The sequence below is a fragment of the Pleurodeles waltl genome, chromosome 7 (assembly GCF_031143425.1).
Source record: "Pleurodeles waltl isolate 20211129_DDA chromosome 7, aPleWal1.hap1.20221129, whole genome shotgun sequence".
NCBI lineage: Eukaryota > Metazoa > Chordata > Amphibia > Caudata > Salamandridae > Pleurodeles > Pleurodeles waltl.
The window spans coordinates 1496945997-1497018085 of record NC_090446.1 but is presented as its reverse complement, the minus strand read 5'-3'; the positions used below and the strand labels follow the sequence as shown (position 1 = coordinate 1497018085).

The window sequence follows — 72089 nt, the reverse complement described above, 5'->3', positions numbered from 1 at the left end:
ACATTGGAAGATTGGAGACAAGCTTCTGCTACATAACAGGATTATGGACTTTATGACCTTGGCTTGTGAGAAGAGCTTTGACTGTATTTTGGTTATAAGTACCACTGTTTTTGACTTTATTAAGTATATCAGAAGTTACAAATTCATATAATATGAACATACATAGACCTCTTTTGGAGGGCTCTAATATGGGAACTAGGAATACAATATTTCAGTAAGGACCGCATTGCCAATTCAAGGGCTCCGTTTATTTAGCATCATTTGATAGCAAATACCCACATACACTGTGAACTAAGTATATGTCCACGTCTACCACATGATGGGACTTTTCATAAGAGTTTTCAAGCCAAAAATATCTTTAACAATTAACCGGCCTTAGGGTAACTATTAGCTGTCACAAACATATTGTTAAGCTTGGATGAAATCACAGTCGGTAATTAATACAGACAAAACCTTAAGATGCATTCATGAAAATGGTTCAGTATAGAATCATAACCTGGATTTCCGTAGAGGGTTATGTTCTATCACTAAATAATTTTAGTTTTGCCTCCACTGTCTTTTTGGCCCAAGTAATAGAATTCTTATTTTGTTTTTTGTAGACTAGAAATAGAATAGCCATTATAACACTAGACTTTCCTTATTTAATAGAGGAATGATCTACTTTTTGGCCACTAGATGGCAGCAGAGGATATCCTCGTGCATGTTAGGTAAGGCTGGCTTCCTCATCTATAAATAGAACGAGGCAGCAGGCTCTAATGGATTCATTGTGCTGCTGAACTACCAGCCAATTAAGTAGATGGAATCAAAAGGACTGCTGCAATTTTTAGCTGTCAGAGACTCATTTAGCTGACTTTATTATATTTTGTTTACTTTCTTCCCAAAACTAGAGCATTTAACCTGATTAAATCAGGGCTGTAGATCCTTAACTTTAACATAGGACCACGCAAACACGTTTTAAAAAAGACTTTAAACACTTGGCTCATGTTCATTGAACGATCTAAGGCCTTCATGAAGCCATTAGGTAACTATGCAGCAATTTTCAGGTTTATTTTCAAACCCTATACAGTAGCCTCGACCTTGGAAACAACAATAAGACAATTAATTTTATAAATATATATAGTTTTTCTCTAGATGGCAAAGTAAAAAAGTGGTATTATTAACCGCTTCTGTGCCGCGCACGTAATGATTACATCCCGCTGCACAGTCCTCATGTGCTGAGGACGTAACCATTACGTCCTCGGCACTGAGCTCAGAGGGAGCGCTAATTTCTTGGTCTCCTTCATGGGAACCCACAAAGTCTGGGTACCTCTAGAATCCCTAGGATGTTGGAAAAAAAGGGCGCAAATTTGGCATGGGTAGCTTATGTGAACAAAAAGTTATGAGGGCCTAAGCGCGAACTGCCCCAAATAACCAAAAAAAGGCTCGGCAGAGGAGGGGAAAAGGCCTCGCAGCGAAGGGGTTAACAACACACCAGGGCTACACGAAATGGAAGGCAAATTGGTATAGTTTTATTGTTAACACAACTAGGATGTGTCTGAGTACAATCAAAAAGGGGTGAGTATGTGTACAAATTGGTTTATTTTCTAAATTAATTAGGTACATTTTGTTTATATCTCTTAAGTGGTCGACTAACTATCACATAAAGAAGTAGTGACCTCATGTTAAATATGGATTGGATAATATAACCATGCAATATGTTGTACTGTTGAATTAATAGACGCTGACCAGATGGATGGCAAAGTACTGATACATGCTTTCTGTATTGTATTCTAGGTGCTTCCTATTTCAATATTCTGTCCTGATGATGACCCACCTGAATTAATTTCTTTGATTGTGGTCGAAACGTCGACATTGTATTCGAAATTATGGATTGACTTTTGAAAAATTCAGCAAGCTCACAGTACCTATGGTTATAGGTGCTTATTTGAGACCTCATGCTTTTAACCACAGTTTGGTTTTAGTTTTCATGTAAAGAGCATTGCAACACTCATACTAACACATAATTAATTCACACTGCACCGTTATACAGAAGCACCTTGATTACTTTACTTTAAATTGTTGAATTTATGTTTCTAATAGAGGTGATATATTACTCACAAACCTCATCGGTACAGAACGTTCTTTTTGGTACAACCACTGTCGTGGAGGTTAATTCATATCCTTCCCCCAGAGGGACCAAAACATTTTTTGTTATATTATACAGAACTAACCCTGTTGACTATTCTTTGCCACAACTCCATTTTCCTGTCAATAGATGTTTGTTGGACCTGTGCTCTGAACAGGTGTGGTTCTGCCCTTACAATTTAATTAACCATTGACCCTCGTCATAAGTGAAACGTGGGTGTTTTTGTGGGGACATGTTAGTGGTTGTGTAGACGGTGTGTGGGGGTGTTGTGGGTGACAGGGTGCAGTGTTTGGTAAATGGTAAGGTGTAGGTGCTGTGATGTGAGTAGGAGATGGTTGTAGCAGATTTTGTGTGCTAGTGATGTGTGTATTGTGATTGTTGTGCTAATGTAGGATGTGTGCTGAGTGAAATGGATATGTGTGCCTACAGTATACAAGAGCTAAATCCAATATATTTGGCCTCTCGGTGTATGTGTATGGGAGTTCTGTATGCAAAGGATTGTGTAGGGGTGTGTTTTACAGTGCAGTGAGTAGGTGTGTCAGGTGTGTGAATGTGTGTCAGGTGTAGGTTTTTTCAAACTATCCAATATGGTGTTGTGTTCTGACAGAAGTGAGTTGAGACCGCCGCGTTTCAGTCCGCCAATAGTTTGCTGCCATGGAAGAACTGCTGTCATGATTTGTGGATCGTAATTTTATGGGTGGAATTTTGTCAGGCTGGCGGAGCTGGTGGTGGAACCGCCTCTTTTCCGTCCTACAGTGTCCTGGTGGTTTCAGATATTTGGCTGTTTTTTGGCAGCATTCTTAGTGTTACTCATAATACGGCGGTCTTATGACTGCCAACTTGACGATCTTTTCGTGGCCACCACTGCGGCGGTCTTCCTAAATGACCGCCAAAGTCGTAATGATGCCCATAGTTGTTCACGTTGCACATTTTATCAGCCCATCTGTAGGAAGCTGGCCTTGTGTGTGGTGGTTACCTAAGGTACTTACACCTTATACCAGGTCCAGGTATCCCCAATTAATGTGGTGTAGGCAGTGTCTAGAAGCCAGGCTCTCTAGAGGTAGCTGTGGATGAGCAGCCAAGGCTTATCTATGAGACATGCAAAGCTCATGCAATACCACTATAGTCAAATAACACTTACACACATGAAAGAAAACATACAATAATTAAAGTACTTTATTTAGTGACAAATACAAAAAAAGTACTAGGGAGGCAACCCTCCAATAGGAGGTAAGTAGCACACTAGATATGCACACTAGTTATCAGCAATAGCCCTAGAAAGTGATAGAAAACAGTGCAAATGCAGATAGACAATAGAGACCGTAGGGGAAGTCCAAACCATATACTAAAAAAATGGAATGCGAACACAGGACCTCCACCTACGCAAGTGGTATGTATAGAGGGGAGCTGGGGGGTACTTAGAAACCCCAAAGGTAAGTACCACAGTGCCCCCTAGCAACTAGGAAGAAAGGAGTAAGGATTTTCCCCCAAACCACTCAGAACGAAGAAAATGAAGAAAATGCAACACCCAAAAAAGACTGCAAGAAACCAGCGATGGATTCCTGAAGAGGAGGACCTGTGGAAGAAGGGGACCAAGTCCAGAAGTCACAGATGAGGCCAGGAGGAGTAGGAGCTACTACCCACCCAGCTGTGGATTCAGGAGTTGGTCGATAGTAGGACGAAGGGTCCCACGCAGCAGGAGAAGCATGCAGAGGTCTGTGCATCGCAGGAATGAGGGAATGAGTGCTGGGGGTTGGGGCTACACAGAGTCTAAAGATCCCTTGGAGGAGATGCAAGCAAGCCTTGGTAGCTGCAAGAGACCTTGTGCACAGGGGTACTTTCCTGCATGGGAAGGCAAGGGCTTACCTACACCAAAGTTGGACATCTGGCAGAGAGGAACAAGGGGACTACTCTGGACCACCACCCGTGATGCAGGATCCACGCATTTCAGGATGAGAGGAGATCCACGCAGCCGGTCGTCATTGCAATTGGTGCCTGAGGATGCAGGGAAGTCACTTCTTCACTCCAAGGGAGATTCCTTCTTCCTTCTCACGCAGACTGAAAACTTGCCACCATCAGAGGATGCACAGCCAGGGAAATGTTGCAGAAGCTAGAAGTAGCCGTGGAAACAATGTTGCAAGCAGGGTCTTCATCGTGGATGCAGATTGTCGGTTTCTGGAGTGTCCAGTCGTGGTTCCAGTGGCTAGAAGCCGAAGTAGAGGGTGCAGAGGAGTCCTGCTGGAATCTTGCAAGCTGAATCTGAGGACCCACCCAAGAGAGAGAGCTGGAGTTTGTGGGGGCACTTCTGCTAGTGTAGGGGTGCCCTCACACACAGGTACTTGCACCCTACCCTCTGGGCTAGGAGGGCCTGCCATAGGGGTGACTTACAGTGACCTGGCACAGTGATCTGTAGTGAAAAAGACTGCATGCACCCTTTCACACAGGCTGCAATGGCAGGCCTGCAGAACACTTTGCATGGGCTCCCCATGGGTGGCACAATACATGCTGCAGCCCATAGGGATCCCCTGATATCCCAAGGCCCTCTATACCTAGGTACCATATACTAGGGACTTACAAGCAGGCACCAGTATGCCAAACGTGGGGTGAAAATGGTTCAAGTAACCATGTTAGAAGGGAGAGAGCATAATCACTGGGGTCCTCGTTAGCAGGGTCCCAGTGAACGCAATCAAACACTCTGACAACAGGCAGAAAATGGGGTAACCATGCCAAGAAAGAGGGTACTTTCCTACACCTTTGTACAACCTTTCACTTTGTGCCCTGTTCAAGGCTGTCATGTTTGGTACATGATATTCTAACTTGTATTGCCACTACAGGAGTCCAGGAGTAAGTCCCCAATTCCTAGACAAATTAGGCCCTGATTTATACTTTTTGATGCTAAATTGCGCTAAAGCAGTTTAGCGTAAAAAAGTATACCGCCGACTAGCGCCATTCCAAGACGCTTGCTGGGCGTCTTATTTATGGAACTGCGCAATCCGGCGCAAAGGGTGGGCTAACGTCATGGAGAATGATGTTAGCCGGATGGGGGTGGCGGTATGGGAGTAGTGGGTTTAGCGTTAAAAAATGACAGGCTGGTTAGAGTAAAAAAAGATGACTCTAACCAGCCTAGCGTCATTTATTGACGCTAAACCTACCAAACCACATGACTCCTGTCTTATAAAAGACAGGAGTCATGCCCACCACCCCAATGGCCATCACAGTTGACAAGGGTCCCCTGGGCATGGCAATTGCACCCAGTTCCATGTAGGGGGGTGCATTTCTGCCCCCCCTATGGCACTTTAAGAAAAAAAGGTAAATACTTACCTTTACTTACCTGTACTTACCTGGGATGCCCCCCCGATCTTCAGCTGTCCCATTGGTGTGGGTGGGGGTGTCCCTGGGGAGGGCACCTGTGGGCTTATTCCATGGTGGTCCACTATGGAAATGGGCCCACAGGTCCCCTAACGCCTGCCCTGACCCAGACGTTAAGTAATGGCACTAAGCAAGCTTAGCAACATTATTTAGGCCCTCCTCCCTCCCATGCACCATTTTTGCATGGGAGGATAAATAAGGTGCTAGGCCTTTGAGTAATTTTTTGCCCTGGAACGCCTACCTTGCATCTCATTGATGCAAGGTAGTTTTCCGCAGGCAAAAAATTACTTTAACTCCAATATTTTGGTGCTAGACATGTCTAGCGCCAAAATAGAAATATGGAGGTAAATTTGCACTTAATTAGCGTTTTAAAAAAATTACGCTAATCCGGCACAAACAGAGTATAAATATGCCCCTTAGTACGTCAGGCCTGTTCTTAGAACACTACAGGATTTAATATATAAACACCACATAGGCCTAAAGCGGGCAGAGGGCATTCCATTCATGACTCCTGCGATGCACATCATTCCATTCACAGCTAAGCTGAGCATGGCGCTAACTCTTCAGCTACCCTCGAGGCTTGCCATCCAGACAACAGGCAGTCCCTTGCCTCTTTTTACAGGTATGAGGTGTAGGTCCTTCACTTAGCTCGGGACAGGCAGAAGGGTTACCACCGCTATGCGCTGATTTTAGACATAGGGCGTAGGTAGGAATCTTTAAGCTCTTAGGATCACACAAAGATGGTGGTGTTATTTATCGTTTTCACTCTAATTGTAATGATGATCACTGTTCTGTGTTTCATTTGCCTAATTATTGCAGCTCATACTTTTATAATAGGAGGCAATTGCTTCAATAAATGCATTGAATTCCATTTTGCATCTCTTGTTCTGTTTTAGCATGTGTGAGTCTATGACTAACTGAACGAAAGGGGTATGATTTGTTCACCACAACTTCCCTGAGGAGTTTGAGTGTCAGGTTTAGGTTGCCACAAATCACCTCTTTTCTAGGCTGGGGTGAGGCACTGCAGGCTAGCCCGGAGTCAGGCTGACAGCTTCCAGATGGTTTAGGACCGACTCACGTCACCCACACTCGGTGGTACTGCTGTCCTAAAATATGCAGTCTTACTACCAAAATAAGAACAACATGACATCCACATCACCCCCTACCTCAAGGATACTCCACTGGCACCGCAGTTAATACCATGGGCCTGCGGGACGAGGATGTAGAAATAAGCATCCTGCGTGTCCAACACCAACACCATCAAGTCTGCTGGGTCTAGGGGGGACAGGACCTGAGGGAGGTATGGAGAGGCCAAAGATTTAAAATAGGACAAAGGCCTCCATCCTTCTTCAGCACTAGGAAGTAGTGGGAGTAACACCCATTTCCTACTTCTGGGGCTGGAACTCTCTCTACGGCCCCTTTGTCCAAAAGGAGCCGCACTTCCTGCTGCAAGATAGACAAGTGGTCCTCTGCCCTGATGGTGGTGAAAGGTGCGGTTGAGTGGAGACAAATGGGAGGGTGTAGCCCGATGTACAATTTGGAGGACCAATTTGTCTGAAGTGATGGCTTGGCACCCTTGAAGGAAATATCGAATCCTGCCTCTGATAAGGTGGCTGTGTCCCACCAAGGACACACTAAAATGGTTTTACAGGTGTGGATGCTGGAGGGGCGGTGGAGTGAGATGCCTGTTGTCCATGCTGTCCTGCAGTTTTTGTAAGCTGTGGACTTGGTCACAAGAAGAACGAAAAGCCTGCTGGGACTGTGCGACAACATATGTAGCTGCATTTTTAGTAACTTTTTATACTTGTGAGCTAGAAACAAAACTTTTTTGTTAAAATCTGCAAATTATGCAGTAGATGATAGACTATGTGGCAAATCCATAATTATGAGAAAAACGCAGCAGGCCCAGGATAGCATAATTCCGGTGGCCCTGCCCACAGGGCATGGGAATAGCGGCCTAGATGGCAACTGGCATTCAGTGAACGCAGAGCAAGGCTTCTGGAATAAAAAGTAAGTTTGCCAAAAAGTATATTATTTAAGACTCTCAATCAGGTGGGATGGTGGGGAAGGTGCTGGGGTTTATTTTACTGGTGGATGCCTGCAACTCCAAACTCTCTGGCGTAGGATGTTGTGGAAAAAAGCAGGGTTGCTTGGTACTGGACGATGTTGCAGAGGCTATTAACTGGTGGTACTGAACATGGTTTCACCCAAGTGTCAAAGATGTTATTCGAAAAGGCATTCATTGAACAGCAACAAAGGTTCTGTAGGTGCTTGACTGGGTTTCCAAAACATTGGTTTTCACCTGCATACTGCGGAATTGAAGGTCCAGTGTGTCTGCTGCCCTTCACATCACAACAATAAAGGAGGTACTTTCCTCAGTGTCAGGGCAAGGAGGTGAAACAAGGCCAGTGTCTGGAGAACTATCCAGGAGTTCTTCATACTACTTTCCTTCTTCCCATTGGAGGACAAACCATCCCCCTCATCAAGACTGTGATTGGTTAAACAGTGCTGGAAAGATTGTGCAAAGTTTGGGCCCTACAGTGTGGTAAAGGGAAAGTATCAGATTCAGATGATTCTCCCCTGGCGGCGCTCTGGTAGGAGCTTGGCGCGGCCTTGGTTGAGGTCGTGGTGGATTCTACTCATACATGGAAAGGACAAAGGGCTGTTAACCCTCCTCCGGCAATGGCACCAGCATTTATGCAAAGTGAACCAGCATAGCGGGTGGCACTGGAACCGAAGTTAGTACTGGAGCTGGTGCGGTCCCTGATGCTGGTCCGTAGGGGCACATATGGTTCCAAGGGTGGGCTTTCCAGTGGAAGCCCTAATCAAGGCACCTGCGGATCCTTGGGGCCAGGAGGCACTCGAAGGAACCTGTAAACTGCCAAAAATACATAGCATTGCCTTCCTAAATGCCTCACTTGGCGCGATATTGCTGATGGACTTGGAGACTCAGGGCACATCAGGACTAGACTCTGAATCGATCCTAGTGGACATCAGGAGCAAGACCGGCAGGCTCTTTGACATCCTTGCACCGTATCTGGAGTTCTCAAGTGGAGGGACGGGGATGAATCCTGCTTCAATTTCTTATGCTTCTTTTTTAACTTATCCAAAGACCTCAACCGCGCTGATGATATGTTGCTGGAATGACTTCAAGAGCAAGAGCGGGACCTTCCTTTCAACTATGCCTAGTCATGTTGTGAAATCTTCCGATAACTGGCAATGTACAGCTTCGCTCATGTTTCCGTTTGGCCTTCAGATTCATCTGAGTGCTGAATCATTCTCCGGCCTGAGGCATTATAAACATACTTCATGAGGCTCCATCACAGATAACTGTTTGTGAAAGTCCCTACACAGCTTTAACCCTGTTGTTTTTTGGGTGGGGTGCGTGATAGCATTTTCCCTTATACACTGTGTATGGATTTTTTAAAAAGGGGTAAAAAAAAGACGGCGCAGAAAGAAAGGAAATGACGTCAGCATGCATGGCACCACTTATATGTGGCTCAGCTTGTCACTTCTGGAGTGAAACAACATCTGTGCAGAACCACACAACCCCTCCTACCAGCACACGGAGTACCGCTGTAGGGTTTCTGGATCCAGTTTGAAGCATAGGGAATAGTCACAAGGTGAGAAATCTGCAGTTAGAAGTATCCATCAGAAACCAGGATTGGGTGAGCTCACATGCCAACAGCTGTGCTCCAAAGAGTGACTCAGGGCTGAAACTATAGGGAGTAAATTAAGCAAGATCAAAAAAGCCAAACCTTCAACTTTTTCTTAAATGACAGTTCAAAAGTTTCAAGACACAGATCAAGTGGTAGCATGTTTCAGGCAATGGGTGCCAGAAAGAGAAAGAGCGACTGCCTTACCTTGAACGATTAATTCTATACACCACCGCCAAAGCTAACTCAAAGGAGCGAAGCTCCCTAGTGGGCGAGTAAAACTGTACTCTAACTTCAAGATATTGCGGGCCTACATGATGTAAGGCTCTATGGGTACAAACAAAATCCCTAAATAAGATCTGTTTCCTGACAGGAAAGCTAACACAATTCCCCAAAAAAAGACATAAGACAGTCACAGAGGAGTAACAAGAGAAATAAACTAGAATGGTCACCAATATATATCAAGAGTGTTCATACAGTCATATTGTAATAAGGATGTTAAGTTGGCCTTAATTGTGGTCATAATTGTAGTAAAGAGAGATTATTAAAACATATACAGTTATCATATAAAAAAACTTGCGAAATAAACTTTTGCCAATAGACTGTAATGCTCAAAACAGCCTTTAGAGGGCACCATAACAAAAATATAATTTGTAAGAAACATGGTCATGTAACCATATTGTTAACCCAAAAAAAACATACAGGAGAAAGTAATGCAGTGTAACCATATACTTAGCCCCTTGAGGGCATTTTCAGGGCTAGCAGGCCAACTGCAATAATATTACAAACAAGGCCTTTAAAACAAAACTTCTCTCAGTTGTAAAATCAAAGTTGTAGCTATGAGAAAGCTTAAAAGACAATGAATGATGGGAGGGGTTAATATTGTGGGGTCCCCGCTAACCTAGTGTGGGGACCCAGTGATGATGTAGACAGAAAGGCGCCATACCAAGAAGCCAGCCGGGTGTCATATTTATGGTATGACGCTAGCCGGCAGTAAGGCCCGGCTAGCGTCATGGAAAAGGACGCTAGCCGGGGGGGGGAGGCATAGGGGGAATAGGGTGTTTAGCGTAAGAGGATGACGCTAGTACGGGCAGAGGCAAAAAAAAATGCCTCTGTCCAGACTAGCATAATTTTCTGACGTTAGAACCTTATGGACATGACTCCTGTCTCAGTTAAGACTCGAGTCATGCCTTCCAGCGCAATGGCCATGCCCAGGGGACTTATGTCCCTTGGGCATGGCCATTGGGCCCAGTGCCATCTAGGGGGGCTGAAGTTAGGCTCACCTATGGTACTTCGAAAAATAAAAATGAATACTCACCCAGACCTACCTCTACTTACCTGGGATGGGGTCCCCTGCCTTAGGTGTCTTCCTGGTGTGGGCAGGGGTGGGTGAGGGTGTCCCTGGGGCCAGGGAAGAGCACCTGTGGGCTCTTTCCATGGTCTCTGACCATGAAAAAAGGCCCACAGGTCCCCTAATGCCTGCCCTGACTCAGGCATTAAATAATGGTGCTAAGCAAGCTTAGCGCCATTATTTAAATCCCCCATCCCATGTGCTAGATTTTAGCACAGGGGATAAATATGGCGCTATGGCCATATCATCATTTTCTGCACGGGAAATGCCTTCCTTGCATCTTATTAACGTGTCTAGTCCCAAAGTATAAATATGGAGTTAGGTTTGCGCTGAATTAGCGTAAAACATTGACGCTAATTCAGTGCAAACCGGGTATAAATATGGGCCAAAGAGTGTTAACAAGGGGGTCCCATTGTTCTAGGACCACCACAGGCTGAGTTATGAGCAAAAATATTTTGTCAAAGTAATGCCCAGCAAAACATTATACAGCGAGTTTTTGGGCCACGAATATTATAGTATGTTGACTGCAATGCTCAGAATAGTCCCTAGAGGACACCGCACTAATAATAGCATTGGTCATGTAGTTAGAGAGCATAACCACATGAAAAAGGAATGGGAGAAAGTAATGTAGTGTAACTATATATTTAGCCCCTTGAGGGCATACTGCATTACACATTTTCAAAGCTAGCAGAAATTTACAATGATATTACAAACTAGGCCCCAAAAAAACAACTTCTTCCAGCAGTAAAACAAAAGTTCCAGTCAGGATAAAGCTTAAAATGATAATGAATGATGGTAGGGGTTATTATTTTGTAGTCCCCACTAACATAGTGTGGGGGACCCAGAGATGATGTAGACAGAAAGAATACATTGTGGTCAATGTTTTGAAGGTGCTCCCATTGTCCTAGGACCACCACAGGCGTTATGTTTTGTTAAAGTAATATCCTGCAAAGCATTATGGGCCACGTTTCTGTGCCACAAATATTTTAATATGTTGATATGACTGTAATGCTTAGAGCAATCTCAAGAGGACACCACAATGAAAAAAGCATTCCTAAGAAACATGGTCATGTAACTATGTAGTTAGCCCCTAGAGGGCATAACCACACAAACAATAGCAGAAAGTAGTGTAGTGCAACCATATATTTAGCCCGTAGAAAACATAGGGCCCGATTTAAGAAAAATGGTGCTGCGCTCAGTGCAGCACCACTTTCCTTGCACCCCTTAGCACCCTGTAACCCCACAATGTGTGCTCTGTAACTAAGATACAGCGCACCATAGCAATAGTTAGGGGAACTAGCGTCAAAGTTTTTGACACTAGTTCGGAGCTTTGCAGGATTAGCGTAAAAAAATGTTGATGCTAATCAAGCAAAGCCCATTGAGGCCCATTGTAAACAATAGTCTGCCTCCTTTTAATGCCTGCTCTGAGCAGGCGTTAAAAGTGCCCAAAAAAATGACGCAAAGATATCTTTTAGATTACTTTGCACCATTTGTTCGCCCCCTCCCCCTTAATGGGGGAAAGCCCTCTTTGCCTACATTATGCCTGGTAGCACAAAGGACTACAAAATGGCACAATGTATGCATTGTGCCACTTTGTACATTTGGTACGGCAATTTTTGCCTCATTGGGCCACATTAGCGTAAAAAAAAAAAAACGTCATTAATGTGCCCCAAGAAGGTGCTATGGGCTCTTAAATCTGCCCCATAATACATTACACATATTCAGGGCTAACAAGCCTATAGCTATGATACTAGAAAAAAGGCCCTTAAAACACAACCTACTCTCAGCTACAAAAAAAAAAAGTTCCAGTTGTAATAAAAATTTAAAAAACACTGCTTGGTGGGAGGGGTTATTATTTTGGGGTTCCTACTAGCCTAGTGTGGGGACGCAAATATGATGTGGACAGAAAGAGCATGTTGTTATGAACGTTTTGGTGGTGGTCCCATTGCCCTAGGACTACCACAGGCTGAGTTATCAGCAAAAATGTTTAGAAAAAGAATGCTTACAAAGCATTATGGGGCAAGTTTCTGGAGTGCAGTGAATATTGTAGTATCGGCTCTCCCGCTGAGCCGGGAGAGCCGATTTCTCTTTGAGGATTTCTGTTTTAGTAAAGCATTCACCAATTTCAAGTGTTTTAAGGGAAAGTCACAAGAAATGACTCTGATTAGGTAACTGTGAACAATATGACCAGGGTTCCAATACCGCCGATCGAGTTCATTCTGTTGTGCATATTCGCTCTCTGAGTGCCATGGCTGCAATGCAGCACTAAGAGGAGAGACATAAAATAATTTGCCCATGCTGAATTATATCGCCAATAGTGCAATTATCCATTTAAGAGGGTCAGTCTGCAAAGCGTGACAAAAACAACCTTAGGAGGGGACAAATGTAAAGCAATTACCAATGACATCAAGTGACTTTTAGATGCAATCCTGTGAACGAGTTAAAGTGATGGGCGTGAGGTGGGCGTGGGTAAAAGCCCACAATACTTATATAACAGGTCAAAGCGATTGCACGCTCGATCTAAAAATATAACAAGGCAATTAATATAGACACATTGCAGTAACCGCTAGTATATTCAGTGCCAGGTTTGTCACCCATTCAGTGCCTGGTGTAGAAGGCGCTGCCCCCTTCATCTGCCTCAATCTGAAGAGCACCCCAACAGAACAGACACCATGTCCAGCAGAATAGATGTGTCAGGGGTCACCTTCTAGGATCCACCTTGCCTCATTCGTTGTGTTAGTACTCTGTTTAGGTTTAATGTGGGCGCTGGCATCCATCCGGGTGGTGCTTTTCTCTTTGCTCCCTCCTGGAATTGTTTTATGATTGGTGTTCTGGAGAAACTTCTGCCTATTTGATCTCTTGTGTAGACCACAATCGCTGCTAGATGTACATTTAATGATGCATAAGTTAGTTTGCAGTCTAGTAAGTGCAGAAGGTATTTTAGGACTTGTAGGAAAGTACCCTCTATCTTGGCATGGCTACCCCCATTTTCTGCCTGTTGCCAGTGTGTTTGATGTGCTCACTGGGATACTGCTAACCAGGACCCCAGTGATTATGCTCTCTCCCTGTAAATTTGGTTGCTTGCCCACACACACCCCACATTTGGCATACTGGTACTCCCTTGTAAGTCCCTAGTATATGGTACCCAGGTATTGCATTGGGGTACCAGGGGATCCCCGGGGGCTGCAGCATGTATTATGCCACCCTTGGGGAGCTCATGTAAAATGTGTCTACAGGCCTGCTATTGCAGCCTGCGTGAAAAGGTGCATGCACCTCTTCACTAGAGGTCACTGCACCAAGTCACTGAGCATGTCTGGTATCAAACATGTCGGAATCATACCCCAATACTGTTGCCAGTATTGAAAGTAGGATTCCATGTACTCTGGGGCCCCTTAGAGGGCCCCCAGCATTGCTCCTACCAGCCTTCTGGAGTTTTCCGAGCAGCCCACGCTGCTGCCACCCCTCAGACAGGTTTCTGCCCTCCTGTTGCTTGATCTGCTCAAGTCCAGGAAGGCAGAACAAAAGATTTCCTTTGGGAGAGGGGGGTAACACCCTCTCCCTTTGGAAATACGTGTTTAATGGCTTAGGAGGGGTAGCCTCCCCAAGCCACTGGTATGCTTTGAAGGGCACATTTGGTGCCCTCTGTGCATAAACCAGTCTACACCGGTTCAGAGACCCCCAGTTCCTGCTCTGGCACAAACTGGACAATGGACAGGGGAGTGACCACTCCCCTGTCCATCACCACCTCAGGGGTGGTGCCCAGGGCTCCTCCAGAGTGCCCCTTGATTCTTGCATCTTGAATCCAAGGTGGGCAGAGGCCTCTGGGAGCATCTGAGTGGCCAGGTCAGGCAGGTGACATTAAAATCTCCTTGTGATAGGTGGTCACCTGGCTAGGTAACCAATCCCCCTTTCAGAGCTATTTAGAGTCATCCTCTGGGGTGGGTCCTCAGATTCGGCTTGCAAGATTCCAGCAGGACTCCTCTGCAACCTCTACTTCGACTTCTGGCCACTGGAACTGCGACTGGACCCTCCAGGAACCGGCAATCTGCATCCATGACAAAGACTCTGCTTGCAACATTGTTCCTTCCAGCTTCTGCATCATTTCCCCAGCTGTGCATCCTCTGAGGGTGGCAAGTCTTCAGTCTGTGCGAGAAGGAAGAAGTGACTCCCCTGCATCCGCAGGCACCAACTGCAATGATGACCGGCTTTGTGGATCTCATCCTGAGCTGCATGGATCCTGCATCACAGGTGGTGGTCTGGAGTGATACCCTTGGTCCTCTGTACCAGGTGTCCAACTTTGGTGGAGATAAGCCTTTGCCTGCCCACGCAGGACAGTACCCCCGTGCACTGCATCTCATGCAGCTACCAAGGCTTGTTGGCATCTCCTCCAAGGGATCTTCAGGCACAGTGTAGCCCCAGCCCCCAGCATTCTTCCCTGCGGCGGACAGCCTTCTGCGTGCTTCTCCTGCGGCGTGTGACCCTTCTTCAGTTGTGCTGCATGGGCTCCTCTGCGACTCCTGTGTCCTCTTCCAGTGGGTCTCCTGTGGGGGCTGTCTTTTCTTCTGTGGACTCTCTGCCTTTCTGATGGTCCTCCCAGGACTTCCCCCGAAAGTTGAGTCCTCCTGGTCCTTGCTGGTCCCTGGCAGCTCCACTTTTGCTCCATCACGACTTCTGCCTTTGCCAAGGCTTGTTGGTGGCTTTTCCAGGCCACTGACCAACTGCAATCTTCCTTCCGGTGTGGGACGTGGACTGCATCCTCCAGGAACTCTTCACAGACTCCAGGGCTACATTGTTGACCATCTTCATCCTACTGTCGACCAACTCCTGCAGCCACAGACGGCTGGGTAGTGGCTCCTGCCCCCAGTGGACACTTCTCTGACTTTTGGACTAGGTTCCCTTCTTCCACAGGTCTTCTTCAGGAATCCACTGCTGGTTTCTTGCAGTCTTGTCTGGTGTTGCATTTTCTGGAGAAAATCCAGTAACTTACTCCTTTCTTCCTGGTCGCTGGGGGTCACAGTGGTACTTATCTTTGGGGTTTCCTAGTTCCCCCAGCTCCCTTCAACAGATTCTACATCCTAGGTGGGGGTCCTGTATGTGCATTCCATTTTTTTAGTAAATGGTTTGGGCTCCCCTAGGGTCACTATTGCCTATTGCTATTGTACTGTTTTCTACTGCTATTTATGCCTATTTCTGACATATTTACATACATATTTAGTGTGTCTACTTTCATGTGTGTAAGTGCTGTGTGACTGCAGCGGCACTGCATGAGCTTTGCATGTCTCCTAGATGAGCCTTGGCTGCTCATCCACAGCTACCTCTAGAGCCTGGCTTCTAGACACTGCCCACATTTCACTGCAAGGGGAACCCTGGACCTGGTATAAGGTGTAAGTACCATAGGTAGCCACCACACACCAGGCCAGCGTCCTACAGGACTGTTGTGTCCTTAGCATTTTCCTGCAATAAGTCCATTCTTTGGCACCACATTGAGTACCTTTCCCATTTGGCTATGTAACATTTCCTTGTTGTTGACGTTTTTGCTTCTCTGAAAATGGCCATTGTGTTTTCTGGTAAGCCCAGATGTCCAAACTTTAAGGGGCATATTTTTGAGAGACTTGTGCTGCCGGAGCGTCACTGTTTTTGCGTTCTGTTGGCGCAAGCCTATGAACAATATCTATGAGGCCACGCAAAGGCACACGGCATGGCTTCGCATGGCCTCATAGATATGGAATAAGACAAAGCAGCACAAGTTGCCGCATTGCCTTACTCTGTGCCAGGGAGGTGTTCCAGGGCGTTGCAGTGGGTTTTCCCAAGCAGCACCCATGGATTTTGACACTGCCCCAGATTTACTTAATCATGTAAACCTTGGGCAGCGCCAAAACCTTATGCTTCCCCAGAGCAGGCGCAATGAGGAAAAATATTTCTATTTCTCCTTGTTTTTTCCTCTTTCCATGTGAAAAGAGGAAAACGCCTCTCTGGATTGTTTTTGTGCAGGAAGGTGTTTCTTCCTGCACAAAAACAATCTTGCATGATGCAAGGGTGCCTGCGTTGGCACTAGGCAGCCAATTGTGCACCAGCGCAGGGGAAAGGACAGGAATGCACCGTATTTCATAAATACCATGCATTCCTGCCCTTTCACATTGGCGTAGGGCAGCACAACAGGAAAACTTGTGGCGCTGCCCTACGCCAATTCCCCATAAATATGGACCCAAGTCTTCAAGCATCTTGCTGCCAAATGGGAAGACTCTGGTTCTGGATGGAACACTCACCTGACCTGCACTGACAGCAGGTCATGTTGTCTTGGTAATTTCTGAATGCTACCCTGTGCCATTCGTATTAGTTCTAAGTACCAGGTTTGTCTTGCCCAGTGAGGGGCAAAAGGTATTAGCGCCATCTTGTCTTGTTTGCATTCATTGATTATTCTGTGTAACAGTGGTATCGGGGGGAAAGCGTAAGCACATCACCAGTTTACTGACAGAGCATTCCCTAAGGATTAGTGGTGTGGATGTCTGGATGCAAAGTATTGGCATTTTGCATTTTGTTTTCATTGCAAATAGGTCTATTTCTGGTGCTCGAATATCTGTTGGAGCACTGCTTGATTGAGTTCCCATTCGTGGGAGAATGATGCTTGCCTGCTTAACTTGTCCACTTAGACATTGTCTTTCCCTGTAAGGTGAACTGCTGTTAGGTAAATTTGTCACTGACTGGTCAGCTTCCAGATCTCCTGTGCTAGTCTTGATAGAACAGAGGAGTTCCTTCCCGCTTGTTGAGGTAAAACATAGTTGTAGTATTGTCTGTTTGGATTAATAAGGATTTACCCCACAACTCTTTCTGAAAGGCTTTTAAGTCTAGGAACCCAGTTTTTAGTTCCAGGCCACTGATATGCCAGACTGCTTCTTTTTACCCCATACACCTCTGACTGAGTGAGCGCATATGTGCTCCCTCACCCATATGTGAAGCGTCTGTAGTAATGGGTACTGTTGGAGTTGGTTGAGTAAAAGTTCTCTCCACTGCTAAATGTGATCTGTTCCACCATGCCATCTCCTCCTGTATTCTCTGCGTGACAGCCACTAGAATCTCCCAACTCCCTGTAGCTTGTGACCATTGGTTTTGTAGACATTCCTGAATTGGTCTCATATGTAGTCTTGCATATGGAATGAGAAAGATACAGGAGGCCATTTTCTTCATAATTTTCTCCACAGTCCTCACTGTTAGACTGCCCCTTCTGGTACAGGAGAGTTTCGTGAAGTATTGACGCTATTCCCTTTTTGCAGGGATACGCTTTTGCCTCTTTTGAGTTCATTCTTGCTTGTAGAAATATCTTTTCCTGTTCTAGATTTGATGAAGATTTTTATGTATTTATTGAAAATCCTATTTTGAAAAGTGTTAACACTTACTGTATATGTGCTTTGCATTTGCTTAGCAAGTTATCTCCTACTACCCAGTCTTCTCAGTAAGGATAACCGTGTATCCTTTGTCTTTGGTAAATGGACTGCTACTCCTACTAGGCATTTTGTAAACACCCTTGGTGCAGATTTTATGTCGAACGCCAGCACTTTGAATTGGTAGAATGCAAATATCTTGTGTTTGTGATTCATTTGGATGTGCAAACAAGCATCCTTTAGATCTATGGTTGCCATGTAATCTCCTTCTTGCAACTGTAGAATGACCTCTTGCAGAGTTGTCCTTTTGACTTTTTGTGTCTTTATAAACCTGTTTATAAACCGTAGGTCTAGTATCGGACATAAGGTTCTGTCTTGTTCTGGGATAAGGAAATATGTTGAGTAATTTCCCTAATTAATCTCTGTTCTGGGCACCCTTTCTATTGCTCTCTTTTCCAGCAACTCCTCTATTTCCTTGAGTGGATGGGATGTTTCTACCTTTGAGTGGACCTTTTTTCTCCGCCCCCTTCCTGTAGGTATTTTGATCAATTCTATGCAATATCTAATTTTTTGTGATATTTAAAATCCAATTGTCTGACATTATCTTCCTCCACTCCTTAAGGAAGTTCTTTATCCTGCCTCCCACTGGTGTTGTGTGTGAGAGGCCTTGATGGAGTGCAGAGTCACTTACTGGTGGGAGGTGCTCCTCAGTGGGGCTCTTCTTCGTGCATGTCCCTGAAAGGACTGCCGTACTTGTGTTTGCAACTGCCAGTGCTGAGGTGTTGTCTGTGTCTGTGCCTTGCAACCCATGATTAGAGGTCGGAGTAGGGAAACTTCCTTTTCCTGCCAGCCTCCATACCAGTGTTGATCTTCTTCTCAGATTATTCTAAATTGCAGAGCTCCCATCAATTTAGCTGTATTGTTGTCCTTTTTCAGCTGTTGTAGGATTTCATCTACTGTACTTCCGAACAACTGTTCTCCAAAGAAAGGTGTGTTGATGATGTTCGCCTGAACTTCTGGTTTAAACACGGACACCCTCCACCATGCATGGCTTCTAAGTGTACAGGCCAACATTACCTGGGTTACTGAGAGAGAGCTAGAGGGAGACAACTGCAGGTCACACGAGACAGCTTGACATTCTGCAGGCCAACATAACCAGGGTTACTAAGAGAGAGAGAGGACTGTGGGTTACGCAAGGCAGCCTCACAGCATAAAGGCCAATAATACCCGGGTTACCGAGAGAAAGGGGATAGTGGGTCACAAAAGGCAGCTTCACATTGTAAAGGACATCATTACGAGAGAGAGAGAAAGAGAGAGAGAGAGAGAGAGTACTGCGGATAACACAAGGCAACTTCACAGTATAAATACAACATTACCAGGGTTACTGAAAGAGAGAGAGGACTGCAGGTAACACGAGGCATCTCCACAGTGTGCATGCCAACATTACAAGGGTTGCTGAGGGAGAGAAAGGACTGCGGGTAACACAAGACAGCATCACAGTGTAAAGGTCATCATTACCAGAGTTACTGACAGAGAGAGGACTGCGGGTAACACAAGGCAGCTTCATAGTGTGCAGGACACATTACCATGGTTACTGAGAGAGAGAGGGGATTGCGGGTAACACAAGGCAGCTCCACAGTGTAAATACAACATTACCAGGGTTAGAGAGAGAGAGAGAGAGAGAGAAAGAGAGAGGATTGCAGGTAACATAAGGCATCTCCACAGTGTGCAGGGCAACATTACCAGGATTACTGAGGGAGAGAGAGAACTGCGGGTAACACAAGGCAGCTTAACTGTGTAAATACATTACCAGGGTTAGAGAGAGAGAGAGAGAGAGAGACAGAGAGAGAGAGAGAGGATTGCAGGTAACACAAGCCATCTCCACAGTGTGCAGGGCAACATTACCAGGATTACTGAGGGAGAGAGAGGACCGTGGGTAACAGAAGGCAGCTCCACTGTGTAAATACAACATTACCAGGATTACTGTGGGAGAGAGAGGACCGTGGGTAAAGGGAAGGCAGCTTCACTGTGTAAATACAACATTAACAGGGATACAGAGCGAGAGAGAGATATAGAGGGAATTGCAGGTAACACAAGGCATCTCCAGTGTGCAGGGCAACATTACCAGGATTACTGAGGGAGAGAGAGGACTGCGGGTAACACGAGACAGCTTTACTGTGGAAATACAACATTACCAGGGATACTGAGAGAGAGAGAGAGAGAGAGAAAGAGAGAGAGAGAGAGAGAAAGAAAGAGAGAGGATTGCAGGTAACACAAGGCATCTCCACAGTGTGCAGGGCAACATTACGATGGTTACTGAGAGAAAGAGAGAGAGAGGGGATTGCAGGTAACACAAGGCATCTCCACAGTGTGCAGGGCAACATTATCAGGATTACTGAGGGAGAGAGAGGACCGTGGGTAAAGGGAAGGCAGCTTCACTATGTAAATACAACATTACCAGGGTTACTAAGAGAGGGAGGACAGCAGGTCACATGAAACAACTGGACGGCATGCAGCCCAACCCTGCTAGGATTCTCGATGGGGAAATAAGACAGCAAGTAACATCTGACAGTTTTACAGTGCACAGCTCGCCAATACCATGGGCTCCAGAAGTAACAGATGACTGGAGGTAATAGAGCACAAATTCACCAATGTACAGGTGACCAATACCAGGGGTACCTCAAGTGAAAGAAGAGTGCATTTAACACAGGGCAGTTTCACAGTTTACAGGTCAACATGACCAGGGGCACCAACTTGAAACCAACAGATGCATACAGACAGGTTCGTACACATAGACATCTCTTCGTAACAATGCAACAATCTCAAAGCTCATTGCACTTCTGAATATAAACAATTTATTGTTTTGTACATATTTTAAAAAATTAGTTCATAAGTCTCTTCTGCGTAAAAGACACAGGTTATATAAAAACAATACAATAATAAAAACAGTTAATTTCATTTCACAGAACCCCGGTCCACAGAAGTATTTACATGGCATTTATAAATATTTCAAGACATGTACAAATTAATTAATAAAAAAGGCTCCATTTCTGTGGAAGAATATCTATGGTAGATGTGGGAAGCTAACACCCAAACCCCTCTTGTTCCAGTGTAGGGGTGAGTCAGTAGCGGGACTTGCCTACATCCACAGCACCTCATCACCACAGATACTGAGTGCAGAATGGCTGGAAGCTTGACATATGACAGAACAGACATAAATAAAACGACTTGTTTACCCAGGCAGTGGTGAACGCCACTGCAGACACTTTTCAACTACACTAAAAGCATAAAAGCTTTAGCAATGTCTGAAATGCACACCACTGTTTGCTGCACACATCGAGTACTAAACTACTGTCAGGATGCAATAATATGAACGTAGTATCTTAGAGGTAGAAACCTTTCGCACATAAAATGTTTTAGATCCTCCCTGGTACCTCCAAAGCCAAAGCTCAGGCTTCTCGATAGCTGATGTTAGATTCATAGAGTGACATCTGTTTCCAACAGTGATGCCACAGTCTTGCATCAGGTTCCTGGAGTGATGTTGCAGTCTGACTATGAGTTTGTGGAGAAATGTCTCTGTCTGATTTCCTTTTTTCGAGTGAAATCCTACCAGGAAGCAGAACCTTCATCACAGCTTTGTTAATTATTTAGAAAAGCAAGGTACTTTACAGCACCCCCTAACCTGCCCCACACAAATCTCCTAACCTAAAAAAGAGCTACATAATGACACATCTTTGGAAAATGAGGAGCCCCATAAACCCTAGTGTAAAAAGTGAAAAACAACAACAGTGCAAATTTGCCACAGGTGCATGGTGAGTTGTTTTTATCAGATTCACACATGCGGTGAAAAATTGAGGTACAAGGTGCGGTAACAGTGTTTGTGCTCTTCCTTGACACATGTCCCCCTTGCTTTTACCACCAGCTAATAACTGGCCGTAAAAATGAGTAGAAACTCAGAGCATCACGATCTGCGCTCAGTTCGCAATCAGCGGCAGTGCAGAAATATGAGTAAAAACCTTTTAACCAATATCTACAAAGCAACCAGAGTCAAAATAATCCTGTGAAGTTCTACTAAATCAGCAGATTTTAGTTTGTGATCCAAACCTTTTGATAAGGAAACTACTGTCTAAATGTGCAGTCAGACAGGACCTTCACAGTTTCATTTCTGAATCACTTCAGTCAATGGTGAGCTGCTGTCAGTAGAGGACTGAGCGACAAAAGTTCAGTAAGAGCATGAGGTACAAGAGGCTGGCTTAGTTTACTCACTGTACAACTAATTACAGAATACAGTGCACAGTGGGACCTTGACTGGAAGAGAAGGGGTATCTGGGACCAGGAAAATATCACACATTTTTATTCCAGGTAAATGACACAGTGATTCACTGCATACAAATACTGCACACAGTAGGTTTCCTCTGGAAGCCAAAATTTATACCATGTGGGAAAATTTAAAACACTAATGGGCAGATTTATGAAAAGTCACTTTTCTTGCGTTCCTTAGCACCGCCCTCACTCCACCATGTGTGCACCGTATTTAATATACAGCGCACCATGGAGGTAGTTAAGGAACTAGCGTCAGAAGATTTGACACTAGTTCGGAGCTTTGCAGAATTAGCGTCAAAAATGTTGATGCTAATCCTGGAAAGCACCCAGAGGCCCATTGAAACCATTGGGATCCTCCTTTTAACGCCAACTCTGAGCAGGTTTTAAAAATCCAGGAAAAAAATGACGCAAAGAAATCTGTTAGATTTCTTTGCACCATTTTTATGCCCTTCCCCAAAAGGAGAATGCCACCTTTGCATACAATAATGTAGTGCAAAGGGCTACAAAATAGCATAATGCATGCATTGTGCCGCTTTGTACTTTTGGCATTGTGATTTTGGCCTCAGTGGGCCACATTAGCGTAAAAAAAAAAAAATGTACACTAATGTGGTCCAAGAGGTGCTAGGAGCACTTAAATCTGCCCTATAGAAGATTACACACATTTGGGGCTAACAAGCCTATAGCTGTGGTATTAGAAAGAAGGCCCTTAAAACACAGCCAACTCTCAGCTGTAAAACAAAAGTTACAGCCATAAGAAAAATTAAACAAACACTGAATGGTGGGAGGAGTTATTATTTTGATTGATTAGTTTAATTTTTTTAACTTCTTGTTCTTTTAAGTTCTTGTTTACTGACATTTGGACTTCGTATGTGATTGTTTTTGCAACACCTGTAGCCTCCAGACATTTCATTGTAATGTCAATTCCTGTTTATGGTCTCATGAGCCCTAACTGCTTCCCTGGGAGATTACAGTTGGGATTGTAATAGTCTCGTTCAAGGAAAGTAAAGCAAACAGGCGGTAAAAACACATAGCTACAGTATGAGAAATATTACAAAGATTTTCAGGCACTTGTTACCAGATGTCTCACGACTTTTAAAGCAAATATGTCATAATATCTCAAGTGTTCCCACTTTAACAGTGCACACCACCTATATATTCTTCGAAAACTTTGAAGCATAGTAAGAGCTACCCTGAGAGTTGCAATGACGCGCACTCCCAAAGAAATGTGCATCAAAAAAGACAGGATATTTTGTGATATTTTTGTCAAGGAAAAATGGTCGAAGGCACATCGGACCACACTAGGAGGACACACTGAAAGTCGTCCACCTTGGAACACCTTTGTTTGCACTTTTATTCAGTGGGCGCTCCACTGAAAACCAAAAAAACACTGCTTAGTTCTTCAGTAAGATGCAGAAATTTCGATTTGCTGAACATGCATTCTTCCGTCATACACAGAAATTAGGCATCAAGTCTCTAGGCTCAATGCCTTCAAATATTGTTTTCTTTCATTTCACATTTTCCAGCAGACTGTGCATTTTCACTGTGGTTTCTAAAATGGCTCTCCTTCTACTAAACAGAATCACCATCTCTTCCAAGATGGCGGCCACGTTTACACGTGTCAAGCACGTGGCGTTCCATTATTTTCCCCATTTCGTATTCTGCCACACGGTGATTAGGAGCCAAAGGATAATTTGGTTCTGCTAAGAGGTTTCAAGACAGACTCATGCAGGTAGCAGTTGACCTTTGGGTGTGTAAAAGCGAAGCAGAATTACAGACCTGTGTGTGAACGAGAAGCAATGAGTTTCCAGTGCTGCCTCCAAACAGGACAGTTATTAAACAATATATTAAAATTAAATATTTAAGCATCTATGTAAGCCCATTTGGTTAAAAGCATCAAACAGTCAGTATCCAAGCACATTAATTGCTGCACCATACTACACAAATTCACATCATGAAGCGTAAAAATCAAATATGGAATTCTGCGGTCAGGTATGGTTATGCATCCAGGGTGGCGCACATACGTGCAGAATGTAGCATGTGGATGCATAACAGTGGAATTAGCTCAAGATCTAGCTCTACTCAAATGTTCTAGCTCTACACGTGACACAACATTATTGACATGTTTAGCTGTCAGTGCCGTGCATTCTGGAATTTGTAGTCTTGGTTGCTGCATTGATGAGCAGCCTTGAACATAACTGATTATATCGAAAGGGCAGATGAAAACAGTGGGACTCATGGGAAATGTATTAGAGTCGGGGTGCAAATATTAACCTGCAGTGTTCCCTCTTTCACTTAAACCTGGCTTTCTTCATCACCACCAACTCCAAGCCATCCACCTCCCCACTCCCTCATGGCCCCACCATCAGATCAGGTTTTTGTAAAGCACACATTTTTCCAGATGTTCCCATTAAAATTAAATATTTTCTATTAAGCGCTTCACAGTGCCTTGAAGCCGGCTGCAGTAGTTCACATACGTCCAGTTTCACAGTCACAGGAGCACTTTTTGTCATTATCTCCCCTTTACTTTTGTTTTGAATGGTCCCTTTTTTTCACAATCATATAAAGGAGTTTTGCCAACAGTAGATTGACCAAGGTCCCTCTCATAGCCCCTTTGACTCTGAGGGTTTATCCCGATGTCGAGTTTGAACAAAAATTGTGGTATAATTAAACATGAAATCAATGCTTGAGTCACCAATGCTAGCGAAAAAAACACAATTCACTATAGACGTCCTGCAAAGTAAGTCTGAACTCTCGTTCGTAGGTTGAATTCAATGAGCTTTCCAAATGATGCCTTTTGCAGCACTGACCCATCAGGATTTACTGCATTTATCGTCCCTGCTGGGGTAATAATTGCAGAGTCCAAGAAAAAAAAAAAGCTGCCACGTACCTCAATGTGCTTTGCCCAAATCTCACCCATTTGACAATCCCACCTCCAGATGGCATCTAGGCCTCCTAATTGCTTCAGGTCTCTGTGTTTTTGTCAAGGTCATTGAATACAGAGCTGGAACAAGGCCCACTTCTGTCCCAGGTTTTCACTTTTGTCATTCAAATGTTGCTAGACAAGCCTTCTCGCTTCCAGGAAACATTGTACGTCACACAGAGATGACACCAGTGCTTCTGAACCAATGTTGTTCTTGACAATGAGAGTTTGTTTGGTTTGGTGGAGGTGGGAGGTTGGGTCAACATCCGATGAAGTCTCATGACATTTCACCCATATTTCGTTTCGTACTCCTGTCCAAAAGTGAAATGGGCGACATTCTTGTTGCAAAGTAAGTCCGGCTGTAGAGCAGGGCTGGCCAGCACTCCCTGTGAGGTAGACGAGCAACAGTGTACAGTTCAAGAATGGATTGTGATTTGTGTTTGAAAAGGAGGCTACAAATTCGCTAATTCAGACTGGTTGGGCACAGAGCAAACCCCAAACTCACCTTATTTGTATACATCATGTTTAGCATCCGCTGAAGATCCCAAAAAAGTCAAAAGCCTGCCCAGCCGTTGTTTTTTTTTTTTTTTAAAGAAAGTTGATAACCGCCATGGTCGCTGAGCTGGCAGACCGAGATGCTCAAGGTAGGGCGCAGGTTCAAGAAATCACAAGTACGTCCGGGGCGAGTAGTCTTCATGGCTGTGGGCCTTCCCTGAGATGCGTTTGCCCCGCTACCGCCCATTGATCTGAGCGGCAGCCATGCAGTCCACGCGCTCAGGCCACGGCCCTCAGGACTTGGCCACTTTACGCTTCTGGCGGGTAGTCCGCGAGGGCTGTGGAAAGACCTTCTGGACCTTGGGGTAAATGTAATAGAGGGTCATGGGCTGGTAAGTGGGGATGAAGCTGAGACTGCGGCTTCCGTATGGAATGAAGAACGGTGCAGCCGGAGCAGGGTGGTAGAAGTACTGGGCGCCCTAAGAGGAGAGGGAAATCAGAGGAGAAAAAGTCATGAACGTGGTTACAGAGGCATTGAATGTCTGTCTGGAGAGGAGACAGAAATGAGCCCGCGCAAAACCGTAAAAAGAGAGGACGGACTGGAGATGGAAGGAGAGAGTAAACTACTAGATATATAAAAGGAGAACAGACCGAAGTAAATGAGAGAGGAAGGAATGGGAAATATGTGGAAAAGATGAAGGGAAGTGGGTTGGTGGGACCACAGAATGAGGAATGAGAGAGGAGAGCGCAGATGAGACAGAAAGGGTATATTGAAGCTATTGGAGATGAGAAGAGAGAGGAATAAAGTAGAACTATATGAGACGCATACAAACATAAGAAAAGAGTAAGGAATGATCGACGGGATTTGGGCTCTGATTCTTTCTAAATGCACCTCATTCCTGCCCTACAGTAGGGACCCCACTGATCAATGTACTTCATTAGTGAGCTGCGACCCCCACATTTATTCCAAGCACTAGGTCTGGAGGCAGCTCTTCCAGTGCTCATCACTCAGGGCTTGCAAAGCCTCATGATGGGCTACCACAGTACTGGGACCCCCACCCCTCTCAGCCATGCACCTCACTTTTGGCTCTCAAGCCATCTCACCCCCCTGATTTGCCTGTACTGAGAACCACACACGTCTGCGCCATGCACCTCAACCTGGATCCTAAAACCTCCTGCCCCTACTTTCTCTGCACTGGGAGCCATAAACTGTTCTTCTGATGCACCTCTGCAACCCCCCCTACAATTGCAATAGAGGGACTGGGACACACACACACACGCGCTCTCTATCTCTCTCTCTCTCTCTCTCTCTCTCTCTCTCTCAGATCAGAGCTACAGCATCCCCTGATGTCTCTAGGCTGGGCTCTCCACCAGTTATCTTAGTGCGGAAAGCTGCTTGGCAAGTGATGTCACCATGATGCTTCGTTTCTTCCTACCCATTGCTAACACTTATTACAGCCTGCTCTAAGCTCCAGCCCCTGTTTCTGTGATAGTTTACAGTTGGTACCCTCCATGTACAACACTGCTAGGTGAAGTGTCCTACCTGCTTCACTGTGTTGATGACAGGCACCTTGGGGGTTCGCACCTCCTCCTTTGGCTTACGAATGCTTTCATCTTCGGAGGAGCTCTCGCACGGGGAATCCGAGCCATCTGAGTGGTAGTCAGAAGTTTCCAGCTCTGAGGGGCTCTTCTTGCCATGGTCCTTGGTGCCCTCATCAGGAGTGACCGTGAAGTGGCTGCTGTTCTCGCCAAGCCTGGGAGAGAAGGGAGAGAGTTAGTACACAGCCTGGGCTGACGAGGATCACACATTGCCCAGAAATTAGGCTTTCAGAGCTGGGAGTGTTCATGCACAGATGAAGAGTCTACCTTTGTTCATGGGAAGCTGTGGGTCTACCTTTGTTTATGAACATAAGAAGACTGTACCTTCGCTGATGGGCAGATAAAGAGTCTTCCCTAGTTCACGCACAGAGAAAGTGTCTACCTTCGTTCACACACAGATGAAGAGTTTACCTTCGTTCATGCTCAGATGAAGAGTCTACCTTTGTGCATGGACAAAGGTAGACTCTTCCTTCTTCTGTGCATGAGCAGAGGAAGAGTCTACCTTTGTTCATAAACAGATGAAGAGTCTACCTTAGTTCATGCAAGATCAAATCAGGGGGTTCTTGTTTAGCACAAGCTTGTCATCCTGGGGGATCTCCAGGCGCTGGTGTGTTGCTGCGGGTCTCAACCATGCTGGCGGGGGTGGTGGTCGAAGAGCCAGGTCTTGAGTTGTTTCCCTTCAGGGAGGGGGACGTGAGAAGGTGGAGGGGGAGGTAGTTCCAGGACTTCACAGTGAGGTGAGAAAAGGAGCACCCAGCGAAGCGTTCACAGTGGATGCGGGAGACATAAGCCTGAGCCAGCGTGGCTGAGTGGCGTTCCCTGGTTGGTTGGTGGAATGTGAGGTGCTTGTTGTTGTAGGTGGGTCCGGCATCGTGGAGGGCTCTGTATGCATGCGTAAGGAGTTTGAAGAGGTATGTTTGCTGTACGGGGAGCCAGTGGAGGACCCTTAGGTGGGAAGTGATGCTGGTCCTTCTACGGAGGTAAAGGACGAGTCTTGCGGCGTTGTGGATGGCCTGAAGGCGGTTTAGGAGCTGCTTGGTGGTTCCGGCATACAGTGTGTTGCCGCAGTTGAGGCGCCTGGAGATGAGGGCCCGGGTAACTGTGGAAAATCTTGGGAAGCATTTGAAGGATGCTGAAGCAGGCCAAGGAGACGCCATTGATCTGTTGCTTCATGGTCAGTTGGGTGTCCAGGATGATCCCAAGGTTGCGTGCGTGGCTGGAGGGTGCAGGAGGACCAAGGGCAGTGGGCCACCACGTGTCATCCTAAGGAGATGGCTTGGTTCCAGAGATGAAGATCTCCATTTTGTCTGAGTTTAGCTTGAGGCTAAAAAACATGAAAATGAAGACATGTTTGCATTTATCCCCAGAGCACATTACTGACACTGATGCAGAGCAAAGTCTAGTGAGACATACTAACTGTACACTATCTAGGGTGTGGAGCACAGCTACTTGCTACCCTAAGGGTGAATTTTCCCACACTGCACCCACCTGGAGGGAGTTTGGTCACTAACCACTTTCTAAACCCAGGCCTTTCTGCTACTGGCAGTGAAAGATGTTCTTGGGGTTCAGAATGTTGCCATCTTTCGCTGCAGCACTGCCCCCAGTGCAGGCTGGTTCTCGCTTTCGCAGAGAGCTTTTTTTGTAAATGATGTACAATCCTGGTTTATGGGTGGGCACAGACTGGGACAGTGCGCCTTATAACGTCATCCAGCCCAGCCATAACAATAAAATATCTGAAAAAACATACAGAGATCGAGAATTATAGCTGGGGTCTGGGTGATAGCACATTCGTACCTTGATGACAATATGTCATTATAAAAAAAGAGTTGGGGGTAGATTTACAAAGATTTGTGCACTGATAAGCTGCATGAAAATCTCCTGTGTTGCACTGCACAAAAGGGTCAAATTTGTACTGCTTCGATGAGGGCATTGGCCATGCATACCTATATAACACTGTTTGACTGATGGTAAACATGATTTAGTGTTGTGCAATGGCGTGAAGGCGGGGCCAGTGTATCATAAGTGCGTTTTGTACTCAAGGCACACAGTCAACTGCAATACTCTTCACACAGACTGCCTAAGGGTTAATGGCATAAGGGATCATTTTTTGCAAAATTGCATGTGCACATATCATGTGATTTCCTTTCAGCCATCGTTGAATCCGTTTTGAATAGATGGTAGTGCCTCTTGCAAAGGCACTTTGTGTGACTCTAGATTCAGGCCCATATTTATACTTTTTGACGCTAAACTGCGCTAACGCAGTTTAGCGTCAAAAAGTTTAGCGCCGGCTAACGCCATTCTGAAGCGCCATGCGGGCGCAGTATTTATTGAATGGCGTTAGCCGGCGCTAGCAGACCGGCGCTGCCTGGTGTGCGTGAAAAAAAATCACGTACATCAGGCAGCGCCGGTGTAGGGGAAAATGGCGTTAGGGCGTTTTAAAATGGGGCAAGTCAGGTTGAGGCAAAAAAATCGCCTCAACCCGATTTGCGCCATTTTTAACGACGCCCAGACGCCATTTACATGACTCCTGTCTTAGTAAAGACAGGAGTCATGCCCCCTTGCCCAATGGCCAAGCCCAGGGGACTTATGTCCCCTGGGCATGGTCATTGGGCATTGTGGCATGTAGGGGGGCACAAATCAGGCCCCCCTATGCCACAAAAAAATATAAAAAAAAAAAAAACATTATACTTACCTGAACTTACCTGAATGTCCCTGGGATGGGTCCCTCCATCCTTGGGTGTCCTCCTGGGGTGGGCAAGGGTGGCAGGGGGGATCCCTGGGGGCAGGGGAGGGCACCTATGGGCTCATTTTGAGCCCACAGGTCCCTTAACGCCTGCCCTGACCCAGGCGTTAAAAAGAGGCGCAAATGCAGGGTTTTTAGCCCCGCCCACTCCCGGCGTGATTTTTGCCCGGGAGTATAAATACGACGCATTTGCGTCGCAGTCATTTTTTTAGACGGGAACGCCTACCTTGCATCTCATTAACGCAAGGAAGGCGTTCACGCAAAAAAATGACGCTCATTCCTCATACTTTGGCGCTAGACGCGTCTAACGCCAAAGTATAAATATGGCGTTAGTTTTGCGCCGATTTTGCGTCGAAAAAAACGACGCAAATTCGGCGCAAACGGAGTATAAATATGCCCCTCAATGTCCTTGTGTGTCTGGGGGGTCTGGATTCTTGGTGTTCCTGCCTCATTAGTGCCACCCTCACTCAGTGAGGCTTGGCACTGCGCTCGCGTCAACTTCACCACAAAGGTCCCATGGAGAATGTTCTGTGCTGCACTTTGTAGGGTGTGGCGTTGTTTAATGCTAAAGGAACACCAGCGCAAACAATCATAAATCTTGTGCATAGAATGAAGGCCAAAACTTCCCGAGTCAAAAGTCCTGTCTGTTCACATTTTTGGTTGCAATAAACTGTATTTACTAAGGGTGGCTTATGAAATATATAGTATCTGCCAGTTATTGTGAATGTTTCGCTAATGGGACGCGCCCTCCTGGCACCCGCTGCAGCTGTCCCGTGGAAGACGTCCTGCCAACAGCCAGGAGTAAGTATAATGGTGCTGCCTCAGGTGTGCCCTTGGCAAGCCCTACCACGGTGACTCACCGGCAGCTGACTTCGCTGGGGTCGATCCAGAGAGACATCTCGTTGGGCAGGGGGAGCTCGGAGTAGGTCAGGCCGCTGGCGTCGCAGGCCCGCAGCAGCGACTCATCCACGCGCTGCTTCCGGTTAATGCGGATGCACCTGCAGGAGAAAGGGTTAAACCTTAGAGACGAGTAACAATGACAGCTTGATATCTTCATAGCACTTCATATCACACTTCTGCCATTTCTAAGTGCTGTAAATAGCAGGTGTCACTATTAATAAATGTAATGATACTCAATTTACCAACCTCTGAAGGATGCAAGGCCGAGTTGCCCATGCCCTTCAGATAACTAAGTCTGAGTGGCCAGAGGGGAGCCGGGGATTATATGCACCCACAAGCCATGAAAGGTGATAACTGAGGTTAACATGAGTCGGCCATGTTGTTTGTATAGCTTCCCCTCGGGTGTCCAACCAGAGTGCCCCGGTCCTTCTCCTGAGGGCCGAAAACTAGTTTAGAAGTATTCAGTCCTGACCCTCTCCACTGGCCAGAGAGATGAGAATCTCGCTTCATAGCAGGATGTGGGTAAACCACTGGACTGCGATAAAGTTCGGACTCTAAGGTACAGAAGGGATAAACTGCTATAGTATGAACCAAGCCACAGGCCGTCCAACAAAAAAAGGTAGTGACTTAACGTAGCTTGCACTGGCCAAGCAACTTATGTGCGGTACGTGCATGTATGCATCACCTTAGTGTAGGTCAGTACCGGCTCGCGGGCAGCGAAAGGGGCGGGGCGGGGAGGAGACGCTCAGGGGGAGGGGGAGCGGTGGAAAAACTAAATTAAATTAAAAAATTTAAAAACACTTTCCTCTTCGGCACGCTCCCACGCCGCACTCCTCTGTCCCTAGTCGCTGCTGCAGGAACAGGCTCCCAGCCTGCTCTGTGGACAATCCTGATGCTGCCCAAAGCAGCGTCAGGATTGGCTGTGAGCGCCCAGCCAGGGTGCTCCCAGGAAGACTGGGAGCCTGTGCAGGCTCTCTCCAGCGAGACAGCCTACAGTGCATGTGTGTTTGGCCGGCCCGAGACAGCCGGCCAAACACACATGTGCTCTGAGGGGGAATGTTGAGCACTCCCCCTCATTGCACGTCACCCCCGTGGCCCCACCCCTTTTTAAAAAAACGATAATAAACATTGTTTATTATTATTTTCTTTAAAAGGTTTTGCGGCTGCTGGTGGGGGAGGGGGCAACGCTCCTCCACCCATATGTAGGAGCTGCCACTGTTGTAGGTTCTGAGAACACTGCACTCCACAGTAGAATAATCCTCCTCCCTCCCAGGACTCCATGCACGTTCACACACTGGCCTCTCTACTGAGATTACTGTCAATAATCTCTGTTGTCAGTAATGCTTTTGCAATTGGTTGAGATCACCAAGCAATAGGCCCAAGGTAGTAGAAACCAAACTGCTCGGTTCCTAAACACGTGCAAAACACGTGGTAACCTCTCCACAAACCACAAATCACATTCAAGAATTAATTACTGCTTATTTGGCATTGGGTTACCCTGGAACGACAGCCAGCAACCATTGGGGTGAGCTCACTGTGGCTCCAGCATCCGCTGAACCCGAGAGACCTCACGCCTCGAGGCGGCATCAACACGGTGCTAGACTCCAGTCCTCAAGCCTGCATCCGGCAGACCGTATGTTTCCAACGTTGTGCGTCTAACTGAGACAGTTTAGACAGTTGTGGCTTGAGGCCTGGTGATTTCTCCGCTGAGAGTGAATGGTGTCATGTGATGCACACAGCATGTGACCTCAAGTTAGCATAGCAACACTACAGGGCTGATTTAAGAGCGCCTAGTGCCTCCTTGCGCTACATTAGCGTCATTTTTTCTAACGCTAATGTGGCCCAACGAGGCCAAAATCGCCATGCCAAATTTACAATGTGGCGCAATGCATTACATTTATCCACTTTGCAACCCTTTGGCCCAGAGTTAGGAGGGCCTACCGCCATTCCAACGCCACATTAGTGCCATTTTTCTGCGTTAATGTGGCGTTAGAAGGCCAAAAACACTGAGCCATAATTACAAAGTGGTGCAATGCTTGCATTGCGCCACTTTGTATCCCCTTGTGCCACATTATGCCTGCGCCAGCCATAATGTATGCAAGGTGGGCATTTCCCCATTGGGGGGGGCGAAAAAATGGCACTGAGAAATCTAAGAGAGGGCAGGTGTTAAAAGGAGGCTCCCATTGTTTTCAATGGGACTCCCGGTGCTTTGCAGGATTAGCATCAAAATTTTGAATGCTAATCCTGCAACGCGCCACTGTAGCGTCAAAAATTCTGACACTAGTTCCCCAAACTACTGCCATAATACTTTGTATATTAAGTACGGCACACACATGGTCGCGTTAGGGGGCGCCAAGGGGCGCAAGAAAAGTGTCACTGCATTAGGTGCAGCACCACTTTTCATAACACTGACCCTTTGCGCTACATTATGCCTGCGCCTGGCCTAATGTATGCAAACGAGGGGAGGTCCCCCATGAAGGGGGGGGGGTGAAAAAATGGTGCAAAGAAATCTAAGAGATTTCCTTGCGTCAATTATTTTCGCACGTTTAATGCCTGCTCTGAGCAGGCTTCAAAAGGAAGCATGCCACTGTTTCAGTGGGCCACAATGGGATTTGAACGATAAAAGTCAAAATATTTGACACTAATCCTGCAAAGCTCCAAACTAGCGTCACCAATTTTGATGGTAGTTTCCCTAACTACCGACATGGTGCGCCCTATCTTAGCTACGACGCAGTCATGATGGCATTGGGTGGGGGGGCACTAAGGGGTGCAAGAAAAGTGGCACTGCCCTGAGTGCAGCGCCACTTTTTTTAAATCTGGGCCTACGTGTTTACCCATCTACTCTTAATTCTCTCCCTGGCCGCTTCCAGTGTGGCCTGCGGTGCCTGATTGGTCGCATCAGCTGCCCTTAAGGTCCCACTGTGACATCAGGAGGGCAGCGTTCGATTTCGTGTGGTGCCTGTGTACATCAGTGTGCCCCCTGCGACCTACACGAGTCTCTATGGGAATATGACACAGCAGCACAAGTGCCCGTCCTACAGCCATCCCTCGACCCATCACGCTTAATGCGTGCCTAGACCGAGGAGGCCCCGTTCTGTTCTGCCTATGCCTGGCTGGCATGGACTCCCTATGGGCTTGGAACACTGAACTCAGAGTTTGAAATCAAAAGCAGAAATATGTGAATTTACCTCGATTCCTAAGGACCCTCTGGCAGGCGAATGAGCCATAATATGGAAGCCATGTAGGCACAACTTCCAATAACGTGTCCTACAGCGCCCTCTGCTGGGTAATCTGTTAGGTGAACGTGTTTAGAACACTCGCCCTCTACGACCAAACCCCCAGTGGTGGTGAATTAAAGTGACATCGAGCTGTCGCCCAACCAAGGGACACCGGCAGTGCTTAATTTGTAAATAAAAAAGTGCTGGTGCCAAAAGTCCTCCTCTTAAACACATGGCTTCTGCAATTAAATGTGCAAACACGAAATACTGAGGCAGCGTAATCCTGAAGCAATCTGGGGTCTCTTTAATCTATTTACAGCCACTCCCTGCCCCTTTAGCTCACTCTTGCAGCTTTCTGGTTTCTAAACTTTGCGACGCTTTTTTTTTGTTTTTCTTTTACCCCGTCTTTCCCATATGTGCCTTTTGCTCGAAGTAAATGCTTGAAGCAGAAAAATAAGTGCCTGCCCTCAAAAATAAGTGCCGGTGCTCCTCACCGGAAACAACAACCACAAATTAAGCACTGGACACCGACCACGCCAGCCCTAACTTCACCTCCTAATATTATACGAATACACACCTGCAGAAATCGTACAAGAAATGGGGAAGAGAGCATGGCAGTGTCCAGCACAGTGCTTAATTTGTACTTGTGGTTTCCGGTGCCCCGCACTTATTTCAGAGGGCCAGTGCTTATTTTTCTCCCTCAAGCATTTACTGCGAGGAAAAGACCCAAATGGGAAAGATGGAGGAGGAGAAAAACGAAAAGGATTCACAAAGGGAGAAAGCAGAAAGCTGCAAGAGTGACCTGCAGGGGCAGGGAGTTGTTTGTAAATGGATTAAAGAGGCTCGAGGTGGCTTCCGGATTACGCTGCCTCACTATTCCGTGTTCGCAGATTTAATCGCAGCAGCCGCGTTCTTAAAAGGAGGGCTTTGGGTACCGGCCCATTTGTATTTGCAAATTAAGCACTGGACTAGCAGTCTGTTCCAGAAGATCCGTTCTAGGCGGCTCTTAATGAGAGCCTGTGTTGTAAGAATGCTGACCACTAGATGTCACTGCTGTCAATGTTATGCTGTGAACGACTGTTTATGTTATGGATTTATCAGGCCTGGACACCAGGTGACGCGTCGGAGAGTGGCTACCCTAAACCCAATTCTAGCGTCGCGGAACGTGTACATCGTCGTGACAGTGCCATTCCTCGGCTGACCACTGGGTGTCACCGCTGTCACTATTATAATCTGCTACCATTGCTGTACTATGGCTGGCTGGCAGATCTCACTCAGTTTAAAAGCCCGGTGACTGTCTTTGGCCTGGAAGTCGCTGCTGACATCTTTAAACTACACAGTGATGTCTTATATCAGCTTCCGAGGGGATGGTCTCAAAATATTCATCCACCAACCCACTTCGAAGGTCATGTCTTCGACCATATTTAAACTTACATTATTACACTAACTAGGTGGGCCCTCCCTCTATTTGTCCTAAGATCACATCACTGTTCTGTATCCCTCTTCCGGCACGAGACCTTCATAACACATTAAGATCTCTTTGTTAGTTGAATAAAGCGGGAGTCCGTGGCTCAGACATTGGCTGCCCGGGCCACCCTCTCGCGCACAGCCAGGCTCTGAATAAATGCAGGCTCCTTCGCTCTCTAACCAGGTGCCCACCGCAGCAAGCCAGGCCCCTGGTAGTCTCAGCGCGTAAACACTGCTAAAACCCAAGCAAATGGAGACGGCATTACTCAGACAATTTAGGAAAGGACTGGACATTTGCAAAATTACCAAACAGGCTTACTACAGCAATGGAATTACTATAAGCACCGATTTACAAAAGACAATGGTTCACATTGTAAATGGCCTCTTCGACGCAGGTGGAATATCACCTGGGATTTCGTCTTCACAAACATTTTGCGATCAGCTAAATACATATATTGTGGATAAAATAATCCTGATTGGAGCACAGATTGAGAGAGGTCACTTCCTGAACGCTACCTCTGACCTCACTCTAAGACTAAGAAGGTCACTACTCTCAGAAGCTCTTAAACTCATGGTTAGTGCAAGGGATCGTTTCTCGGTCTTTCATAGATGCCCCAGTGATACAGCTGCCTAAGAAACGAGGAGCTGATCCACTGATTCTGAAAACACAACCATCCTCTCTCCTTCCTGCCAGTGGAAGCTAACATTATATAAGACCACACTGCCAAACAACGGTGCAACCTGCTGAAAATGACCAACTTCCGGGGAAGCTTCCAGGGTGGATTCTGCCCACATGTGGCACTGAAGCTGTTATATTGTCTATTGTAGACGATTTCAGAGTCAGCTTGGCCCAAAGAGAGATCAGGCGGTGATGCTGCTGGACCTGTTGGCTGCACCCAACAGTCACTCACAATAACCTTCTAGTGGTAGCTCAGAACTTGTAAGAACTGCGTTTAAATCCTCCCTCGCTGACTGTACAGTCAGCCAGGCTCCCACTTTACGGTGCCACCATGATCATCATTCAGTGTGGTGTTCCACAAGGATCTGTTAGCCCCAAACCTTTTCGATATATATGTAAAAATGTAAATTAGCACTTGTATAGCGCACTACTCACCCGTTAGGGTCTCAGGGCGCTGTACTCATACCGCTATGGAACCCCTCCTGGCTTTTCCCTGTGAGGCGCCCACTCCTGAGCACCCCCAGGGTGAAGCCAGGCATCCAAGCGCTGTTGGAGCCGTTGTGGAGATTAGCAGAGTGGGACCCATGAATTAGATTAGGCACGGAGGCGAGAATTATCTGGTCAAGGGGAATTGAGCCCAAGACCTGCCGAAGCGGGACATCTCTGCTTCAGGGTCTGCCGCTCTAACCATTGAGCCACACTTCTCCACTCATGTGAGCCTGCTTGTAAAGGCTCTAGTTACCACCAACATCAAGATTAAGGGTGGGCGTAACTTGCATAATTTGCTGTAGCGTAATTATGTCAAATTACAGCAAAATCATGTGAGGGGTGTAACCCAGCAGTTAGGACTATTCCGTTAGCACAAGATCATCCTTGCATCCAAAATGGACCAGAGGATGGATCCTGCCCTTAAAAAGTAGCGCTACATGCAACACAACACGAACAGCAGCAGCCGGCAGCGAAATGTGTGTTCCTGTGCTGCTGTGGTAGGATTTTTGTGCCTGATTACTGATATCCGGCATTACAGCATTATTTTTGGTAAATTTGTTTCAAAAGACTAATGTGAAATTTCCGAAAGTATGCCGCATTGATTAAAATTTCATCCAGGCCTAATTAGAATTACATGTGTACGCAGATGATACTGAGATCTTGTTATGAGTTGACGGTGATGACTCGTGTTGCGCCTTGACAGTACTCCATCCCTCGGCACATCCTGTGCTCCAGCAGGTCATGCAATCTGCCTGGAACTGGATGGGCAGCAACTGGTTCAAATTAAGCGCAGAGAGAACTGGATCTCCGATCACCAGAGGCAAAACTGACCAATGGCTTGACATGCACCGGCCTGTGGGCGGGTTCCACTTTCTGCTTTCATTGAAGGAAACTCAGAAAGCACCTCCCTTTGGACACAGGATAGCAGAGGAATAGCGTTCCTGCTGCAATGGGTTATCGCCCACACTTTGCAAACACCCGTTGTTTAGGAATTCCCATCCTTCTTCTATATTGGCTACTGGCTGTCCAAAGCACAGCGCCAACACGTGTGATCTTGGGAACCCCGGGATTGTCTCATTCATGTCCCCTTCTTTGTCGTCTTTTCTTGCTTTCTTTCAAGGGGTGCATTCGGTTCAAGTCACCATGGATTGTTTTCAAATCACTGTAGGGAAATACTCTTCATTTTATTACACGTTAGAAGATTTATTCCCTGTTGCGATCTTTGTTCATCTGCAACCAACGTTCTAAGGTTCTGAAATGTTTACAATTAATAATCTTCGGCTGGAGTTTCTCAGTTTGTGCTCCCGGGCTTTGGAACTCTCTTCCTGGTGTGATTAGCCATGAATCATATCTACTATCATGTAGACGCTGTTTCAAAACATGGCTTTTTGGGCACACTTACTTCATGCATCATTACTCATTTCCTGTTAAGAGTTTCCCCTCTCATCTGTCTAGCGCCAAGAAACCATGGGTATACATTCGCCATAAAAACAGTTATAACACAAATCTTTGCAGTCTGGGTGCAGAGAAGGGGTGGAATGTATCAGGGTGTGGTCAGCGCGGTGCGCACTGAGCCCCGGCCCCCGGGCACCCTGCAGAGACTACTCACCTGTAGGCCTGGCCCTTGAGAGGGTTCTCCGGGTACCAGTGGTCTGTGTACTTCTCGCATAGGATGGCAGTCAGTTTCTCCCCGAACCTCTCCACTTTCTCCTGTTCCAGCGTCTTGTTTCGGTTAATTAGTTTTGATATGTACTCCACACCCACGGCTATTTGCTCTTTCATGCTTGCTGCAGGATGGGGGCAGGCCCTGATGGAGACAAAAGAGAGGAGCAACCTTAAACAGGGATCTTCATCAGCCCCCTTAACTCTGAATACATGTCCTAGACAGGGCGGTACAGGTGGGGTGGTCGCAGGTCATCACAACACCTCACCCTAGTGGGTGGCAGGCACTCCACATCCTCACCAGGATCTTACAGTTCAGAGAGGAGGCAACCACTACAGCCACACCCAGATGGTGTTACTTCATCAGGGAGGAGACAAAGCACTTCAACCCATATCTAAGTGCATAACGTCCATGGGGAAACAGCCACGCCACCCTGACTTAAAAGATTTTACACCTCCAAGAGAGGGCATCAACCACAATCCCATGCAAGTGATATGTTTCATCTCAGAGGTGACAAGCACTTCAAGCCACATCTAAGAGGTATAACATGCCAGAGGAAACAGTCATGCCAAACCTAACTAAACAAGCATTTGCAATGCAATGGGTCTCGCATTTGCTCGAGTTAGAGCTATTGGCGTTATAAATTCCTAACTAGACTTTGCTTACCACATAAATAGAAAATTAGGTGTAAAACATTTGTTGACATTAGCGATCTGATTCAAAGCGCCACAGCCGCCATGAGCGTGAAGGAGAGACACAAAAAGAAAAAAAAAGTTTGCTTACAGTCAAACGTATCGTGTGATTATTCATGTAACAGGGCAGTCTGCAAGGCGTTAACAAAGCCCCAAGAAGGGACAAATGTAAAACATTTACCAATAATAACAAAGGATTTTTGAAGGCATGCCCACGAACGAGTGAAAGTGATGGGCGTGCAGTGGGCGTGGTTAAAAGCCCACAATTCTTTCAACAGGTCAAAGCGCTTGCGCGCACAACCTAAAAATGTTACACCACCTGGAGGGGGCATCATCTACAACCCTATGAGGGACATGTTTCATCTCAGAGACTTCAACCCTGAACTTAACAATATTACAATGCACAGAGGAGACATGCACTACACTCCCATTCGAATGATGTGTTACATCTCACAGGAGGCAAGCACTTCAACCCTAATCTAAAGAACTTTACTCCTCACAGAGAGGACACGTAATACACCCCCATTCTAATGATGTGTTTCATCTCAGAGATGACAAGCACTTCAACCCTATTCTAAAGAACTTTACACCTCAGAGGAAGCAGGTACTACACCTGCATTCGAATGATGTGTTACATCTCAGGAGACAAGCTCTTCAGCCCTGATATGAAAAACATTACAACTCACAAAGGACAGAAGCACTTCAACCTTAGCCTAAAAACATTAGACCATAAATAGATGGTATTCACTATACCCTCATTCAAAAGCAGCATTACATGTTAGAGGAGACACGCACTTCAACCCTGATCCAAAGAATAGTACATCAGATAAAACATGTCACCTATGTCAATATTTTAAGCTAATATTCTTTAACGGGAAACAACTGTATACATCTGACTGCCTGCTAAGTTTCAGGGTACAAAAACCCTTGAACAGTTTCGTTGTTTTCTTCTTAAACAAGAACTTTCAATGACAAAAACCAGTTCCAAAGCTACACATTCTCTTTCTATTTACTGTACACTTGATCATAATGGATCCCACTTTTCAGCGCTGGAAACAAAACATGTTTCGATCTCTAGCTATCTATTTTTGTCTTTCTCTTTTAATTTGAACACTCTTCATCAAATTTATTCCGGGCTGCTACAGCTGTCACCCACGTGCAAAGACATCCCAACGCCCCAACATGAAATCACCAATATCAGGCCCACTGTGGTGAACACTGAAAGATGTTGACGCTGTGTTTCGGTGAAAATCTTTTCATCTGCCTTCTTCAGGACAATTGCAGATGGCATCATAACAACAGCCCAGTTGCTGCTAGAGTGGATATGGCAGAAACAATTCTCTGAAAAGGAGGGGGGCGGGGCAGCCCAGTAGCCTCCTTCGGTTCCGTCACCGCCAATGAATGGAGTCATAAAGGCTCCTCCCCCTCCCGCCCTTGGAAGGGGATTGGCACACTAATAGCGCATCTTCGGCTTGGGCGCCTGGGGATGCGCGGTACTTTCCATGCACTCAGTCTGCCAAGTTTCAGCTGCCGATATCCGTGCAGGGAAGGCCACACCAATGGAAATCCCGATTCAGAAGCAATGTGGGATGAGGGCCGAACTCTATCACTGGTAATTAAAGGGCCAATTCCCTTCACCCTTTGCCAGATAAAAAAAAACCACAGCATTGTCTGTTGATACGGCTGTTTTAGTATCATGTTTATTTACAGTGCTTAGAAATGACAGCGTGCGCCATGAAGTGCCAGATATACGTTATTATTAGGAAAACATGTTTTTTTTCCCCTGTAATGGAGTTATGCACTCTTGCAATCTGCACACCAGTTGCTGCTTTTAGCGGAATCAGTCTCGGATGGATGCATGAATGAGTTCGCCTGGTGTCTCTTGAAACCTAGGTTGCACAGTTCTCTGCTTCACGTGCATAAACCTGGTTACCTATTTCATCATTTTTAGCCAACACGATTTAAAGTAGATGTTTTCACACCTAGATCTAATCCTGGTGTCCTTGACTCTGGAGGACTGAACGGTTGAATCAGCAATGCACAGTGTGTAGCCTCATTCAACAGGTTCATATAACGTTTAATTACCCACCCCCCACTCATCTGGGACCCCCGCACTGTGCAACGTTTGACATTGCCCGGTTCAAGGTTCAGCTCAAAGTTTATTGTAGGGACTCTAACCGGAAGAGTTTGTATTTGGCACAACATAACTTGACTACGAGTCCCAGAATGCAACGCTGAGGCGCGGTCAGGAGCTCACATCTCAGTGCTCCGCCCATGCCCGCTCTCTCCCCGGCGGACTGCGTGTCCACAGCCCGCCCTCGGGTCGGGGGGTCCGGGAAGTGGTGATGAAGCCGAGCCTGCTGCAAGAGGCTGCAAGAGGCTGCAAGAGGCTGCAAGGGCGGCTGAGTCACCGCCCGAGCCGGAATCACTTCCCGCCAGAATCTGGCGCAACCGGCCGGGGAAACCCAGGCAGAACCGAAAGGAACCCGGGGGGGATTCACTGCCCCCACTGCGTCCCTCACTTTCACTATCACACCGTGTTGTCGATAACTTGGCCTCTTCCACCCTCATCCCACCCCCGGATTCGTTACATTTACCCCCCTCGAGTCTCGTGTCTGCTCCTCCTTTCAACCGCGTGCTCTCTGCGAGGCACTCTGTTCAGCATCTTCCCTTTCGGACTGTCCCCCATATTTTACACATTTCTTTCTCCCCACCCCGTATTCTCACTCTTCAGTCCTCTTTACTTGCATTGTCTTCCCCCGCTGAGCCATTGTCCAAAACGCACTTTCCCCCAGCGGTTTCTTGGCGCTGTATATAAAATGTTCATTATAGCGTAAATCCGCGTTCCTGCAATGGATGCATTAGTCCATTGTACCCCCGACGCGAATATGTCTGAGTGGACTTTTAGAGTGCTGTGCTAAGGACTGCCTTCCACTAGGCGCTTCCTCGGCTCATCTCTTCGAACTATCAGAATCCACAGAACAGTGCCCGCTCCGTGAGGTGGGGCAGGGAGCGGCAATAAACTCGAGGCGTTCTCACCCACGGTCATCAAGGTCGGTCGGCTGTGACAAACCAGAAGGTCTGACCAGATCATCCCAGACCTGCTCTTCCGCGACTGGATCCCGCTGAAGCCGGGATCTCTTTGAAGTTAGGCTATATTGTGCATACAATCACACAGTGTGTAACAGTCACATCAGGACCGTAAACTACCACCTAAGTCAAGGCTCAGACCCCGCCTTCTCGATCCCGAAAGAGTCAAGCAAGCCTTCGTTGGGAACCCCACCTGCCCAGCTGTCGGTACCAACCCCTCCTGCTGAACTCTTACAAGAAGCTGCCATGCCCTGGGTCCTATGGCATTGCCATCTGCACGGTCTTCATGCTGTTGCCATGATGGTTCTGGACCAGGGGTGGCGCTATGACTAGTGCAGCAGGTGCCGCGCACCGGGACCTGGGAGCACGAGGACCCTTTGCACTCAGTTTTACTGCCAAACCTAGGGCCAGGGGGCAGTTTCTCCCTTCCACTTGGGCCCACGGCACCATCAGCATGGTGCCATTCCAGACCGTGCTAAATAAAATCACAAATAAATAGGGGAGTTTTCGATGTCCGCATTTGTGAATTCACTGGAAGCGTACAAAAGGGGGGCGGGGGGAGGCATCTCTGCCACGGTGGGGGTGCCAATGGGAGTGCCAATGGAAGGGGGTGCCTGGAAGATGCTGGAAGCCCTGCGTCCCTTTCTCGTAGAGACAGCAGCAGAGATCAGACATCAAGTGACTGGTGTTTTCCTTGGATCGCTCTCTGTCACATGTTCTCTAATCCACTATTTCCTGGCAAAATGAACATCACTTATTTGTTGATGCAACAGAAGCCCCCCCCCCCCCCCCCCCCCCCCCCCGAGGCCCAGGAGGCCCCACCCTCGCAGCCAGGAACAGGACACGGGGGGCGTTGGCAGCCGAAGCAAACACGGGCACTTTCACCAGTGGCCCAGGGAGAGTACCGAAGCATGTGGAGCGAGCGGGGCACCTGTGGCAAGAGAGGGGATTCCACCAAGGGAGGGGGTGCAGCATGGGTCCGAGGTCAGTTAGGGTGGAGGCCGTAAACCAGGAGCCGAGTCACTCACATCAGGAACGGGCCTCTCAAAGACTAGAAGACCTGGGCACATCCAAGGAGTAGAGTCAGTCACGCTAGGCTTGGACCTCTGAAAGGATGCTACGGGCAGCACATCCGCAGGATAATAGGTCAGGAGTAGAGTCAGTCACGCTAGGCTTGCACCTCTGAGAGGATGCTACGGACAGCACATTCTAAGGCCGTCTGGTCAGGAATAGAGTCAGTCACGCTAGGCTTGGACCTCTGAAAGGATGCTACGGGCAGCACATCCGCAGGATAATAGGTCAGGAGTAGAGTCAGTCACGCTAGGCTTGCACCTCTGAGAGGATGCTACGGACAGCACATTCTAAGGCCGTCTGGTCAGGAATAGAGTCAGTCACGCTAGGCTTGGACCTCTGGAAGGATGCTACGGGCAGCACATCCGCAGGATAATAGGTCAGGAGTAGAGTCAGTCACGCTAGGCTTGGACCTCTGAAAGGATGCTACGGGCAGCACATCCGCAGGATAATAGGTCAGGAGTAGAGTCAGTCACGCTAGGCTTGGACCTCTGAAAGGATGCTACGGGCAGCACATCCGCAGGATAATAGGTCAGGAGTAGAGTCAGTCACGCTAGGCTTGGACTTTAGAAAGGATACTAAGACCAAGCACATCTGAAGGGTGATAGGCCAGGAGTAGAGTCAGTCACATTAGGAATGGGCCTCTCAAAGACTAGAAGACCTGCACACATCCAAAGAGTGGAGTCAGTCACGCTAGGCTTGGACTTTAGAAAGGATGCTAACACCGAGAACATCTGAAGGATGACAGGTCAGGAGTAGAGTCAGTCACGCTAGGCTTGGACCTCTGAAAGGATGCTACGGACTGCACAATCTAAGACCGTCTGGCCAGGAGTAGAGTCAGTCACGCTAGGCTTGGACCTCTGAAAGGATGCTACGGACAGCACATTCTAAGGCCGTCTGGCCAGGAGTAGAGTCAGTCACGCTAGGCTTGCACCTCTGAGAGGATGCTACGGGCAGCACATTCTAAGGCCGTCTGGTCAGGAGTAGAGTCAGTCACGCTAGGCTTGCACCTCTGAGAGGATGCTACGGACAGCACATTCTAAGGCCGTCTGGTCAGGAATAGAGTCAGTCACGCTAGGCTTGGACCTCTGGAAGGATGCTACGGGCAGCACATCCGCAGGATAATAGGTCAGGAGTAGAGTCAGTCACGCTAGGCTTGGACCTCTGAAAGGATGCTACGGGCAGCACATCCGCAGGATAATAGGTCAGGAGTAGAGTCAGTCACGCTAGGCTTGGACCTCTGAAAGGATGCTACGGGCAGCACATCCGCAGGATAATAGGTCAGGAGTAGAGTCAGTCACGCTAGGCTTGGACTTTAGAAAGGATACTAAGACCAAGCACATCTGAAGGGTGATAGGCCAGGAGTAGAGTCAGTCACATTAGGAATGGGCCTCTCAAAGACTAGAAGACCTGCACACATCCAAAGAGTGGAGTCAGTCACGCTAGGCTTGGACTTTAGAAAGGATGCTAACACCGAGCACATCTGAAGGATGACAGGTCAGGAGTAGAGTCAGTCACGCTAGGCTTGGACCTCTGAAAGGATGCTACGGACTGCACAATCTAAGGCCGTCTGGCCAGGAGTAGAGTCAGTCACGCTAGGCTTGGACCTCTGAAAGGATGCTACGGGCAGCACATCCGCAGGATAATAGGTCAGGAGTAGAGTCAGTCACGCTAGGCTTGCACCTCTGAGAGGATGCTACGGACAGCACATCCGAAGGATAATAGATCGGGAGTTGATTCAGTCACCTGACCTTTGGGCATCTGCAATCACGGTAAGGACAAGCACCTTGAAAGGCCGACGGTTCAGGAGCGGAGTCACTCACATTAGACCTGGGCTTCTGAGTGGTTGCTAGGAAGAGCACATCTGAAGGATGATAGGTCAGGAGGGGAGTCAGTCACCTTATGCTTGGAAGTATGAAATGATGCTAGGGCCAGCACACTGGAAGGCTGGTGGGTCAGGAGTGAAGGCAGGTGGGAGTCAGTCACACTAGTCTTGGGCTTCTGGCGAGTTGCTAGGGCTGGGCAGTCAGTCACTTCAAACCCTACCTCAGTCTTGTGCGACTAAGCGCCAGGCAGGTCTCATGCAGCTGGGCACATGTAAGGCGTGCAGCTTGTCCCTCCCAGGGCCGGTGTTTGTTTTCACGAGTAATTCTGTACGTATGGTGCAATCTTTGAATCCGAGGTGAACTCTCAAACGTGCACTGCCAAGGGAACATTCTGTTTATGTTGGAAATGTAAATATCAGTCGGAGGAGAGGGGCGCACGAGCTCTCTTCGTGGGCATCCATCACGTTAATCCTTCGGGCACTTGAGGACTCTGCACTTAAAACAAGCGCCTAAACCGGGATGTTGTTCACACGTCACACTGCAGTGAACTCTGAACTCGACTTGGGGTGAACAACAAGAAGGTAGAACTAGCAACTCGAAGTGCGAACCAACCAACATCTGTTACCGCCACCGAGAAGGATCCAGAAGGGCCATGGTAACCTGGCACCAATGCCAAGGCAGGACAGTGGTATGTGGGAGTCCACCGTTGCCACCTGACCCATCGCCTGTGTGGCACCACCTGGGAGAACCGTGAAGGGCCAGGGTCAGAGGGCATCAATCCCAAGGCAGGACAGTGGTATGTGGGTGTCCACCTGGTGCCACCTGACCCATCGCCTGTGTGGCACCACCTGGGACAACGGCAGAGGGCCAGGGTCCGAGGGCATCAATGCCAAGGCAGGACAGTGGTACGTGGGAGTCCACCTGGTGCCACCTGACCCATCCATCGCCTGTGTGGCACCACCTGGGAGAACCGCAGAAGGCCAGGGTCAGAAGGCATCAATGCCAAGGCAGGACGGTGGTATGTGGGAGTCCATCGGTGCCACCTGACCCTGCGTCAGTGGGGCACCACGGGGAGAACCGCGAAGGGCCAGGGTCGCAGGGCACTAACAATGCCGAGGCAGGACTAGTATGGGGAAGTCCAGCCGGTGCCACCCGACCCTACGTCTGTGGTGCAAAACCTGGGCGGTATCAGGGTCACAGGGCACCAAGAAATCTCCTCCTCTAACCCCTTAAAAAGTGAACTCCACTGAAGTTTGTCACAACGTCACAAACTGCTTTGTATCTTTACACAGCCTTGTGTGTTTCTGTGTGTGTGTGAGGTCACAACCTGTTGTGTATCTTTACATAGCCTTGTGTGTTTCTGTGTGTGAGGGGTCACACTCTGCAGTGTATCTTTACATAGTCTTGCGTGTTTCTGTGTGTGTGAGGGGTCACCTTCTGCTGTGTATCTTTACATAGTCTTGTGTGTTTCTGTGTGAGTGAGAGAGTTACCTTCTGCTGTGTATGTTTACATAGTCTTGTGTGTTTCTGTGTGTGAGGGGTCACACCCTGCAGTGTATCTTTACATAGTCTTGCGTGTTTCTGAGTGTGTGGGGGGTCACCTTCTGCTGTGTATGTTTACATAGTCTTGTGTGTTTCTGTGTGTGTGAGAGGGTTACCTTGTGCTGTGTATCTTTACATAGCCTTGTGTGTTTCTGTGTGTGTGAGGGGTCCCCTTCTGCTGTGTATCTTTACATAGTCTTGCGTGTTTCTGAGTGTGTGAGGGGTCACCTTCTGCTGTATATGTTTACATAGTCTTGTGTGTTTCTGTGTGTGTGAGGGGTCACCTTCTGCTGTGTATCTTTACATAGTCTTGTGTGTTTCTGTGTGAGTGAGAGAGTTACCTTCTGCTGTGTATGTTTACATAGTCGTGTGTGTTTCTGTGTGTGTGAGGGGTCCCCTTCTGCTGTGTATCTTTACATAGTCTTGTGTGTTTCTGTGTGAGTGAGAGGGTTACCTTGTGTTGTGTATCTTTACCCAGCCTTGTGTGTTTCTGTGTGTGGGAGGGGTCACCTTCTGCTGTGTATCTTTACATAGCCTTGTGTGCTTCTGTGTGTGTGAGGTCACATCCTGCTGTGTATCTTTACACAGCCGTGTGTGTTTCTGTGTGAGTGAGAGGGTTACCATGTGCTGTGTATCTTTACACAGCTTTGTGTGAGGGGTTCACCCAGCTGTGCATCTCCACAGACCGGTGTGTGTTTCTGTTTATGTACAGGTCTCTTCCCGCGGTGTTGGGCATCTATGGACCCGGTCTGTGTGCGAGTCTTATACTATCGTTTATGTCTACATGTTGTTTGTGTTTCGGTGTCGGTGTTTGGTCTTCTCCTTCTGTGTATGTCGGTTTATCCGTGTGTTTCTTTGTGTGTGCGATCTTTTTCTTCTATGTTGTGCCCGTGTTTTGTGTAGGTCTGTTTTCCCCGGTGTATTTCTGTGTGTGTTTCTGCTGCATGTGTGTGTGTTTGGGGGGCGAGTACGTGTCTCATTCTGCAGTTTATTTCCACAGACCCGTGAGTTTCCCTCTCTCTCTCCGGGTGTGTGTGTGTACCTGTGTGTACCTTACCACGTGACGCACTGTGTGCCACAGTTACTCGGATCACGAGGACTGGATTGTCTCAACCACGGTAACCAGAGCCCCACGTCCCCGAGGGCCCCTCGGGGCTGCTGCGGAGGGGCCCCTGCTCTGGGCAGCGCCAGTACCCGACCCCACAAGATCTCAGCCTCCTCGCCTCGATCCCAGGTCACACCTCACCGGGGAGGGCTCCACCACGGTGAACATGTTCGCATCTCACGAAATTGCAGTTTGAGGCGATTCTTCCACGAAAAAACAACTTCTTGTAAAATGTGTTTTTTTCTTCTGCAAAACTAACCTTTTTGCAGGGCGTTTCACCTGCTGTTTTACATTACCACGGTCCCTCTGTCGCCTCAGCCCCTCCCAACCCCTCCACTTTCCAACTATTGTTTTCAGACGGAAACAAGGAGGCTTGAAGCCTGTTTCTGAGCGCTCCGGCGATCCCGATTTGGCCCACACTAAACCAGGAGTACCGCACCTTTCATCCGCATAAATCTTGCCAGATAAAACGTGGCCGAATATGTGTGTGGAAACACAGCACACTGCACCTTCTGTGGCTGTAACTAGGTATAACATGTGGTATTACCGCCACATCCCCCTTCAGAGGCGCGCACCTCAGAATGGGCGGTAATCCCGCAACCGGACGACCCCTCTCGGTCCAGGATCAGAGCTCCAGACCCTACAGCCAGGGTGGAGGGGGCACGACCTCAGATACCACTCCTCGGGGCTGGGGCGGTACCCTAGGGACTGATCACACAACGTGTAACCACGGCGGTGCCGCGGGCTTACCGGTACCACAGACCGCTGGTAACCACGGCACTCTCAGTACTTCTCTACCGACCTCTTGTTAACTACAGTACACCTCCCACCCATTGCAATCCCATCTACCTCTGTCATTTATGACCGATGCTGTACTGTAAATCAACGCATGTGGCGGCCTCTGCCTGGTGTTCATGCATGCTGCACCCGTGTACAGCGCCCTGAAACCCTGCCAGGTGGAGTGTGCGCTTTGCGAAACAGTAAATATGTGAAAGGGCCAGCGTCCTCCGTGAGAACGCATACCTGGCCAGTGAATTATTTCAGCAGATGTAGGCACCGTGGCAAAACTGGCCAGGGAATTCTGAGGGCATTTCAAGAGGTGTTGCCAAAGGAGAAAAAAATGTCAGGCTGATGCCACCGGAGACAGTCGCCCCATCTGTCACGGGGGGAGGGCGGAGGGAGAAGGGGCACCCAGGCACCCCATGAAGGATGGCTGCGGCGGCTGCTTCTTCAGCCCCACACCTACAGTGGGAGCATGATCACATGTGCCTTGAAGGTGACCAGCTCCTCTGCGATGCGGGGCCATCATAGCGCCTGGCACACGGGCAGCAGGACCGCTTGTGCCACACACACAGACACCAGGATCGCGTTCGTTCCGTGCCAGGGCCCTGGACCCAGCCTTGGCATCAGTGACGAGAGCGCTGCCTGTCAGACCATGAAAAAGGCTCGCCTTGTGCACAAGCTTCTCCCAGAAGTATACATTCCACGACAGCTGCCCGAAGCGCCTGCGTGCACCCCCAGCTGGGACCCGCCCATCAGAGAGAGGGAGGGGTTAGAGTGCCCACCCTTAGCACAGCTGCTTGGAGGAAGCACTCGTGAGCCTGAGGTGCAGGGGCTTGTACGACAGAATATTGATGATAAAAACATTGTCCTATACAAATATTAACCTCGTTCCATTGGCTCCACATGTTCTATCATTAACTCCAATGGGGTGGCCATTTGTGTAAGTCACACGTAGGACTCTGTTTTTGCAGATGATATTAAGGCCACAATATTTTGATAGCACGCCGTCAAGATGAGCCTGGGCTAGAAGAAAACCCCAACATGAACTCCTGAAGAGACACCTGCACGACTGGGCGACCCCCCCTCACCAGCCTCAGCGCAGGTCCTGCCAGGACGGGCCGCACCAGTGTGCCCTGTGGGTGTGGCACAAGGGTGATGTGCCTGCTGAGGAGATGTTCCTGGGGAGAATCGCTGCATGCAGGGGTACTGCTCAGGAAAAATCTTCGGGATCCAGTCTGACACCAGGGCACTGGCGTAACAATGGCCTCCCCAGCCTCTGCAGTGTGTGTGTGGGGTGAGGGGCAAGCTCCAGGGGTGGGCCCTCTCAGCGCAGTACACAGTGCACTAGTGACAAGCCCAGGCCTTCCCTGTACTTTGCAAAGGGGTCCCCCTCAAATTTCCCTACGCCGCTGTGTTTGGAGATAATTCAAAGAAAGGAATCTGCAGTTAGATACAGTTTCTACTAGATAAGGTCTTACTGAAGCAAAGTAACTTGTGCTTTATGCCAAGAGCTTGTCAGGACAAACGCATGCCAAGATTTCTCTGAATTTCAGAAAGTTCACTTGCAGGCACACATGAAATAAAGCGAGCGCTGAAAGGGTAGGGAGGAGCTGTGTCTTGCCGGGTGTGCTGAGTGTACCAACTGCCAACAGACATCCTACCAAAACAGCCAGAAGCCTTCTTCTGTTTGCAGGGTGAGGAGGGGACTCAACCCTGATAGGCTAAGGGTCAAAGAGTCCTCCTGAGTGGCCCCACTCGTCGGACGCGGGTGTAGTGACCTCTGTGCAGGTGACATCTGGTCAGTGGAGGCCAAGGAGGGGTGCTTCGGAACAGGACCATCGCCTTGGTAAGAAGGCCCATGTGGACTCCATCCCAGAAGATGCTTCTGTCGGGGTTCTCTAATGGCACAAGGCTGATCCTTGGAGGCAGGGCACTCCGCCAGATTTACAGGTGGTGAAATAGGTTTAACAACATTAATGCGGCTGGAAGGCAAGATTCCGTTTTCACAAGTAACAGGACAGCAGTATTCTTGGAACAAGTGCATGGGTGTTTATTGCGACACAGCTCAATGCTACTTACTTTACGACCACAGAGGAACAGAAAGCTGGAAAGATAAAGACAAAAAAGTTGTAAAGTAAATCCTGGCCTACCAGCCTGCCTACTCTAGTGTACGTCTTATGAGGAATACGTGCACGTGTGATCAGGATAAAAGCTGTAGCTTGCAGGGCAAGACGCCCAGTGGCTGAAGCAGGCTGACCCACTGCCCCAGGCTGTGTTCTGCAGTGAGCAGAACAGGCTGTGAATGGCAGCTGGAGGGAGCAATGGACTGAGAGGGCTTAGCCAAAGTCCCTCCATGTTTGTGGACGTATGTATTTTTATGAAGTGGGGTCACGGGGTCAGCTTTATAAAACAACCCAAAAATGAAAGCAAGTGTGAAGGACAGACAGAGGAAATAAATAAAGGAATGAGAAAGGGGCAGCAGAGCGAGGCAGAAAAGAAAAGGGTCGTAGAGCTAGGTAGAGTGGGCAAAAACAAAAGCAGGAAATGGTGAGGAGGGCAAGGAAACGGAAGTTAGCTAGAGGGACAAATGGGGGGCAAGAAAGAGCTGTGGTTGCCTAACATGTGCCAGGGTTGCACACCCCTGGGCTTTTGAAGCGGAGCCATGATGTCATGTAAGGGTGATGTTAGTACTGGCTTTCTATTGGTCAGGGACTTCTAATGTCCCTCCCACGTGTGAACGATTGCATGAGTCGCTCTACAAATCCCGGTGAAATAAGTCACATTTCCTGGACATTCATGAGCAAGAGTAATTGTGTTCCTGGACCTTCATGAGCAAGAGTAACTGTGACTCTTTGATTGTGTCAGCGCCTGGGGGTCCCATGGCATTGAATCACGTCATAGCCCCTTCCCTTCACCCCATGTGTATTTTGTGGTCTGCACACTAAGGATACGCGGTTTCATGACGCCCTGTGTGCCGCAATGAGGTGGGATATCCATATGTTCCCTTTGGTTTAGGCAGCAATGCTACACTGTAACCTGGGGCATCTCATCCGTGGAGCTGTTGACAGCAGCAACGCCTAGAGAGTCACAACTTCAGTAATACAGTGGCGGCATCCAGGGCCTCATTTACAAGCCCCTTGTGCCACTGCTGTCATTTCTTTTGACACAGCAGCGGCGCTAGCAATGCACTACACTTTTCCATATTTACAAACCGACGCATTGGGCGTCAGTTTATATGGCCCTGCGTCACATCAAACATGTGCCAGGTATTCCCACGGAAAAATCTAATTAGAACTGACAAAGTGAAATTTACAACTTTCACTGCATCACTCTACGACTCCCCTACGTCAAAATTTAACTGCCTGCTCAAACCAGGCATAAAATTAACCTGGGCGTTTTCCAAGGGGACTATCCTCACATCGCTGGGGTTGTGTCAGTTTAACAAAGCAACTCCAGCAGCGTGTCACTTTAGCTCCAACAGATGCGCAGAATTTCCGACGCATCTATGAAAACGTGCGCCATGGAGCTCTGTAGTGTAAATAAAGTGCACCCATGGCAGTGTTAGGATGTGCGTGGCAGGAGCAAGAAATCTGACGCATGTGTTAGTTTCTTGTAAATGAGACCCCTAGGCCCATATTTATACTTTTTGACGCAAACCAGCGCCAGCGCTGGTTTGCGTAAAAAAATGTACCGCTGGCTAACGCCATTCCAACGTGCCAGGCGGGCGCCTTATTTATGGATTGACGTTAGCCGGCGCTGCGGCCTGGTTAGAGTAAAAAATAAAATGACTAACCGGGCAACGCAGGCGTAGGGAAGAATGGGGGTTGTGCATCAAAAAATGGTGCAATTCAGGTTAGAGTTAAAACTCATGGCTCTAACCGGACTTGCGCCATTTTTTGACGCACAACCTCCACTGAAATGACTGCTGTCTTAGGAAAGACAGGAGTCATGCCCCCCTGCCCAATGGCCATGCCCAGGAGACTACCGTTAGGCCCCCCCCCCCATGCCACTTAAAAAAAAAAAAAAAAAAAATACTTACTTCTACTTGCCTGGGGGTCTCCCCATCCATGGGTGTCCTCCAGGGGTGGGCGAGGGTGGCAGGGGGTGTCCCTGAGGGAAGGGAAGGGCACCTGTGGACTGCTTGAGCCCACAGGTCCCTTAACGCCTGCCCTCACCCAAGCGTTAAAAAAACGGCATAAATCAGGCTGGGCGCCATTTTTTAAGGCCCGTCCCCTCCTGTGCGTCAAAATTACGTGGGAGTATAAATAAGGCGCACATGCCTTAAAGTCATTTTTTGGACGGGAACACCTACCTTGCATGTCATTAACGCAAGGCGGTTTCACGCATCCAGAAAATGACGCACACTTCTGAATTTTGACGTTCGCGGGGTTGGGCGTCAAAGTATAAATATGGTGTTAGGTTTGCGCCGAATTACGCAGATTCGGCGCAAACAGAGTATAAATATGCCCCCTAGTGTCCTGACACAGAATGGCATTAGCATCAGAGGCAGTGTGGGCCTGCTTGGCAGGTGCCCCGACTACCAGCCTCTAGTGTGGCAGAAGTGATGCGCCTAATGGCAAATCTGTGACTGCTTCTGGCATTATACTAACTGCCCACTTTAGGATAGCTAATCTGGCATCATTTTCAGCCTTGCCACCTCTGTGTAAGACTGGCAAGTTAAACACAGAGACCTTGCACACTTGTCGGACAGGTGCGATGCATTTGCTGGCACGGACAACGACCCCACACCCTCACACGCCGGGTCCTGCCATGGCGACGGGAGGCTCCTTTGGGGACGGGGCCTAGCACAGCGGCGGGGGCCTCTGAACGCCCAAAATTATAAGCGGTGGGACCACAACACTTTACAGTCTCCCGGGGCCCAGACTCACTGGGGCACACCCTGGCATGTCTCTGCCGCAGGTACCGCCCCGTCCAGTTCCAGGTACAGAAAGGGGCCTGCAGCCCGGGGCGGCACGTGGTATTGCCCCGGCACCTTATGCACCATTCTGGGCCTGACGCTGTAATGGGTGGTTAGTGTGCTGGGGGCACCAGCCAGGCTCGGAACCTCCGCCCCGGTGTCTCCTTCTCCAGTTCCCGGTCATCTCATAATGGGGGTCCCAGTAACCCAGCACGGTAGGACGCTGAGGGGGTCCTTTACAACTGGATAGGATCACGGCATGGGATCTGTGACCCTTTGAGGCACTACCACCAGGCGGAGTATGGTACGGATACAACCCAGGGGGGCGAGAAAGTACCGATGACCACGACCAATGAAATCAAATTACTTAACAGGTAAGTGCTACAAAGTTGCAGTGCCATTTTGAGGGTGACCAGTGTGTGGCACTGGCTACAATCTTTGTGAAAATGGGCAGCCTGCCGCAATGTGGAGCCTCAGTCTGAGGGGGTCACTGTGGAGCCTCGGCCTGAAGGGATCACGGTGGCACCTCAGCCTGAAGGGATCACGGTGGCACCTCAGCCTGAAGGGGTCACTGTGGAACCTCAGCCTGAAGGAGTCACTGTGGCGCCTGAGGCCAAAGGGGTCACTGTGGCCTCACAGCCTGAGGGGTCAGTGTGGCCTCACAGCCGGTGGGGGTGACTGAGGCGTCAGCCTGAGTGGTTCCCACTATAGCAATTCAGCCTGATGGAGTCAATGTGACGTCACAGCCGGCGGGTGTCACTGTGGCGCCTCAGCATGAAGGGGTCACTGTGGTACCACAGCCTCAGTGGGGTCACTGTAGCCTGACAGCCGGTGGGGTGACTGTGGCGTCACAGCCGGTGGGGGGTTCACTGTGGCACCTCACAGGTCTCAAGGGGTCACTAATGCACAGCCTCAGGGGGTCACTGTGGCGCCTCAAGGGGTCACTATGGCACAGCCTCAGAGGGTCACTGTGGTACCCCTAGTCTGAAGGGGTTACTGTGGCGCCTCGGGGGGTCACTGTGGTGCTTTCCCTGGACTCAGAAAGGCAAGAGGGGGGGCTATAGGAGGGAGTCTGGCTGTGGAAAGCCGGGGCTCGTGCCTCCACCAGGCCACCAGTGCATACCGTGGTGCAGCGCCGGCTGTGGCCGGGCTTGCCATTGGGCACCTGACCAGTTTAAATAGGAAGGCGAGGACCGTAACCGGCGAGTTACGGGCAGGGTGCTGGGGTAGTGAAACAATCGTTTCCTCCTTCCCACTGCCGGAAAGTCTCAAGCAGCGGAAGAGGCAACAGCTGCACCGTACACAGTGCGGTGGAGGAAGGGACGCAGGGCGAGGCGGGGGTCACAGGTGAGGCGGAAGTGCTTTTAGTGTTATAGCGTCACGATAAATGGAGAGGAGGATGTGGGGGTGATTTGGGGGAAATGAGACGTAGCAGAAGGTTCTACAGACCCAGAGTGTTCCCCTGCAACCAGAAACCCTCCCTGCGTTATCGATTTAGGGGGTGTGGGAAAGGTCACCAGGATCGGGCTTCACACTGACCTGTCACCTTGTGGAGTACGGGCAGCCTGTAGGGGGGTGCTTTACAACAATCGCCATTCAACAACTGGACGACCATGCCAGAGCTGGCCTACCACTCGCTACCCCCTCAGGGGGCGAGCCAGTACCCTTCTCTCAGGGGGCGGCCCCACCAGCTCTTGTACCAGCGGCCTCCGGACACCAGAAAGCGCTACTAGGGGCATACCACTTGACCCAGGGGCGACCATACCCCCCCAAACTCCCCAGAACTCTGTCACCACTCCCACCAGACAAGGGGGAACCACCGTACGCACCCGGAACTCTTTAACCACCAGCCTCCAGGCGGGTAGAGATCTCATCAGGAGAGGTGAAACATTTCACCCAGGGGGCGACCCAGCCCACCCACAACTCTCACTAAGGCCACCAGACAAGTAGACGTTTCATCAGAGGGAGAGGCGGGACTTTTCACCCAGGGGGCCACCGTGCGCACCCGGAACTCATTCATCTCCAGCCTGCAGGTTATAAGAGAGAGAGGAACCTTTCACCCAAGATACAACCACAGTCACCCAGAACTGTTTAACCACCCACCACCAGACAGGTAGAGGTCTTATTAGGAGGGAGAGGTGGAACCTTTCACTCAGGGATGACCATGCCCACCCAGAACTCTTTCACCGCCTGGCAAGTACAGATCTCATCAAGGGGAGAGGCTGAACCTTTCACCCCGGCGGACCACCGTGCCCACCCATAACTCTCACAAAACAAGCCTCCAGACGTGTAGAGATCTCATCAGAAGGAGAGGTGGAACTTTTCACTCAGGGATGACCTGCCCACCCAGAACTCTTTCACCGCCTGGCAAGTAGAGCTCTCCTCGGGGGAGATGCAGAACCTTTAACCCGGGAGACGATCAAGCCCACCCAGAGCTCTTGTCCACTTGAAAGGAGATGGTCCTGTTAGAGACCTGCCCTTTGTCCTAGGGGCGGCGAGGCCCACCCAGAGCTGCTTACCAGCTGCCACTAGAAGGCAGGCGACCTTCTCGCAAAGACAATGGGACATATGTTGGAACCTTTCATGCAGCACCCGACTGTGGAAGGCGTGACAAGTCTTCCAGTAGATGCAGGCTCACAGAGCACAGCCACTCCCTTCCAGGGAAGTGTTCACCCGCCCCTGCTAACGGCCTTGTCCCTTCGCTACCGTGTGATCCTGGCAAAAGGCAAGGTCAGCCACATTGCAGAAGGGCCTGCGTTGCTGCCAGTTTCATCATCTTGGCAAAAAAAAACAGAATTCAAACAATAGCGCTGCTCACGAACTCCACACAAGAAACTCCCACTGAAGAACTCCGTGGAAAAGGCGCCGTGGCTTTCACAGCAGCGAGCCCAGGACAGGCCTGGAAACGCGGGCGCGTGCAGCGCACTTGTGGTCCCCAGTCACACGTCCGAGTGGAAGCCTGAAAACACTTTTAATGTGCAGTCGTGAGGGTGGGGCAGGTGTGACCGGCGCACCTCGCTGCCGGTGGGGAGAGGAGACAGTGCTGTTTCTACCCCCGAGAAGTGACCCCACGGCCTACGCAGAAGTGGTTTCTGCTCCACTTTGGGCCCTGTCAGTCACGCGCTGCGATTGGCTTAACTCCTATCAGCTGCTCTCTGATAGGCTGTCAGTAGAGGTCAAAGGGCTCACATTGTGATCGGCTTCCCTAGAGGTTAGTAGAAAAGGCATGAGTGGCTCGCACTGCCGTTTAGTCTCTAATAGGTTGTTGTAGGGGTCAAAGGGCGTCAGGTGCCATCTTGTATCCCGGGGGGTTTGTAGCAGGGGTTTGAGGGTCCCGTCAGCTTCTCTACGGTGGTGAGGGGGGTGAACAAAGTGAGACCCACATGGTTATTAACAGAGTGAGACCCATATTTCATTGACTGACGTGAAGAGAGTGAGGCCCACGTGGATGTGAGCCCAGTGAAGAGTGAGAACCGCATGGCTGTGAGGTCCGTAAACACAGTAAGGCCCACACGCTTATCAAAGGACTGAGACCCACATAGTTGTGAACACAGTAAGACCCACCAGGCTGTGATGTCATTGAAGGGCGAGAGACTCACATGGCTGGGGGGGAAGTGGGGGTAAACAGAGGGACAGCCACGTGTCTGAGGGCAGTCACCGTGAAGAGAGAGAGACCAGCTGCGGGTAGAGTAAACTATGCCCACGAGTGCAGTAAACAGGGTGCATGTGTGCAGTGAGAGTCCGCATGGATCCGAGTGCAGTGTATAGTGCGAGGCTCACGCCTGAGAGGACCAGAGTGAGACCCGCGTGTCTGTGGCTGAGCTGCACGTGCAGTGAACGGGGGAGTCCCGCACAGATGTGAGTTCCGTGCATGTAACGAGACTCTCTGGGACTTTCCGCCTCTCAGCTGCCGGATACACAGATACGGGGTTAGAAGAGTATCGTGCTGTAAGTGAGACGCAGTGCATGAGAGTGAAACTGCAAGGAGACGCCACTGAGCCACGTAAACATAAAGATACGCTTGCGGGAGGCCAATCAAGCAAGAGACCGCTCCCCAGCGTTGCATGAGAGTGTTAATATACAAACTCCTTAAATATGAGACTTCACAGGCTTGGGGTAAACACGGCCAGGTGCACTTTGAAAGTAGGATTACCCTAACTGGTGAGCGAAGCAACCATTGTGAACTCCCAGGTCCAACTGTGTGAGACCCTCAGGTTGCAATGCAGCCAAGAGTGGGCCGCGGGGTGAACGAGTGAACGGCTGGGATCCTCGTGGTCATGGGTGCAAAGAACAGCTAAACCAAGGAGTGCATAACTTCTTGCACAAGAGCAGGACCCTGAGGTCTGTGCTTGTGTTGAGTGAGGCTCAGCGTGGCCTGACGGGGGTAGAGTCAGCTTCTCCCACGGGCGGCGCGTGGCCCGCTCATAGCTCTCCAGCTGCCGGGGAGTAGCTCTTCTCCGTTCACCTGGGATGTTGAATCGGAAGCGTTTGCTCGGCGTCATTATCAGAGCTATGCACAATCCGGAAAATGTGAGTTTTTCCAGAAAGGAATGATGTTTTGAGAGAAATGGTTGAATTTCCAAAATATATTCAAAGCGGATATTTGAACGATACATTCTGCTGCACTGGCGAACATTTATGGGAATGAGAGAGACCCTCGTGTCTCAGGGCAGTGAACTGAAGGTGACCCTCGTGTCTGTGAGGGTAGTGAACAGAATGAGAGAGGCCCTCGTGTCTGTGAGGCTAGTGAACAGAAGGTGAGAGACAGTGATGGCAGTGAACAGGATGAGACAGTCCCTCGTGTCTGTGAGAGCAGTAAACTGAAGGTGACCCTCGTGTCTGTGAGGGCAGTGAACAGAATGAGAGAGACCCTCATGTCTGTGAGAGTAGTGAACAGAATGAGAGAGACCCTCGTGTCTTTGATGGCAGTGAACTGAAGGTGACCCTCGTGTCTGTGAGGGTACTGAACAGAATGAGAGAGACCCATGTGTCTGTGAGAGTAGTGAACAGAATGAGAGAGGCCCTCCTGTCTGTGAGGGCAGTGAACAGAAGGTGACCCTTGTGTCTGTGAGGGTAGTGAACAGAATGAGAGACCCTCGTGTCTCTCAGGGCAGTGAACAGAAGGTGACCCAAGTTTCAGGGAGGGTAGAGGACAGAATGAGAGAGACCCTCGTGTCTGTGAGAGTAGTGAACAGAATGAGACAGGCAGTGATGGCAGTGAACAGGATGAGACAGACCCTCGTGTCTGTGAGGGTAGTGAACAGAATGAGAGAGACCCTCGTGTCTGTCAGGGCAGTGAACAGAATTGGAGACCCTCGTGTCTGTCAGGGCAGTGAACAGAATGAGAGAGACAGTGAGGGAATTGAACAGAATGAGAGAGACCCTGGTGTCTGTGAGGGTAGTGAACAGAAAGTGACCCAAGTTTAAGTGAGAGAAGTGAACAGAATGAGAGAGGCCCTCGTGTCTGTGAGGGCAGTGAACAGAAGGTGGCCCTCGTGTCTGTGAGGGTAGTGAACAGAATGAGAGAGACCCACGTGTCTGTGAGGGCAGTGAACTGAAGGTGACCCTCGTGTCTGTGAGGGTAGTGAACAGAAGGTGACCCTCGTGTCTGTGAGGGTAGTGAACAGAATGAGAGACCCTCGTGTCTGTCAGGGCAGTGAATAGAAGGTGACCCTTGTGTCTGTGAGAGCAGTGAATAGAAGGTGACCCTCGTGTCTGTGAGGGTAGTGAACAGAATGAGAGAGACCCTCGTGTCTGTGAGGGCAGTGAACTGAAAGTGACCCTCGTGTCTGTGAGGGTAGTGAACAGAAGGTGTCTCTCGTGTCTGAGGGTAGTGAACAGAATGAGAGAGACCCTTGTGTCTGTGAGAGCAATGAACTGAAGGTGACTCTCATGTCTGTGAGGGTAGTGGAGAGAATGAGGGAGACCCTCGTGTCTGTGAGGGTAGTGAACAGTGGGAGATCCACATGGTTGTGTGTTGAGCCAACAGAGGGAGCCCCACCTGCCCGCATGAAGTGAAGAGAGTCATATATGAATGAGGTACTGAATACACCGAGACCCACATTGTTGTGGACGTGAACAAAGTGAGACTCACCACATGGTTGTGAGCGCAGTGATCAGAGAGAGACCCTCCTAGTTGTGAGGCAAGTATACAAAATAAGACCACGTGGTTGTTAACGGAGTGAGACCCCTAGAGCTGTGAACATGCTGTGAGTTATGTGAGCAGAGAGAGAACCACTTGCCTCTGAGGGTAGTGAACAGAGTGAGACCCACGTGGCTATGAGGGCAGTGTGGACCACGTGCCTAAGAGGACAGTCACAGTGAACAGAGTGAGACCCAGATGGCTCTGAGGGCAGTGAACAGAGAGGACCACGTGCCTAAGAGGACAGTCACAGTAAACAGAGTGAACGAGACTGGCATGTCTGAGTGTACCAGACAGAGTGAGACCCACGTGTCAGTGAGTTCAGTGAGACCCACGTGGCGGGGCTGCACATGCAGTGAACAGAGGGAGACCCGCATGGCTGTGAATAGCGTGAGACTCACATGCTGAGTTGAATCAACTTTTTTGTTTCACAAGGCTGTGTGTACAGAGAACAGAATGAGACCTGCAAGGCTGTGAACAGAGTGAAACCACATGAGACGAGTGAACCTTTGAGACCCACGTGGCTGTGAGTGCAGTAAACTGACGGAGAACCACGTAGCTGCGAACAGTGAGACCACGTCTGAGGAGAGTGAATCTTTTAGAACCACGTGGGAGTGCAGTGAAGAGAGTGACCACGTCTGAGGAGAGTGAATCTTTTAGAACCACGTGGGAGTGCAGTGAAGAGAGTGACTGGGCCCCACGTGGCTGTGAGTTGAGTGAAAAGAGTGAAACCCCGCGTGGCTGTGAGTGCAGCGAACAGAGTGAGACCTTCGTGGCTGAGAGTGAAGTGAACTGATGAAGACCCCCATGGCTGTGATTTGAGTGAACAGAAGCCGATTTGGCTGTGACCACAAGTCTGAGAAGGGTGAAGTTTTGAGACCCACGTACGTGTGAGTGTAGTGAGTGAGACCCACGTGGCTGTGAGTTGAGTGAATAGAGGGAGACCCACGTGGCTTTGAGTGCAGTGAACAGATGGAGACCCCATGGCTGTCACTGGAGGACAGAATGAGACCCACACGGCTGTGAGGGCAGTGAACAGAGTGAGACCACGTGTCTGAGAAGAGTGGATTTTTTAGACCCACGTGGCTTTAAGTGTATTGAAGAGGGTGAGACCCACATCCCTGTGAGTTGAGTGAATAGAGTGAGACCCACGTGGCTGTGAGTGCACTGAGCAGATGGATACCCCATGGCTGAGTGGGCTGAACAGACTGAGACGACATGTCTGAGAAGAGTGAATTTTTGAGACCCAAGTGACTGTGAGTGTAGTGAAAAGAGTGAGACATACATGGCTATGAGATGAGTAAATAGAGTGCGACTCAAGTGGCCGTGCCTGGAGTGAACAGAGTGAAACCCACATGGGTGAGGGCAGTGACCGGTGTGAGACCCACATGGCTGTGAGTACAATAGCATTGGGACCTCGAGGTCGAGTGGTTTATGCAGCTATTAGCCCTGTATACCCCGAAAGGAGGTCCATGCTGGGTGTCTCCCCCCTCCTCCACTGCACGAGGTTCAGCGGCCGGAAGTGCCCTGACTTCACAGGGGGGTTGCGTCCGTCATGGGCGGTCCTTACGACGCCCCAAAGGAGGGCCAGGTTTCTGTCACCCCACCCAGTCTATTTTCACTTCCCTGAAGTCGGGCTGGCGAGAGGGGGCAGCAATCTCTGTTTACATCTGTAACCCTCCCCCTCCCCCACTACGAGCAGGCCCGCCCCTTGGACAAGCATGGCCAGAAAAACAGGATCCCGTTGAAAAGAACATGCAAAGCGCAAGGCATGCTCGAGGGAAAACGGGGCCGACGAGTGTGCGTGGGATAAAACCCGCAACACCGGGCGCTGGCGTCTCAGCCCCCCATCCAGTCTCACACACCTATAGACCACAATGCTTCTCACAGGAGAGGGGGCACACTGTATGACCCCCTCTGAGCCCCCACAGGACTCCTGGACTAGCACCCACTATCCTACATCTTACTGTAGCGCCGCGTGCTGAGTGAGTGAATTAATGCAGGCGCCTCGGCAGCTCCGAAACGAGTCGCCGCAAGGCGCTACGAACCCCGAGGAGGGGGCGCATTAAGGATAAATATGTGTGAGGGTAGAGACTGCGTGTGTTAACCCTACATACCACCACAAGGAAGGCACGATGGGTCTCAGTGGTGACTTGAACCTCCCGCGTGGATTTTTGAACCAACGTGTCCAGCTTTCGAACCTCCTTAAAGCCGGAGCTTGGACCGGGCGTCGATCTGGTCTGACTTACCCGGATCCGCTGTGGTGAACCGGACCGCCGCGGGGCTGGGGGCCGAGCACGTGTCTCGCTGGATCTCCGGGCACGACACCCCCTGGGCTTCCTCCCTGGTGCTCTGCTCCGGGCACGACACCTCCTTCACCCCCTGGGCTTCCTCCCTGGTGCTCTGGTCCGGGCACGACACCTCCTTCACCCCCTGGGCTTCCTCCCTGGTGCTCTGGTCCGGGCACGACACCACCTTCACCCCCTGGGCTTCCTCCCTGGTGCTCTGGTCCGGGCACGACACCTCCTTCACCCCCTGGGCTGCCTCCCTGGTGCTCTGGTCTGGGCACGACACCCCCTGGGCTTCCTCCCTGGTGCTCTGGTCCGGGCACGACACCTCCTTCACCCCCTGGGCTGCCTCCCTGGTGCTCTGGTCCGGGCACGACACCTCCTTCACCCCCTGGGCTGCCTCCCTGGTGCTCTGGTCCGGGCACGACACCTCCTTCACCCCCTGGGCTTCCTCCCTGGTGCTCTGGTCCGGGCACGACACCCCCTGGGCTTCCTCCCTGGTACTCTGGTCCGGGCACGAAACTTCCTGGTGCTTCTAGGCACGCTGCCTTTGTCCTTGAACAGCTGCCCCTTCCCACTCTGCCCTCTCGGGTCTGGTGCCCCGGCAGGCTGCCTCTTTAGGTCTCTGGCCACGCTGCCTCCCTGGCGCTGTTTGGGTCTCTCTGGACACCCTAGCGCTATCCGCGCACTTTAGCTCTCTGTGTCTTCTAGGCACGTGGCGCCTGGTTTTCTCTGGGCACGCTGGCTCCCCTGGTCTCTCCGGGCTCCCCAGCTGTCTCGGGTTACGCTGGCTCCCTAGCCCTCTCTGGGCACGTGGCTCCCTGGGCAGCCTGTCTCTCTCGGTGGGCACGCCGGCTCGCTCTGGGCTCTCCAGCTGTCTCTGGGCGCTCTGGGTCCCCAGCCCGGACACTGCCTCCTTGGCTCTCTCTCTGGGCACGTGGCTCCCTGGGTCTCTCTGGGCACGTGGCTCCCTGGGTCTCTCTCTGGCTCCCAGGATACGGTGCCGCCTGGTACTCTGGGCACCCTGGCTCTCTCACCGGGCACGTGGCTCCCTGGGTCTCTCTTTGGACGCGCCGGCTCTGTGGGCTCGCTGGCTCCCTGGGTCTCTCTGGGCACCCCGGGCACGCAGCCTCCTCTGCCTCCTCTCCGTCTTGTTGTGTGTAGTGGCATTCCGCTGCCCCGCGTGCGCCGCCTGCTGAGCCCGCCTCTGACTCAGAGGGCACTCACCAGCCCAGGGGGAGGGAGTCCCTCTGATGTCACGGCCCTTGTAAGGAGATCCTGTGCAGCCGCGCACACTTCCCGCATCACCAGCAGCTCAGGGCCACAACAAACCCGCCACGTGCGGCGCGAGCTGGGGCACAAAGAACTCCAAACTTTTCAAAACATCCCTGCCACCAGCAAACCTTTCGCGACCCACGTACCCAGAACGTGACAGCACAATGTGGCACACGTCTTCAGTGTACAAAGCCTGTCTCATATCAGTTTCCCGAACTGATGCTACGATGGGCATCTCGAGTGATGTTGCAGTTACTTTAGTGATGTCATAGTTTAACATCAGGTCGCTTCCATTCATTGATATGATGGTCACACGTATGGGTCATGCAATGGCATCATACTTTAGGTTCAGGTTTCTGGAGTAATGTCACAGTTTGAAATCAGGACTCTTACTTGCACACATCCCACGCATATGGTAAACCAGAGCACAGTCAAGCCTCCTATGTCACTCTTAAGGCGTGAAACCACCTGCTGCTACATGTAAAAGCCTCCTCCCCACTTCTTAAATTTCACAAAAAGCTGAACACCTGTCTTCGAGCAATCTCAGGAGGCCCAGGTTTGGCTAGATTCACAGCTGATCAGCGCCCGGATACACTCCCAGGAATATCGCGCTCTACAAATCTGCGTAACAGAATGCATGTTTCACGTGTGTTTGTGTCATCTTTAACTTGTAAGTGGGAGGGCAAGGAGTCAGTGTGCACAGTTGATGTCTGCTTTAATGAAACTGTACGTTTGCACAGATTGGTGCTTCCTGATCACATGGAAGTCTTATCTGTGTGGACATAGCAACCTGGCTACCGTTGTCCTGGGAAACCTGCCTCAACTTCCCAAAGAGACCCTGTGAACAAGCCCAGAGGGATCTTTTTCATAGAGTGTTGCCTTCTGGTTTCACAACAGTACCAGGCCTTTCATCATGGAGTACAATGGATTGTCTGGTGTGGAGCTGAGATGTCTCACAGCCAAGGAAGATCTAGGCACAACGTCCATCTCACTGCAGCCTGTGTGGAGGTCACCAGAAGGAACTGAACTATATATATATATCTCCAAGAACAAACAGAAAGACTCACCAAAGAACAAAGATATATTTCTCTCGTAGTCAATCTAGGGTCAAGCTGGGCAGGGGCAGCAACCCTCTTATCTTGGGCAGGATCCTCGTCCTCTTCAAACAGGTCCCCACAGCAACACTCACTGCAACTGACGCTTTGGGGCGCTCAGAAATAAGTTAGAGCACGTCCTCAGCGCACAAAACAGTTTTCCACCTTCAGTATTGGTCCTGACTCTTTAACGAGTGCTGCTACCATTCTTGTATCCTAAAATGCTATATAGAGCTTTGCCAAAGACAAAAGGAAGCTGATTCTCTGGCACGAGGGGGTCAGCCAATCGGAGAGTGTGTGGCACTTGAAAATTTGAAGATAACCAACCAATGCTTCTTTCTAAGTCCACGCTGAAGTGGCCTACTTACCAACATCCAATAATGCTTACTTTCTCTGACTCCATGGTCAGGGCAGAAGCCTCATTATCTTGGCATGGAATGTTTATTTTTTGTTTGCAGTTCTTTACTCAGTCCGCCAATCACAGGCCGCTGATGTGTTTCGACTCTTGCCACAGCTGGAAGATGTTGCAATGGGACAGACAAGGAGAACATTCCTTTCTTCAGGTGAGGGCCCATGACCTTGGCAATGCCTCCTCCTTTCCTTTAGGTGTTTGCTTCTTGCAGAGCACAGGCATGTCTGCTTGAGCTTGTTGAAACTAGTGGGATGAAGCCAGAGGTCCCCTCCCTGCGCCATTGAACAGTTTGTTTACAGCAGGAGACACACAATAGCCTAGGCTTCAAGGCAAGTGGAGACAGCTACCAGCAAGATGTACAGCTATTTCCAACCTCTTTCGTGACCTTCGTCCAGGCATACACCTCCCCCTCACGTGCGATACATGTACATTCACATGTGCATACAAATTCACATGCGCACTCATACACGTACACATGTCCACATTCACCCTCACACCAATACACACACATGTACCCACACATCATAGCTGAGTACTCTCACACACAGAGCACATGACACAAATATCATGCACAGGGAATCATTCTGAGTCTGCAGTTATGCATGTCTATAATTTTCCCTTCAGCTGCATCATGTAAGCCCAATCCCTACTACAAACCCCCAGTGGCCCTGCTAACTTAGCATTAATTTGTCTAAATTGGCCTTTTTCATCCTAACACATACAGTGTGAAGCTCAGTAGAACCCCTGTCTCTGATTGGGTGTTTTTTTTTAGCCTACTGCTTTCTGGAACACCCATGAACTATCCATGCAACACCCCCTTGACAGTAATTGACGCAAAGCAGTGATATACACTGGTTTGCATTACTTTCCCTTACAAACCAATGCAAATGCCAATGTGCGTTGGTGTGTAAATCCCAATAAAGGTTTTGCATCGGGCTTGCTCTGCAGAATTACGCTGCAAACCCGAGGTAAAGGCTTTATGAATCTTGGCCTTGGTTTCGATTATCAGACCCACTACTGATGTCATACTGCAGTGGTGCCTGTTGCAATTTTATTTCCTTTTGTACTATTTAGACCCTCGCTGTACTAATCACAATGTGAGTTTATCAATTTTATTCTATAACAATCCAGTATGGAGCTTCATGTTATTTTTTACTGTACTTTCCATCGGGCACAAAGTCCCTGATTTGCTCCCACCTGCCATCCCAAAATCCTTTTTGTAATTCTTTCTTTTTAGCAGATTAATTTGACTGAAAGTATCAATTCAACTGTTTAACCAGGAAGTGTCTATACAGTTTCCTATATGTCCTCACCATGGGGACTTTCTGCTCACACTTTCATTTATTTGGGGAAAGCTCTGAATCTAGCTGTGCTTTTAATTCAGCTCATGGTTTCCCATTAACTCCAGAAAAGAGACAGTGGGCCTGATTACAACTTTGGAGGAAGGTGTTAATCCATCCCAAATGTGACGGATATACCACCAGCCGTATTACGAGTCCATTATATCCTATGGAACTCGTAATACGGCTGGTGGTATATCCGTCACATTTGGGATGGATTAACACCTCCTCCAAAGTTGTAATCAGGCCCATAGTCTGAAAGGTTTCCATTAGTAATGGTGGGTCTGAACCCTCATCGGGTACCTGCACATTCGCTGCACTATCGACCACTAACCTACCATAGATCCCTTCAGGGTGTCATGCATCCATAACATTTTACAAGTGCCCTATATGTCACATAGATTATCCAAAGTTACCATATTTTATACTGGCCATTGTTCACAAGCTAGTATGATCAGTTATTGGTAACAGTTCGATGTTGAAACTTTGGATAAACCTCAAAATCTACACCTTACAAAGATACAGAGCAGTTCGTCACTGTGCGGTAGCACTTGAAGTCACTGCATGATGACACTTGACATCACTGTGCGATGACACCAACGTCACTGCGCAATGACATCTGATGTCACTGTGAGATGACACTATGTCATTGCACAATGACTCTTGATGTCACTGCACTGCACTGGAGAAACTAGCTCAAGTTTCATACATTCAGGCATATGATCCTGAAACCAGGCCCATCGATTATTGCTTATCTGTTGCTGACCTCACGCAACAAATTACTAGGAGGCAATGGTGATATTTGTGAAGGATCATGAAAAACGCATCTGGTTGATGGTGCAGTTGACGAGAACATTGACAATGCTAAAACAGGAGTAACTAGTAAAGTTGAGGGCCTTTATATTTGAAGTGATAGCGTCGTCGACGAGGGCTTCATCGACGGTGGAGGCGATGATGTATGTGCAGCAGATGATGAAATAACGAGATGCAACGATGAGGTTGTTTTTGTTGATGTCGTCAACAGTTTTGTGGTCGTCGACGATGTGGTGACCGTCGACAATGTGATGGTCATCAACGGTGTGGTGGTTGTCAATGATGGTGATCGATCGGTGATGTGCTCGTAGTCAACGATGTGGTGATCATCAACAGTGTGGTAGTTGTCAACGATGGTGGTTGATCGTCAATGTGCTGGTAGTCAACGATGTGGTGATCATCAACGGTGTGGTGGTCGTCGATGGTGGGGACGTCATCAAAGGTGGAGGACTAGTCGACGGTGGAGGTGTCATCAGCAAGGCGTTCATCAGTGGCTTAGGGATCTTCGTCGATGGTGTAGAAGTTCTTTGTGTAGCTGCCATCAACAGTGCTGTTTTTGCTGACAATGAGGCTGTCGTCAGCACTGGAGGAGAAAAACACTCCAATGGTGAGTTTTACTAGTGTGCCATGCATCTGCAGTTAAGGTTAAGGAGACCCCCATTAGATCTTCCCCTACTGGATTTAATTGCTAGATGCAATAGTATATAAATGACTAATAAGCATTTGCAATGCAGTAGGTCTTGCATTTGCTTGAGTTAGAGCTATTGGCATTGTAAATTCATAACTGGACTTTTCTTGCCACTTACGTTTTCCTGTCATATAATTCCAGTGGCCCTGCATATAACTAAAGCACTTCCATTTACATTCTTCCTCTGTCTGCAGCAAAAAATGAAAATATCACCATTTAGCATCCCAATTTAAATCTGCCATGCTAATTCCAACAAAATACAATTTTCACTGCCCCACCATCAGAGTTGCTGGCTGACTAACACAATTCCCCCCCAAAAGACACAAGACAGCCACAAAGGAGAAATAAACTAGAAGGGTCACCCAAGCATATCAAGAGTGTTCAGTCATAGTGAAATAAGGATGATAAATTAGCCTGAATTATGGTCATAATTGTAATGAGGAGAGATTATTAAAACATATACAACTATTATATAAACCTTTATGAGAAATAAACATTTGGCATTAGACTGTAATGCTCAAAACGGTCCTTAGAGGGCACCATAACAAAAATATCATTTGTAAGAAACATGGTCATGTAACCACACTGTTAGCCTCTGGAGGACATAACTCCATGAAAAAAACAGGAGAGAGTAATGCAGTGTAACCATATACGTAGCCCCTACAGGGTGTTTTTAGGGCTAGCAGGCCTACTGCAATGATATTACAAACAAGGCCTTTAAAACAAACCTTCTCCCAGCTGTAAAGCAAAAGTTCTAGCCAAGAGAAAGCCTAAAAGACACTGAATGGTGGGAGGGGTTATTATTTTGGAATCCCCACTAATCTAGTGTGGGGACTCAGAGATGATGTAGACAGAAAGAGCGTTTTGAAGGTGGTCTCATTGTCCGAGGACCACCACAGGCTGAGTTATGTGTAAAAATGTTTGTAAAAGTAATGCCCTGCAGAGCATTATGGGGTAGGTTTGTGTGCCACAAATGTTTTAGTATGTTAACATGACTGTAAAGTTTAGAACAAGCTCTAAAGGACACCAAAGTGGAAATAGCATTTATAAGAAACATGGTAATGTAACTATATAGTTAGCCTCTAAAGAGCATAGCCACACAAAAAGAAAATGGCAATAAATAATGCAATGTAACCATATACTTAGCCCCTAGAGAACATAGTGCATTACACATTTTTTGGTGTAGCAAGCCTATAGCAATGATTTTACAAACAAGGCCCTTAAAACACAAGCTATTCCCAGATATAAAACAAAAGTTCCAGCCATAAAAGCAATTAAAACGGCACTGAATAGTGGGAGGGGTTATAATCTTGGGGTCCCCACTAACATAGTGTGGGGACCCAGAGATGACCTAGAAAGAATAACACATCGTGGTGAATGTTTTGTAGGGGGTCCCATTGTCATAGGGCCACAACAGGACTGAGTTATGAGCAAAAATGTTTTGTGAAAGTAAAAAGCATTATGGGACGAATTTCCCGGGATCAGTGAATATTGCAGTATCAGCACTTTTGCTTTGAGGATTTCTGTTCTACGTAAAGCATTAACAATTTCAAGTGTTTTAAGGGGAGAGGCACAAGAAATGACTCTGATTAGGTAACTGTGAAGAATGTGACCAGCGCTCTACTACCACCAATCGAGTTCACGCTGTTGTGCCTGTTCACGATGTGAGCGCCATGGCAGCCATGCAGCATGAAGGGGAGAGACAAAAGAAAAAATAGTTCATCCACGCTGAAGTATATCAGCAATCGTGCAATAGTCCATGTAACAGGGACAGACTGCAAGGCAGGAAAAATGTAAAGCATTTACAAATTACATCAAGTGATTTTTGATAGGCAATCCCCGGAAGAAATTAAAGTGATGGGCATGAGATGGGCGTGGTAAAAAGCCCACAATATTTGCAACAGATCAAAGTGCTTGCACACTCGACCCAAAAAAGGCATTAAACAGTTAGCTATTCTCGAGTACTAATGGGCCAGAGCATTTTAAACAGAACCAAACACACCAGGTTTTAGGGATTCATCTTTTCACTCCCACAGGGTACCTATTGCCTGGCACTGTGCTTCTGCTCTCTATTACCAGTGCTTTCTGAGAAAGGCTTTGAGGTATGTCACTCTTTCAGCTGAATTATAACCTTTCTATTTTCATCATACCGCTGGAAGTCAAATATTCACCTTCACTTGATTCACTTCGGACTCTTTGGTCACTTATCCAGGGGTTCTGTTTATCAAATCAGCCTCCCAATGAGTTATGTGGCTGATGTTTCTTTTCAAACCTTTAGATCTAGACTTGATTGGTGTTGTACACATTTGCTGTGTCATGTCTCCGACTAAGTGGGGAAGGGGTTGCTTTAACAGACGTTTCTAGAGAAAAAGAAGGCAACGGACTCCCTCACAGGTATGTTACCAAATTAATCAGACCCAAGTATACATGGTAAGTATATGTAGCCCAGGGCTAAATTCTCTTGTGTAGTGCCTAAGTGTGGCTGGGATTCTACTGGCCACACTTAGGCGCCACATTAGACATGATTTAGCCCTGGGAGTGAGCTTACCTCAGATATGATTATTTTCATACTTGAAAAATCACTTGGTATTGGACCTAGTGAGAGAAATGTTGCCTGTTTAAACATACTAAAGCCTTTAGAAGGACCCAGGTTTTCAACCATGTAAGGGATGAAACATGTGTCAGCTGTACACATATGGAATCACTTAAGAAACAATTGGATTAACACTTTAATTAACAAAACCAACCAGCAAAATTAAAGGAACGTATTTCAACTCTTATTCATTTGGATGGATTCACTTATCTGCTCTCGCAAATTATTGACTTTAAGGTAAAGGAGGTCCAAACCTCAACAAGTGATCCACCCACCTTCACGAATTTGGGTATTATACAATTGGAGGGTAGTGTCGGACCTAGGAACATATCATGCAGATCTAAGTATACACCTGTGAATTTCACAAGAAAGTTTCAAACAAATCCACTCAGTCTATAGCTACCTCTTATGACCTGATTACATGTGGCCCATTGTACGAAATAGGTTCATTAGTTGCAAAAGATAGGAGTCCTTTACAAGTAATAAGTCCACAATGTTCTCTTTACTGGGGAGAAGTGCCCTTTAGAAGCACTTGCATCTTCAGGCCAGTGAAGTAGAACAGTCCAAGCCCTACTCAGTGGAGGGTGGTATGGGCTTGTAACGTCAGCTGACTGGTACACTGCAACAACACTCAATAAATTATTGCCCAGTCATTGCTTTTTCTTATAAAAAGGTAAAGCATATCTATAACACACACTATTAAATACTATGCAGTACTATGTAGTTTTCCCACCTATACTAAATTGAATATCACAGTATAAAGGAATGCTATAATCAATAAGGCAGGCCTTCTGGCTTTGTCAGGGTGTTACTGTCTTGAGGACCTCTTGGACCCGAGTGTGTTCCCATGTTTCTTAGCTTCATTTTAGATTTCATATTTTACACATTTTAGCTGCATCGCTTTCAGCATTGACATTTTACACACTTTATTTCACTTGCATAATATTCTAGGAATATATTGTGTGTGCTGGTTGTTTTAGTTAGCCATTTCTCAACATTTAATCAATATGTTCTGTCTAAGGCTAAGAACACAGTACAGAATATCCTAGTGCTTGTGTTGTCCGTTCAGGAGACAACTGCTAACATCTGTACAAAGCATTGCATGAAAGCTGTGCTAACACAATGTGGTTTTATTATAAAAATGATGCACTGACCAGGAATGGGCAGAGGGGCATTCCGGCCCGACAATCCTGGGGTGAATGCTTTGTTTGACATGCAGCTGTGCTGGCACCAATCTACCAGCTTTCCGAGAGGATTGCCGTCCACACTTTAGGCTGATTCCTGACACCATTTCGAGGTATGGGGCTAAGGCAGATCCTAAATATCGGGCAGGCAGAAGGGCACACCCGCTGAGCTCTCAATATAACCTTAGGGTTAGGAAGGAACCTCTAGAACTCATTTACTTGGATTGGATTGTTTATTTACCATGTTCATTATGCTGGTTTGTTTCATCTGCCTAATTATCACAGCTCATTCTTTCTATGCAAGGTTACAATTGTTTCAATAAATGTGTTAAAAAAGTACTTTTGTATCTCTCTTGTTTTTCGCCTGGGCTTGCATGAATAATATATAAAGAGAGAGTGAGATCTGCTTCCACGGCTTCCCTTAGGAGTGATGTTCAGGTTGCCATAATCACCTACCACCCCAGTCAGGTTAGGTGTTTATGTGAGGCACTGTGAGCTAGCCAGGCATTGGGCCGACAGTTTCTGATGGTTTGGAAAGGGCTCAGTTCCCCACATTCTGAAGTTCTGCTATCCTTAATACGCAGTCCTATTATCTTAGTAGGAACCGTATAACATTACCACATTAGTAAAAGAATCAACATGTTCTAATTCACTACATGAATCAATGGGGGATGGATTAACATTCAACACATGTAATAAACCACATTTAAGTAATGGGGATCGTGCCCACGTTCAATAATATCAATTGTATTGTAAAACATCGCATTGTTAATTTTCAACATTGTCAATAAAGTATTGGATTGAATAACGTGTCCCAGAGTCTTTCCTTTATTTTTACTTTGCTTCTACTTCAGCTT

At 48.3% G+C, this 72089-nt stretch overlaps 1 protein-coding gene across 1 annotated transcript; it reads right to left on the bottom strand.

Annotated features, from left to right (window-relative positions):
- Positions 1–20709: 20709 nt before the first annotated feature.
- LOC138246572 (protein BTG3-like) lies at positions 20710–63047 on the bottom strand. Its single transcript, XM_069201255.1, has 5 exons — positions 61795–63047; positions 38323–38520; positions 30821–30958; positions 27162–27372; positions 20710–26097 (listed from the first exon to the last, which is right to left on the bottom strand). Exons 2-5 carry the CDS (start codon positions 38493–38495, stop codon positions 25912–25914), a joined length of 708 nt encoding a protein of 235 aa, XP_069057356.1. The 5' UTR covers positions 38496–38520; positions 61795–63047; the 3' UTR covers positions 20710–25911.
- Positions 63048–72089: the final 9042 nt, after the last annotated feature.

Bases quoted from the DNA above. Each gene is read 5' to 3' on its own strand.
- LOC138246572 (XM_069201255.1), bottom strand. From the start codon at position 38,495: ATGAAAGAGCAAATAGCCGTGGGTGTGGAGTACATATCAAAACTAATT. The intron at 27,373-30,820 runs GTGAGTCACCGT...CTTCTCTCCCAG, and splicing joins CCCAGCGAAGTCAGCTGCCG to GCTTGGCGAGAACAGCAGCC. The intron at 26,098-27,161 runs GTAGGACACTTC...CTCTCCTCTTAG, and splicing joins TCATCAACACAGTGAAGCAG to GGCGCCCAGTACTTCTACCA.